This window comes from Gadus morhua, chromosome 9, assembly GCF_902167405.1.
Source record: "Gadus morhua chromosome 9, gadMor3.0, whole genome shotgun sequence".
NCBI lineage: Eukaryota > Metazoa > Chordata > Actinopteri > Gadiformes > Gadidae > Gadus > Gadus morhua.
In genome coordinates, this window is record NC_044056.1 from 439,243 (window position 1) to 511,159 (window position 71,917).

Sequence of the window (71,917 nt, forward strand, 5' to 3'; positions counted from 1 at the left end):
CTGTCTGGTTTTGATGACTAAATCCCATAATCTCATCTCACCAGCCAGCATTGTGCTAGAGAGCGGTTTAAGCTGCATACAACACCCAACTTTAGAAGGTTGCTAACACAGATTTGACGTTGATGTTCTGCAACAGTATCCATCATCAGACAACACCCACCCACTGGTTTGTTAAGGCGCACCTACGTTGTTCTATCTATCAAAGCTGGAATCCATATAAAATGAGTGTGTGTGCTAGTATAGCTGAAGGATATGAGATTCATATCCTTCAGCTATACTAGCAGGGTCAATAAAGAAGAATGTCATCTCTAAAACCCTTTATAGCATGTGGGCCTTATGTGTATTTATCCAGCATTGCCTTAATAATCAAAAATGCAGCGAGCATGTAATGAGTGATCTCTGTTGCCTGAAGACTATTTTCTTTCCCTGGTGAACTGTCGCCCCACCTGCTTTAGGGCTGTTTGCCTAATCTACTGGATTCGTTTTTATTACATTACATATGACAGTGAATTTGCCTTGAGAGCAAAACTTGCTTGACAGGTCATTTAAAGGGAGAACATATCCTAATGCGAGCGCCCTTATCCAAAGTCATTAATTGTCTCACGAACATTGCCGCAGTTTATTTGCACCGACTCCGTTCCAAATGAGCAGGCAGAGGTCCAGGGCCAACAGGGAGGGAGCTAGGCTGCCACTGGTACCACAGGTAGGGCCAACAGGGAGGGAGCTAGGCTGCCACTGGTACCACAGGTAGGGCCTACAGGGAGGGAGCTGGGCTGCCACAGGTAGGGCCAACAGGGAGGGAGCTAGGCTGCCACTGGTACCACAGGTAGGGCCAACAGGGAGGGGGCTGGGCTGCCACTGGTACCACAGGTAGGGCCAACAGGGAGGGAGCTGGGCTGCCACTGGTACCACAGGTAGGGCCAACAGGGAGGGGGCTGGGCTGCCACTGGTACCACAGGTAGGGCCAACAGGGAGGGGGCTGGGCTGCCACTGGTACCACAGGTAGGGCCAACAGGGAGGGGGCTGGGCTGCCACTGGTACCACAGGTGTATGGGGGGGTATGGAGAAGAGGCACGTCCACAGGGGCAGGTGTGAGGGGGGGGGGGGGGGGTTGCCATGCATCTTCAACTAGAAGACCCGTTTGAGCAGAGGATGAGGAACTCTTTCATCATGCGGTAAAACAGAGGAGTGGCGAGGGCACGACATGGTCGTGATGTAGAGTCATGACTCATGATGCTCATCACACCAAGACAGATTCATATGTAACCAAACAAGTGCTACATAGCCCGGGGCTGCTTTGGCGGGGTTGGCCAGTGTCTCTGTGGGTAGGAAGACGAAGCGTTTAGGAAATGTCTTCAGAGACAAGCTTTCACAAAGGTGAAAGCTTCCATTACTGTGAGTGGACGGTTGAATTATAGTTGCATTGTTTCCCAGAGTTTGGAAACTCAATTGAATTGAGCGTTTCATGGACGCAAAAAGCTTGTAACATCAAAAGGGGGGGTAGGGTTTCAAGTTTCCAACTTTAAGTTTCACTAAATGATGTTGTTTGCAACCGAATATGATAGAATAATCATTTTTGAAATGTTAAGAATCTGTACCAAATATCTTTTTTGTAAGAGTGCATTCCAGGTAAAGTATCTCGTCTGTTACCGGAAGAAGCAGTCAAAGCCAAGCAGCCAAAACAAGCACCAGGGTGTTATGTGTGGAACACACTCGTAAAGCTGTTTATGAGCTGCACTGCCTTCGGCCCGGTCTGCACGGTTAACAGCCTGCTGGGCTCCACGCAGAACCACATCCCTAAACAGTGTTCAGGGCCCCTTCAAAGTGTACAAATATAACCATAAAGATGACCAGCCGCCACTCCCAGTGCCCCCACCCCCCCCTTGTTGTTCCTTATGGTTCGTGGAGGTTATTTCCCACACTGGTTGTTGGAAGACAGCTTGCAAGCGGAGACAGCCATGGTATTAACTACTCCATCTTTATCTAGAGAGCCTGATAAGACGTGCACACAGAAGGCTGCAGGATTTGACTAACAGACACACATACTGTGTTTTTTTACCAACCAGAAACTTCTATCCCTCTCGCAAATGATTAACTCTTTAAGAGCTAAAATAAACACTTGCCTTGGCCGAATGTGAAAACACGTAGGGCTGGAATTGTGTTGGAATTGCTGGCAGATGTGCACAGAACAGGCAGATGTGCACAGAACAGAGGGTGAAGGTTCATAGTGTGTTCTTATGTTTATTAAAAGATGTTGTCGGGGGGATGAAAACAAAACCAAATCACAAGCGCTTGTCTGACAGCTAACAATTAGTCTTATATGAATTAACATGAATAATTGACACCAGCCTCAATGATTCGGTGTACAGGGCTATGTGAGTGAGTGAGTGAGTGAGTGAGTGAGTGAGTGAGTCCCTGGTGGTTGTGACATTACAACTACTACACTGTGTGTGTGTGTGTGTGTGTGTGTGTGTGTGTGTGTGTGTGTGTGTGTGTGTGTGTGTGTGTGTGTGTGTGTGTGTGTGTGTGTGTGTGTGTGTGTGTGTGTGTGTGTGTGTGTGTGTGTGTGTGTGTGTACGGGCATGTGTGCTTGTTGCTGCATGTGCCTACTAGGCGTACCATTTGGTTGTCGTATTGTAAGTGCGTAGGTACCAGTGAAAAACATAACAGATCCTAATCTACCCATTGCCGTAACTCTCCATTTCTCTGCCCCTTTCTTTTGTCCTCCCTGTTCACCCATACCGCTCCTTCCCTCTCCCCCCCCCACACACACACACACACACACACACACACACACACACACACACACACACACACACACACACACACACACACACACACACACACACACACACACACACACAGTGGAACTGTTATCAAGGCAAGACGTACCAGTATCTTTGTGTGTGTGGATTTTTCCATGATTAATTTCCTATCAGAAACCAAGGGCTGATGAGTGAGGAGGGCAGGACAGGACAGGCACCTGGAGAACATGAACTGTGGAGGTGGCAGCGGAGCACTGGGCTCTGCCTGGATGATGGAGGCCCGTGAGCGAGCCCAGGCTTGTGGGATACCAGCACTGCTGATTCCCCCTCAGCGGGAGCCCACCCAGGGAACAACCACAGAGGCCTCCGTCTTCTCCTCACACGCTTCCTTTATGTGTCCATCTTAAGCTGAGGGGAAACCCCGGGACAAGGTCACCTTCCTCCCAGTCAATCGTTCACTATCGCCTCCGAGGTTAAGAACCCACCGCCGATACGTTGCTGCCTTCACCCAGCGCTTCCCTGGTCACACACACACACACACACACACACACACACACACACACACACACACACACACACACACACACACACACACACACACACACACACACACACACACACACACACACACACACACACACACACACACACACACACGCAAGGCTAAACCAGCTCTCAGGGATGGTGGGGCGAGGGGGCGAGGGGGCGAGGGCGTGCTGCTCAACAGGTTTCTTGGTGGGCGGATCTGATGGTCGGAGGGCGATTGCAAATTCCTCTCCTGCCAGAACAGGGATGTGGGTGGGGGGGGGAATTAGGCTGAATTAATGCCCAGCTTAGTGACAGTATTCACAGGTTGTGGCATGTTAAGCCAGAGCGTGACAACCACAGCGCGGCCAACGGGATCGGCAGCGGTACGTTTCAGCTTTGTTTACCGGCCCGGTCGACCAATAGGATCGCTGCTACTGGTGACCGCTCAAGTGATCTTTAGTAATCACTGTTCAGCCAATGTCTTAAAAGCCTTGATTTATTTTTTTAAACGGTACTATGAGGGATTTATAACTGGCTCACTAACAGAGTCAGGGAGCACTGCATGAATTAGAGTAACTCAAATAAACAAATGAGACAGCTCAATTGAAACAGACTATTCAATGTCCCCTTTTGCACGCTTGCCAGTGGTTTGATCCACTCAGTAATACATTTGCAGTGTACAATAAAGAGAGGAAGTTAGGCTAATGGGATAGCCTCAGGGCTATCTCCAGGATAGATGCCCTGAGGGAGATGCATCAGTCTGACTGATTTGGCCTGACCTGAAAATCCAAAGGCATAGACAAAGAGGCTTTAACATCTATCAAACATAGAATAATATAAATGTGTTGATGAACACAAATCACATGCAGTGGTTGGTTCCCTTGAGGGTAATTCAGTGTCCCTGCTGGCTGGTCATTGCACTGAACACACGCTTACGTTTGTTGTGAATATGAATGTGTAACACTGTAGAAATCTTCATGGGTTCATCTTCCAGCAGGTTGGATTGGGCTCCACTTCCGACCATTAAACTAGATCTAATCCATGATCCTCCCTGCCCCCAGGACTGGTGTTGTATTATATTACCTTCGGATTTTACACACTGGATTCATTTAGATTTATGTTTTTAATTTTGTACTAACCAGGAACCATTAGAGACAAGCGAGAAGGGGAGATCTTTGGAGGGTACGTTTTCTTCGAACTCTGTGGCCATGGAAATTAAAATCTGATTTCAAACCGGCGATTACAAAGCGTTCATTAAAAAAGGCGGGCTGATTAAAATGACCATGGTCCAAAAATGTTGCCCAGTTTGAATTATATTACACACACTATAATCAGTCAGTCCCAAATTGAATTTAAAAGCAATCAGCATTTGGTGTGTGGGTTCTTTTTTTTGTTCCCGGAATCAATGGTAACGCAATGATAATTTTGATCTCTAACGTAGTTCTTTTTTTTTTGCGTTCGGTCTAAAGTGTCTCATATTCACTCTACAGATGTATGAGGAGGGTTGCTAGGCATCGGACGGGGTTTTTGGTTCCTCTAAAGTATTTATTACATAGAAAATAGCCTCTTTTTACAAACCAATTTTGTCAAGTAACAGCACATTCTGTCAGCCGGATCAATAGTTTAAATAACCTTTGGATGTGCAGGATATCTATGAGGAGCACAATGAACGCCTAATGAAATAGTTTGGTAAAACTAAAGTTGCATTCCCTACGTCAGAGATAAAACTGAGTTTATACATCTACCTGAACAGGTAGATTCTCCTACTCAAGAGGTGACGAAAACGTACTTTTACACATTTATATTTGTTTCTATTTGTTGTTATTCTATTTGTAACGTGGTGTTTGCTGCTGCTGGAAGTGCAATTTCTAAAGTTCTTATCTATCTATGACAAGGACATTGGCACATTTGCAAAATACCGATGATTTCATCTTCGCACATTGTATGTTACAGCTTTATAAGCCTATAAGCTGATGACTTCAACGCATTCATATCTCAAATAAAGGTACATTATTTATTGCAATGTATCGTTTATTTCCCCACATTGCTTTGCATCAACGTCCCTCATGTCAACATGACACCACCACCGCCTCTTGTCGAAATAACGTCTTCATCCAGAGCAGAATGACACAGTGGTGCCATAGCTCGCCCGTCAGAACACAAGGAGCACAAACATGCTTCGATAAGTGGCGCTGTCTAGAGTCATCCTTTAACGTCGAAAGGCAGCCACGACGTTGTCCGTCCGGAGCCCTGCCTGTAAGCCGGGGGGCCCCCGTCCAGACGAGAGTAGAATGGGCCTGCACACGCTGCAGCGCAGACAGGAGAGCCGCACGCAGGCTGAGTCCATCACAGCGCAGGGCTAAAAGAGAGCCACTCATCCTTACATCATCTATCATGTCTGGCTTCCCTAAACTGGAGCGAGGAACTACGGGTCTGACAACCACCACTTAAACCTTCATCCTTCTCCCTCCCCTCGCCGGAGCTTTCAACCTCATCCAAACTGCGACCTGCGAGCGCTTCAGCCACCCGAGGCAGCCGCCGAGGCCGTGGAGGCTGAAATAACCCCGGGGCTGCTTTGGGTCTCTCTGGGGCGTTTACAACGGCCGGCACTTTATGGCCTCTCTGTTATCGTCTATCGTAAGACATGATAGGTGACGGCCGGCCAACCCCCGCCGTCTGCCACTGGGGCTGTAAATCTATTAGCCGGCGCGATGCTAGGGTCCTTCAACTGCAGGATTAGCAGTGCTTTATGGGCTCAGGACCGCCGCCGTTTACTGCCATGTGTTTTCTATCTCTGGCAGTTGTCACGGGCGCTTTGTTTGACCTGACGGGACAAAAACAAGACGGAGCAAGGGAAGCTCCCCAATAGGGGAGAAAAGGACAGTTTGTGTCAGTGTTTAACTATCACGTTATGCTAAAAGCCCTTTTGGCATGCTGCTGGATCCCCAGCTGGATCTCCGAGGAGGGATTGATAGGATTCAGCATGTTTGATCATCTTCTCATTGAAAAGCATGATGTTTTGGTGTGTGTGACGTGTATTTGTGTATGACACACATGTATTTTGTTGTGTGTTTGTTTTAAAGTGTGTTGTATGGATGAATAAACAGTGCTGTAATCAACCTTTACGCTCGGCAGCTGTTCTGCCATCCAGAAGTACTGCATTGTGACATTTCAAACCATCTGGAAGCTGAGGATAATTACACACCAACACCTGAACTGCACCTCCAGGAACACAAGGTCACGCTCTGCCCGCCCCCTTCGCAACACGATGTTGCAAGATCACGCAACACTCTGTTGTTTCCACAGTGCAGAGACGGGGGCAAATTCAGCGTTATCAGACACAAGTCCTGTCATGACTGCGTGGCACTGGACAGGCCTACTTTCCTTGACGAGAAAGAGAAAAAGAAGCTGATGCTTTGAGAATATTTATGAATGCACAAAGTTATCATCTCCACAGTAATCAGCCCCACAGTATCATCTCCACAGTATCAGCTCCACTTACAGAGCGGCAGAGAGAGGCACGGTGCGAGGGCTCGGTCAAATATGTTAACGGCGTCTATTAGGGTTGATGGATGACTTCAAAGTTATGTCCAATGTCTCCCTCTCTCCAGGTAGGAGCAGGTGAGGGTGAGGGGGGGAGAGGTGGGACAGGGTGGGGGGGAGAGGGGTGGGGGGGTGTTCTCAGCAGGGGTGGGTTCCCTCCTGCACAGGAGGGCCTGAGATCGTTTTTCGCCCCAGCTGCTGACGTCCTGTTATCTGCTCAGCCATTCCTCACGGCTCGCTGACAGTCAGATATGCCCGGCTTCTATTCCATAATACTCTCACCCTGTCCACGTTCACCCCCCCCCCCCCCCCCCCCCCCCCACCCATCTCAGCGCAACACATCCATGGCCATCTCCGTAAACCCGGCACCCCTCTGAACTGTTTTGCAGTTCCTGCGGCCCCCCTGAACGGGTTCATGTTAAACCAAAAACATGGTGGTCTTCAGGGGAGGACATCACCATGACGACCACTGCTCAACATGTGATAGACAAAGGAAGAGTACAACCATCGTCTGTGCCAAAAAGTTAAGAGGCACTGCCTTCGCCTGAGCAGAGAACAACACAAAGAAAATAAACACGAACAAAGGGTTCCTGCTTGGATAACAAGAAGCCTAGGGTCCTCCATATTCTTTTGGAGTGACTTCCTGTTCATAATGTCCTCTACAATGCTATTCGGTCCGTGCATGAACAGTCAGAGTTACAGAGCACCCCCCACCTAGGTTAGGTCAGCGGTGACGCCAGAGAGAGCAATGTGCTCCATCATTATCGACAGGTGGTCTGGCCGGTTAAATTAATGTCTCTATTGATCAGGGGATCCAACCTATTACCCCACTGCATAGTGACATGTTATAGGAGGAGGGTGAGCAGGTGACCTATACACTGGCCTCCCACAGCTTCACGCCTCCATCCCTGCACCGCTGGTCACAGTAGAACCTCAACAATAGAATAGAATAACTTAGTACGAGAATAACTCAAGGTCTCAGTACGACTGGACGATGAAACAGATCGACAAACACACTATCAGTGTAGAGTGTGTGTGTGTGTGTGTGTGTGTGTGTGTGTGTGTGTGTGTGTGTGTGTGTGTGTGTGTGTGTGTGTGTGTGTGTGTGTGTGTGTGTGTGTGTGTGTGTGTGTGTGTGTGTGTGTGTGTGTTTCACTTGGTCATGTATGTGTATTGCAGTTGTGTACGTGTAGAAGAATTCTTGCTCTTTGATATTCAATTTCTTTAAAGTGCCATTTCAGTCCACTGGTAAATTATAGGATATTACATTACATGTTTCTTACGCACTGCACGATAACTACACACTCACTCTCCCCTTCATTCGTTCCCTCCTTCTCCCCCTTCTACTCCTCTCTTTCCCACTCTCCTCTCTCCGCCCGATCCCTGCCCCCTCCCTCCATCTCACCCTGTGTTCGCATCGCTACACCCTGACTGCAGCCATTTTGACCCCCAAAGCGATGCGGAATAAGGCAAAAAGGAGCGTTCCGACTCACCACGTTGTAGCAGGACTTGTTGCTGGAGCCGGTGAAGTGGTAGGGCTCCGCCGTGTTGCAGCTCTGCATGTACTTCCTGAACAGGTCGTTGATGTACTTCAGCGGGAAGGCGCACACGGCCGAGTGCGCCGTGGGCTCCGGCGAGTCGGGCTTGCTCCGGGCGAAGGCGGCGAACAGGACGTCGTCGCCCTCCTCCACGCCCCGCAGGTTGGCGTTGGGGCCCACCTTGGCCAGGTGCGCCGCCTGCAGCACGTTGAACACCCGGACGCCGCCCTGCTCCGACGGGCTCCCACGCCGCCGCCGCCGCCGCTTGTCGGTGCAGATGCACTGCAGCGGCATCTCCACGTAGCGCCGGATCTGCAGGTCCGAGGAGCACATGCGCACGATGCGCGTGTGGTAGGCCTGCGAGCCGCGGCCGGCCCGCTGCACCGTCAGGAAGTAGGTGAAGGGCCCGCTGTGGAAGGAGTACACGTAGCGCAGGAAGTAGTTCCCGCGCAGCGCCGGGATCAGGTCGATGTAGGAGCGGTGGGAGAAGAAGGTGAAGCCGTTCTGGCTGGTCTTCATCTTGCGCACCGACATGGTGTGGGGCTCGCCGGCCGCCTGCGCCCCCGGCGCGCCCGTCACGCCCGGGATCTCCGAGTTGCCGGCGAAGAAGTGGATGACGTTGCTCTCCACGTTCAGCACCCGGGCCCCCGAGGGCCGCACCACGCGGTTGGGGTCGCTGGGCTGCCCGCGGCCCCGGCGGTCCGAGAAGCAGTCCACCTCCTCGTCCACCGTCTTGGGCCGCGTGCCGTCGTCCAGGACGTGGCGGCGGCACACGCCGCGGTCGGCTGAGCCGCAGCTGAAGAGGCCCTGGTCGTAGATGGTCTCCACCAGGAGGGCCACGTTGTGGTTGTCCACACTGCCGTTGGCGGCCGGCCCCCCGCCGCAGGGCTCCACGTCAGGCCGGGGCCCCGTGCGGTACTCGGACAGCTTGGTGAGGTTGGGGGACAGGGCGTAGATCCGGTTGACAGCCCCCACGTAGATGACCCCGTTCAGGGTCACCATGTTCTGGATGGGCGAGTCGGCGGTGAAGGTGGGGAGGTCGTAGGTCACGGAGAGGTTGAGCTTGGGGGGCTGGGGTGAAGGGTCGCACTCGGCCCCCACCCGGGGGCCCGCGGCCCAGAGCACGGCCACCAGACAGGCGGCGTCCAACCAGAGGAACTTCATCCTGCTCCAGAAATAAGGAAAGAGGGGGACACGTGAGAGGTGACTCGGCTTAGACATTCCTGCTGGTCCACACGGAAAAAAAACCATCCATCATAGAGACGTCCCGTCCAATTGGCCACGGTGTCAGGGAGGCAAGTGTGTGGGACATCTCTGGGAAAATACAAGACGGCATGGAGACTATGAGGAGTCAAATAGTCTGAAATGTCCTCTACACAAATTGGGCTGTGTATTTGCGCTGTTTAGTAACGGATAAGCACACAGAAACACGTGCATATTCATCAAAGCAGTAAAGCCACCAAACCCGTTATGAACGGATGACATTTATAGCGACACATTTCAATACTGAGTCGCCTCAGCGCTATGACTACACACTCAGAGAGAGCTGTGAGGAGATGACGAGCGTGAACGCAGCACAGCCTCGACCGCGCTGCACTTCTGTGGCCAGTGGTCGCGTTTTCTCCCGCAGCCACATTGCAATACAACGGGCTGAATCACCCAGCATGTGAGGTCGACACGAGCACGCGGCTAAGTTTAGACAGAGTCCCTTTGGGAGAGGCAGAAAAACTCAATAAACAACATGAGGCATTGAGCCTGCTGCGTGCACCATGATAAATAGCCCGAGCGCCTAAATGAAACTCCACAGGGAGATGGTTTTACAGCGTGAGGGCCAAATTAAGATTGAGAGTTACTGAGTGAGTGAGTGAGTGTGTAGATCGAGGAAGTTACTTAGTGCAACTAATTTCCATGAGGACCTGGTGGTTATTCATAATCAAAGACGAGCAACATATTACAATAACAACTACAACACGTATTCTTTGATGTTGAATAATGGAAACATTAAATACAATGCATAATCGCATTTTCTTTTCCAGAAATACTTAAAGGATGATAATGTACCAAACAGGTGCGCGTTACTGATAAACATGCTGAACTTGATCCTTTGTTTTTGATGTAAGAGCATGAGTAAACGGTGACTCAAAACGTCAACTCATGCAAAATGCGCACCTGCAGTTGGTACAATCGATTTACGGATAAAGTCCGTCTTTTTCAGCACACAATGGCTCCAGAAATCAGGGAAAGGTGTCGATTTGGGAGACAAATGAGTCACGGTCGAAGGAAACATGCTTTGGAGAAGGCTGTCTTTAACTTGTTGTTAAACACAAAGCAATTTGCTGACAACCTCAGTTCGACATCATTTATTTTTTGTACTCCGGCCAAAATTATGTTGAAAGATATCTCAGGTCTACGTGCCCAAATTAAATCTGAACTTCAATAACCCGTTAAAGTCAATTAAGTATGAGATACAAAATAAATAAATACAAAAAAGTACGCACCTGTAACTTGTAAGAAGGCTTTGGTTTAAATCATATTCCGTCTGCCCCCCCGTCAGTGGGACTTTATTCCGAACTGATGCGGAGGAACGGCCCAATCTATGCTCTCCGTCTGCTTTTCTCTTTAAATTGAAAATGATTACAGCGAATCTCCGTCGTTTCCAGTCGCAAGACTGTGACTCTTGGCTTCACTTGTTTATCGTTGATCTCCAGCAGCAAAGTACGGACCTGTGTGACACGGGACGGGACTTGTGGGTCACCCTGGCTCTCAACCCGCTGATGTCGAAACTCCCCATCCAGAGGCGCGCGCGCGCGCGATGCTCCGCCTCCTCCCCAGAGGAGCGACTTTCAGGAGCGTGTCAGTATAGGATGACTTATGCGAATTTAAAAACACTAAAGAACGGTTGACTTGAAGAAATCATACGATATGCTTATTAACACGAGTAGAAAAAAGTCTGAAGTAAAAATGGGCTAAAAAGGCATTGGGGATTCGACCCCATGAGTCACAGCGATGCTGGTGGTGTTAAAACGGCTCACTCGAGCGTAAATGATGAGGTAGGTTGTAAAGGCTAAACCATTCGAGAGTGTCTGGAGCATGAATCACACACAAACCCCTTTGTCCCGCTTCCTGAAAGCCGAGCAGTTGGCGGGGATTCGATTGGAAGTCCTGATAACAGGATAAGACATTGATGCAACCTCTTGATGGGCTACAGAGTTTCAGTTTATGGGTTAGGGCCTACTTGGTTTTGGATAAATGCCCTGTGTGCGCAAAAAGATGAAGCGGGACCCAACATCGACAAAATTAATTTAAACATAATGCTACAGAAATGTGCAATACACAGTGCATTTGCTTCTCACCTATAACCAATGCGCTTGAGACGCTACCGTGTGTGTGTGTGTGTGTGTGTGTGTGTGTGTGTGTGTGTGTGTGTGTGTGTGTGTGTGTGTGTGTGTGTGTGTTCTGCACTACCTCAGAGTATTTCTATCACTACTGTGTGTGTCTCGTTCAGGGTGTGTTGGTGCCATAATGGTCGCCCTGTGTTTATTTGCTAAATATTTGTCTGCTATACGGAGTTGTGTTTCCGATTGCATATTTTTGGTCTCATCTGGCTACCATAATCACTCGTTGGCGGAGCGGCCCGTGGAATCTGCGCCCCCGCCCCGGCCCCACCCTCCCCCCAACGAATGACACGAGCTGCAGGAATGAACCGTGAACGCTTAAGAAACACGTACGACCGCCGCGCCGCGAAGCGCGCCATAGACACCTGGCCTAGTAGGCCTACATATAGCTTTCGGATATAGTTACTACACTTCGTGTGTGAGTTCACATGTTTGTTGTACTTATTTAAGTATGGCGATGATTGGCGCTTCAAACCGCGCTGCAGCGTGCGTAACGGCACCGTAATGGCGCCATCTGCTGACAAATGTTGGCTTGGGTAAGACAGCAAGAGAGAAAAAGTCAGTCATTATCTGATGTACCTCAATACTGATCCTAGCCTGTGGCTAGGATTCTTATCGTGTGTGTGTGTGTGTGTGTGTGTGTGTGTGTGTGTGTGTGTGTGTGTGTGTGTGTGTGTGTGTGTGTGTGTGTGTGTGTGTGTGTGTGTGTGCATCTGAGTCGTGTTAAAAAGCACAGTAGGGCGTAGGGGAGGTCCTACACCAATGATTTATGTTTTTTCCCATTAGTTGATAGGTTCATTCTCCAGATTAACTACTCTCCTGTAAATATTTCTCTCTGTCTTTCTCCGCACCCAGAGTGTGGGTCCCAGATAGTCATCATTCCCTGGACACAGTTCAGGGAATGATTAAAACACATATAGTTTGTTTGAGCATGAAGATCACGTCCATAATGCCGTTACGTTAAAAAAAAACAAAGAGCTAATACAGCAGCTGTATAAACTTGCACCACTACGTTTCAACATACCTGTTGCATTATGATCATGGCCAGAGAGAGAGAGAGAGAGAGAGAGAGAGAGAGAGAGAGAGAGAGAGAGAGAGAGAGAGAGAGAGAGAGAGAGAGATCCATTACTCACCAATGTCAATAGCATACCTGTAATACAACAGGAAATCAAAAGATGTCGATCTGAAGATGGTACTCTCTGGTGCAAAGAGGAATGCTGCCTCACGGCTGGCCCAGTTGACCGCTGGCTGGTGGCCCGGGTATCAAATCTAACGATACGAGGAAAATAATGAAAGCGTGGTCAAGAGGCTCTGTGGTTGTAATAAAGGTCCAATAGAAATGAAAGAAGAAAAATAACAAGAAATCCTCAGGTTTATGAAGTAGGCATATAATCACTCTGGGAGATAAGAGTTTATATATGAGAGCATAAGGGAAGATTGATTTCAGTTTGAGTTGAAGAAAACTTGCCTAGGATATAAATATTATTTTTTAATACATTGAATACATAGCATGATTGTAATATTTTCCACCATCCACATATCTGAAGCCGAATGAAGTTTTTGATGTAAACAGACTCATTCCCTCACCACGTGTGTTACCCCCTCTGGGAAGTAAAGTGCGTGCTATCTGAACGGTTTTTGCACCCCCTGTAAGAGCTTCTAAAACACTCCCATGCAAGTTGTTTAGGTGAAGGAGTCTGCTAAAATAAACCACACTCAACCCCAATGAAACCCTCCGGTACAACACCGAACTGCGACCCATGTCTCATATTCTGCTGCTGCAATCAAAGTTGATATTTAAGTTTCATTATTAGTTTCTGGTGATTTCCTTGCATTCATCTTCGGACAGTACCCTTGCCTGACGGCAGACAAATCCAACTTTACATTTTCAGTGGCGTAGGTTTTTATCCTACTGTAGTTTATATTTTATTTTATTCTCTTATATGGCCACCATTTGGAACCAGGTTAGGTCAATCACAGAGCACCATTTGGTGATCAGTGGTTTATCAAACCCACCGGGCTACCCCTTCGTGAGCTGGAAACAAAACAGTGGGGTTTCAGCGCATCACAACGTATCATAGGATTATGTGTGACCATACTGTGAGGACTCAAGAGAGTTGTAGTCCTGTGACCTAAATCAATGTCCATTCACCCTCTCGAAGGCTAATGGAAACTTTGTTTTTCCACTACTCACATGAGAAAAGCCGTGGCAGATTCACCCAAAAATCATTTCACAACGAATTACTAACACATTACCAAAGAAATATGACCCAGTGCCAACATACTAACTCACATTCAAACGCTCCTTTGCTCCCAGAGTGGCGCCGTTCCGTGCCATGTGACGTGACGTGCATGCCCCTAGTGATCTTTTATAAAGCACATTTCTTCATTTTCACATGATTTATCAAATGATTAATATGTGTTGTTTTATCTCTGTGTCACCAACTTCTGCTTCTGCCCTGTAGGTATGTGGCAGTCTGCTGATGACTGATAGTGTTTATCAGGTTATTTGAATGGAACAAGCACAACCTTGGCACACAATAGAAGTTCATATGAAACTAAATTAGACTGAATAAACCATTTAAAAATAAAGTTTCACCATACCGGCTACTTGTTTAGAATTCATCATGAGAATATCCGAAATACAAATTTGAGCTCAACAAATGTTTGTTTTATTAACAGATACACTGGCAATGTAAGTTCTACAGCATTGTTGCCATCTTACAATATATAGTGATGGACGGTGGATAATTACAATAAGAAGAGGGAAAATGTAAGTTTGGATGTAGGCCCAAAGTATGAACAGCCGATGTACATTGGCGAGTGCAGAGTATCACAACATATATACCGTTGGTTTAATTAATGTAATTTAAGGTAATGTGTGCAGGGTGAACGGCACACGTTCATATGTACAGTCGGTTGCGTGCAGTAACATTGTTTAGGTGGTTCAGTCTGTTCGACATCAATAACATGACTAAACAAAACGAGTGGTGGCCTTCTGCTCTTCACCTGAACCTCCGTTGTGGTTCAGGCCACTACTCTTTGATTTATAACAGAGACATGCATCGTGCGTGACACATGTCTGTTCCAGGTGGAGGAGGGCTGACGTGAGGCCAGAGAACCAGGTGCTGGTAGGTAAACATCTGACAGGGGTTGTTTGGTGGTAGACGTTTACACCCTGGGAGCTTGGCTTCAGGCCCGAGCCAGGGTATCTCTGTGATCTCTGTGATATCTTTTTTTTTTTAGTTCCCTGCGCCCAAAACGCCCAAAGGTTTTTTGCGGACCCTGGAGCCAGTTGGGTACGTGATGTCGGTCTGACTTGCACCCGTACCGCCTTCGTGCCTGCACCTGTTGGTTCCAGAGATCCACGTCACGCTCAGCTGTCTCTCGTTATTTTGTGTATCATAACTCTCCTCATGCACGCCTAGTTTAAATACCGTCTGATGACACGCTCTTTGTTCAAGCCTCTGCCCATGGTGTTCTACTTCCTGTTGCGTCCCCCTACCTGGTCTGTAAATAGACCCACTTCCTGCACCTGAACCCTGCCTGTGGAGAGTGTGTAATTGCAGACTACCAGACTTGTAACATTCATCAGCCAGCTGTGTAGCGAGGAAACGGCATCGCCCTCTCTGATGTCCCTTGATTTGAAAGGCAAAGCAGGGCGAGACCGTCAGATGTTACTGCATGTTAGATCAAACATGGCCCTTCTCCTCCCTCTGCCCAACGTGGTCCTCTTTAGATGGCGGATGCAGAGGGCGGCCGGAGGAGTCCTGGCTTAGTGCCTCTGCAGCTTATCCCCAATAAGTGGAGAGTGCGACTGTGAGTACTGATGTCAAACATAGCAGTCAGGGGGGAAGGAGCAGTGGGAACGGGGAAAGGTGGAGAAGCCTCCCCCTCCAGGACCACACAGAGAGCAGCCATCCATTAGAGGTCGTCTCTCACTCTAATCCATCCCCTCTCAAAACAAAACACTAGAAGCCTAAAGTGACTCCGATCCGAGTCTCTCAGGCGCCCCTTTTAACCTGCCGGTGTTTTCGCCGATCTCGGCACGGCAGGGTGAGCTGCGCATTACCGCAAGCCAGTGTGACGTGTTGTTCACTTGGATAGGAAGCAGCTGGCTTAAAAGTACCACCTTCAGGGCACTGGGAAGCCTTCCATGTTGATGTTCATTCTCTCCCTCGTCTTTTCCACTGCAGACGAACCAATGGCACACACAATGAGTCATAGCAACCTGAATGGTAGCCCAAAGACTTCAGGGCGCACGCGCACGCACGCACGCACGCACGCACGCACGCACGCACGCACGCACGCACACACAAAAATAGTTCAAAGATAAAATGAAGGATGGTCATTCATAAAAAACGCTGAAAAGTAATAATTTGCATGATTGTTTATTTCGGTAGCAAATATTATAACACTTAGGCCTATATTGAGTACTTGTTTGTGCATCTTAGTTGCCTATTTTCACAGGCCATGGAGACCAAGAACATTATTTCAACAGATTATCTAAATCCATGGAAATGTATGGTCCAATGTTTTAGCAGAAGTGGAGGATTGGTTACAGTTAATGATTACAGATCCCGTCACAACTGGCATATATTTTGACTCGTTGAACACATGACAGATTTGACCATGACAAAAACATTCAAATTAGCCATGCTTACCGATTTTGTGTGTTAAATTACTTGTATTAATCAGAACAAAAAAAAATAGAGAGTCCATTGTATAATTTAGAGTATTCAAATATTAAAAGTATTTTCCAAGTTACCGTAGTTCGTCAAATTTTGTTAATTATTCACCATATGCGTTGCGTTCTCAGTGTATACCACTAGAGGGAGACACTCTGCCGCATATCATAGCAACAACAATACAAAGATGTTAATCACAATTTCAGTTAAACAAGCCACTTAAAATCGTTTACTAGCCTTTTGTCATTTTACATTAAATATCAAGAATATTACTGCAAGAAATTCCAAAAATATCCTAATGTGGGCGGAGAAGCCCACATAAAGAATCTGAACTGAACATTAAACAGGGGGCGGCGGGGGGGCTGGGGTTTCTAGGAGGGAGGATAGGGCCCTGTCCCATTTGGTCCGGGTGTGCCCTACAGTGCACTATTTAGAGTGTCACCATTAGTGTTGTCTGAAGTCTCAGGCTTACGAATCAGCTCACTTGTTTCCTCATACCCTTATAGTTCACTATTCAGGGAATATGCATACTACTATATAATATACTTTGACTTGTTGCAATAATATGAGACCAGGACGGTCACACATGGTCTCACAAGTCTCCCCCTCAAAAGCAATTTCCCACCTAGGCGAAAGTTTCTTCCATGAGCTCACTCTGTGGCAACATAACTGTCACGGGGAGCTCGCATGTGCATGTTAAAGCCCAGCTTTCGCCCTGCCAGGCCAGCTTTAACCCTACCAGGTCAGCTTAAGCCCTACCAGGTCTAATTTAGTCCTACCAGGTCAGCTTCAGCCCCGTCAGGTCAGCTTCAGTCCTGTCGGCTGTGCGCGTCATTTTGTCCACTGAAGGCTAACAGCTCTACAACATTGTTTTTGTTTTACCAGGCTTTAACCATCCGGGAACAGGATTTGAATGTTCTCACCAAGGCAAGGACCTTCCCCCCCCGCTGTCTGACTCTCCCTTTCCTTTTTTCTTTTATTTCTTTGTTGTCAGCCTTAGAAAAGTGCATAGAGACATGAAGGCGACAGGGAAGAAACCTGTACACACGAACACCTGAACACAAGTTACACCCGGATGGTGGGGGTGTCATCATTAGAAATAGTTCCCTTATTTATAATAAGGTAGAAGTGACAAACCAGCGAAGACACACAATCGTACCTACAACAGACAATACTTGAACTGTTAACTTTACTGATATGATACGTGTGTGTGCTGGGCGCTACACACACGCATTGTTGATGATCACTTACCCCTTGTCGTTGATCCTTACCCATTATCGGTATAAACCTAATATATAAATATAAAAACCCTCTTCTGCCAACACACAATACACAGCAAGATGACATCGTTTCTCTAAACGGTTGGTGTTAGCATCCAATCAGGGGCTAACTGGCACGGCCTCCGCCAGCTGTGGCCTTGTGGAGTTTAGCGTCTAGCGGAAACTGTGACGTAATCAGGACGTCGAGGGTCCCTTTTGTGGCAAGGTTTATAAAGACAGGTGTGGTGAATAACATTAATATCTGATATGCATCTGTCACAAGCATCAGCATATCCAATTGGTTGTGGTTTGCACTAGTTGCCCTGTCCATACCGGTCATAGTCCTTCATTGATTGAGTAGTCTTCATTATAATGAATTATATGTTTGTTAAAACTGTGATTGTGCGCCCCCTCTTGGTACACTCCACTATCCTGAACCCCACACAGTGTACAGTTGTGTGTTCATTTGACGTTATATATATATGTATGTGTTTGAATAAAACAACAAACAAAAGACATACGATGAGATAAGATTATATTTTAATGTGCACAGCGTGAAACAGAAAAAAGCAGTAAAGACATAAAAATAATAAAAGTATCACCTTTAATATCTCTTCATATCAATAACCAACTCACAGCCAGACCCGGGCGGCGGGATCGCAGAGTCCCCCCCCCCCCCCTCTCCACCACGGCCTCCGTCCTCCAGCCCCCCCCCCCGTGCCCTACATCGGGGGTCGGAGGGGGGTGGGGGGGCGGGGGGGGGTTTCCACAGTTCAGAAGCAGGACCGGGGACCAGGCTGTAGTCCACAGGACCGAGACACACCATTAAACACCAACTAAATGGAACGGATGGCCTCCTGCTGGAGTACAACAGCCCCCCTCCCTGTTGTAGGCGTGTGTTTGAACCCTGGCAAAGGACAATACTTGGTACATGGACATGTTGTTGGGGAGCCTTTAGGGTTTCTAATGCATAAGAGTTTTCACACAGCGGTAACAGTACTTACTATGTACTCACAATGCTTTTCATCATCGTTTGACGCGCGTGTTCACTGGGAATAGTGCTGTTGCAGGACGCGACATCAACCCATTTGGTGCACACACACACACACACACACACACACACACACACACACACACACACACACACACACACACACACACACACACACACACACACACACACACATAGCCACAAAGATATTTAAAGTTAGCCCTCCTTTCCCCTTTAAAGTACTTCATGTTGAAAAGTGTAGGAAACACATGTTGTTTTGCCCGGACGGCTGCAGATTCACTGAAACACAATACAGTTCAGATAAAAGATGAGTATACAAAAACAAAAATATAAGGTGTCCTAAAAAACTTGGTGAAATTGAGCGTGTTGTGGGAGATGCAGAGGACTTCACAGAGATACGAACGTTATCCTATAGAAGCGGAGAGTGAATACGGACCCAGAGGAAGAGGGCTTTTCCACCGGGGGGGGCGCCAATGTCCGCTGTTGTCATGGAGACGGTGGAAACAAGCAGGAATGAAGTCACCGTGTCAGAATGTTGGGACTGGAGGTGGGTGGGTGGTTGGGGGCATTGACCAGAGCGCTGGGGGGGGCAGGGGGCATTGACCGGAGGTCTGGGGTAGGGGGTTGGCGGGTGGGGGGGGCAGGGTCACATTCTGGCTGAGTCCAGGGACACCTGGTGGCTCTCCCCGTGGACCAAACACAGCCAGGGCCATGCTAACGCTATGCTAACGCTATCGGAGCTGTGAGGGGAATAGCTTGAAGAATGGAAGGAATGTACATTGTGTCAGAAACATCCTCCAGCCTGGAGAAGTGGAGAAGGGGCCCACTGGGCAGCCATAACAATGGGGGATGAAATCAAATTAAAATAAAACATGTCAAGAACTCAAACAAATGAGCCAAGTCACCCTAAAGAATGACCATCTGACTCCCTGGGCCCTTGAGTTGGTTGACACCAGTGATGGAGATTGAGGAGTAAAACACAGCTTTACACGGAAACATGTTTAGTAACAGAACGCGGAGCGCGATGGGGAGGCCCACACACCACCACAAAACCAGTTCTTAAAAATTGTTTTGCCTCCTGTTTCTTCTTCCCAGGGGTACATTGCCATCATCTTCTCTGTTTAAAACAAAACCCCCCCTCCCTCAGCGTTGTCACACGGTCAACCCTCCCCCCCCCCCCCCCCGACTCTCCATCCCCCCCTCCTCCGCTTCAGACCCCCCCCCCCCCCCCCCACCACGCCCTCCGGAGAGGAGCAAGCGATCAGCTCGGCGCTCCCCTGAGCCTAGACCTCCTTGATGCTGCTGACGCGGATGCTGCTGCAGCACTTGCCCATGGCCTCGAACAGGGGGTCGAAGAATGTGTGCACGCAGATGGAGTACACGCGGCTCACGCAGTGGATCTCGATCAGGAAGCTCTTCACGCAGGGCACCACCGCCCAGATGTGCAGGAAGGACAGGATGGCGAAGAAGACGCCCCAGATCAGGGCCAGCGGGAGGCCGACCAGCGCGGTGAGCAGGCGGTAGCACCAGTACTTGGTGACGGTGAAGGTGGTGAAGCTGGCCTTCCACACGCCGTCGAAGCTGTAGGTGCCGGGGGGCTCGGCGATCACGTCCTCGAAGTCCACCTGAAGGAGGTCGAAGGGAGGGAGGGGTGGGGATTAGGGGCCGTGGTTTTTTTAAGTAATGTACTCTCCCGTGTTACTTTGTAGCACGTTACCCCTACCACAACAATGGTTCACCAAGGATACATTATGGTATAAGTATTTGGAGGTACCGATACCTTCCCATACCAGGTTGGAAAGTATACAGAAGCAAATATTTATTGGCCAACCATTGAAAGGACCAACATATGTGTGTGTGTTTAGGTATGCGTATATATGTGTATATGCATCACCCATCTTGATGTTGGTTCTGTTTGTCTTGTTTTTGTCCCTATTTTAACTATAAGCGTCTACTTATGCATTAGCACTTTGTATTTATGTATTTATTACATTGTTATTTTATCCTGTGTCCTTCCACTGCTGCTGGGCTGTTCTGCAACAAAAAGATTTCTCCTACAAGGGATTAATAAAGTTGTATCTTATCTTATCTTATCTTATCTTATCTTATATGACAAAAGCTTAACTATAACTGTCTAACTAAACATCAATGACTACTTAGCCCATAAACGCGATCCGAATAGATACCATCAGACATCGACCATGAGAGTGCTTGACAAGTCAGTGTTGTATGCATGTGCGTGCGTGTGTCTGTGATGAGCTGTTACCATCCAGGGACTGGTACGGTATTCCCCCCCCACCCCTCCCATACCTGCCCCTCGTCTCTCACGTTCTCCTGCTCCTCCCCACCATGAAGATAAGATAAGGAAGAGACGGATGGATACAGGTCGACCGGTCACTTTGTTCTGCTCTCTGGCTCTCTTGTTCCACCCTCTCGACAGCCTTCCTGGCGTTTAGTAAATGTTTGTTTAAAGGTTCCCTAGTCCATGTGTCTTGTCATAAAGTCCAGGTGGTTGGTCTCTTAGGAAACGGATACTGAGGACTAAAAACCGCCCATAGGTCACATGGGTATGCTGTGATGAAAATGTCATCTAATAGCTGGGACCGGAATTCAGAAAATGGTCCCAGGTTGAAACAACGTCTGCTTCTACAATGGAGTGCGTTGTTATACTATTTAAAGAACTGTTTCCCACTTTTCTGTGGGAAATTGTAATTCAGAATGCACAGGTTGTTAAATCAAAGTTCATCCAACAAAGCTTCGGGTTTCTGACCGTTTAGAAAGTATTTTGATTAAAAGGTCAGACAAGAATTGGCTTTTGCTCACATTAAACCATTTCAGAAATCTACTTTTGAGATATTCGTTTGAAGCTCTACCAGAACAGGGTGTTCCTTCAGTTCTTTCTCTCTGGACCGGCAGGTCGGCCCCATCAGAGCGGGTTCTCCTTCTCTCTATGCAGCCTTGTCTTATAAATAAAACGTCAAATCTCATAGCAGCCACAAAAACCAGCACGGCGTCCATTTTGTTTTTCCACAGCTCTAAATTTAAAAGAGGACCCACTTTTCCCCAAGTTTCCAAAACTGATTCAGAGTAAATGAGAGAGAGGGGAAAACTAAATGAATGCATGACTGAGGCAATTAAAAAAAGAAAGAATTGAAAACAAGGAATGTTTGGTGCCCATGATTTTTTTAATGTCTGAGCCTACTTCTATCTTTTCATGGATATCATCGGGAATAAAGAGCTATTCATGCCTTGAAGCTAGTTATTTAATAGCTCTTAAACAGCACATTGACTCTGCAAGGCATATGTTTTGTTGGTGCCGGCCAGTGTTTAACCAGACTGCAGTTTGCTGAGGGCCCATTAGCTGCTCTGTGGAGACTCTGCCACATTACTACAATAGGACAAAAAACTCACATCAATGATCTTCATTTGTGATTCGATAAGATATGCCTTTTTTTAAACATAGATTGACAAATTGTTCTTGAAACCAGTGCCTGATAAAAATAACTAATCCCGAGGACCTCTGGCCTTTGTTATTTGAACCAAAAAGCACAATATCTACCTTAACTCTATACCTAACAAATAATTTTGTAATGAAAACAATTAAATCAGTGAATATCTAGATAGAGCCATGGTTCCCAATGCAAACGTAATAGTAACCGTTATAGTAATGTAATAGTGAGTAAAAGTAATAGTAGTAGTATTTTGCACTACAGTATGTTCACCGCCAAAAGGTGCGATCCCATTCGCACGTTGCCTTAATGTCCTGCGCCAGGGAACCAATCACAGCAGAGACATGAAACAATGGCCGTGTGTGGTGAAATTTGGACCAAAGCAGGGCGGTCACTGCCCTATCTGGAGACAGCTGTTTCCTACAGGCTGTCGGGCAGGACTGTGAGTGCATGTTTATGTAGGAACAGGTCGAAGTGTGTGTGTGTGTGTGTGTGTGTGTGTGTGTGTGTGTGTGTGTGTGTGTGTGTGTGTGTGTGTGTGTGTGTGTGTGCGTGTGTGTGTGTGTGTGTGTGTGTGTTCACACTGTACAGTGATTGTGTGTTGGAATGCCTGTGTGCGTGTGAGAGTAAATGTGGGTGTGTGTATCACGGTCAATAAGTGTGTGGGCTTATAGATGAATGTGCCTACATGAGTGTGTTTATGTGGTAGTGTGTTTTTGTGTGTATGCTTGCGTGCAGGCTTTAAGTACTAGCTAGGGTCAGAGCGCTAGTGGCTACAGCTAGCGGCTACAGCAGGGAGCTAAATGAGAACCGTGGAGGGGGCTGCACCGTCCTCCTCCCCAGCAGCTGAGTGATGTGGCAGGCTGATGGAGACCAGCTGCAGGGCAGAATACCACGGCTACATGTGTCCACCCAATGTGGGAATGATGTCAGGGTGTGTGTGTGTGTGTGTGTGTGTGTGTGTGTGTGTGTGTGTGTGTGTGTGTGTGTGTGTGTGTGTGTGTGTGTGTGTTTGAATTTTATAATGTGTGAGTCTGCGTGTGAATAGCTGTGTGATTGCAGGAGTATGCATGTGTGTTTGTGTGTATGACCATTATTGTGTGTGTGTGTCAATGTGTGTGTGCGCGTGTGTGTCTATGTGCGTAAATGTGAGCATGCGTGCAAAACGGGGAGGGGGTTGGCAGTGGTGAGCGAGAGGGAATCCCTCCTCGGGTTTCACCGCGTCACGGGACAACAGGACACCCCTAAACCCCTCGCCGGAGCTTCCCCCGCAGCCCCGAATAACCCGGACTCCCTCCCCCTCCAATCCCCCAGCGCCGGGGGGCGCACGGAGACGCAGAGAGCCCTCTGCCACGAGCAGTCCTCTCGTTAATATGAGACAGAACGGTAAAGGCTGTGGAGCCAGGCAGTGTTTAAAAAGTCCTTTCAACTGTTGGTCAATATGAGACGCCAGAGCTGGTCCTGAAACTTATTTTCAGGATTTATTGTTTTTGCATCGAGATTAGATCAGGTGCTTTGGTGATTGTTTGCTTGAGGAAGGAGTTCCCGATCAACCGTTAGAAAACTGTTGTTTTAGATTATAGACTATAGGTCACTGGTCACTGGTCACTGGTTCTGTGGGCCTGAGACGACGTGTTCCTCAAAGCCCTCATGGGAGTTGCTGAGGCCAGAAAGAACTTTTAATAGATTTGCTATTGAAGAGGACTGGCTGAAAACGGCCATTGCATTTTGGTACTTTATTGGTTGTTTGGTAAGTCGATTAAAGTGGTCAGCCAATCCTGTGAGGCTGAATTCTATTTATAGTCAAAGGCAAGAGTATGACTCTCTTTCACAATGGAGGGGGAAAGAGAGAGGGGAAGAGAGACAATGGTAGAGAAGGAGCGCATAAACTGGAATGAGACTGATCATGAGAGATAGAAATAGAAGAAAAAGAGAGAGAGCGAGAGCGAGAGAGAGAGAGAGAGAAGTAGGCCTATGCACAGAGCGTGAGATAGCAGCCATGTCTTCAACCTCAAAAATATATTTTCTTTTCTCAGAAGATTTCCAAATTAAATGAATTACTTATTAAGTGATTAATTGTCCTATTATATTTCTATAGCCAGTGATTAATACATCTAGTATGCATGCATTCCAGTGGACCCTCATGGAGGTCTCTGCATAGGATGGTGGTGAGTGGGTGTGGTGCTCAGAGACATCGCTGCAGCGCCCCATCAGCTATCTGTTTGGGAGTTTCCCTGTTTTAACAAGGCATGTAAGAGATGTCAGGCATTTCAAAGCCAGAATCCCTGCAGCGAGGCGTTTGACCCCCGTGTAGATGAAAATGCATGCTCAGCATGACAAGGGGTTAGCGCCAGAGCTGCTGAAGGCTCCCGCTGAAAAAGATCGTCAGGTGTTTATCAAGCATGCCACGCCTATTATTAGAGAGTCTCAGAAAATACTATGTAATATGTAGGCCTACAACAAAGTAGCATAAGGTAGTGCTGTTGGCGCTACACTGATCACGTATGGTACGAATTTCGGTACTCCCGACCATTCGGAAACAGAATGGGTTGGCAAAAAAGGAGGAGGTGTGAAATTGAAAGTGCGTTTCGACATTTCTACAGGACATTTACAATGTTTCCACTTTTAAGACGTCGGGGAGAAGTCCATAGGATGTTCAATGTAATGGCGTTGGGACTTGACACGGTGGACAGGGCGTTATACTAAAGTCCAGACTTTGATACGAAATGTTTACCTGACGTGGAAAGGTCATTCGGGGTAGACTAGCGCGGAGCAGGAGCGCGCGTCCCGTGCACCAACCCGTGCGCAACGGTGCCGTGACGCGCCTGGAGCGCACGCAGCAGCTTTTGGAGAGGCATGTAACACCTACTGAATTTTTATTATTTATTATTATCAAGACCTTCAGCTTTTTTAAAACGCATCATAATAGTATTCCAAACTGAAAGTTTTAAAAAATTTCGTCGACACGACCCTATTTTAAAAAAAAAATACCTAAATGGACACTGTAACCCAAAACAGACCGTACATGGAGATTGTCAACTAAAGATTGACACTGTCAGAACGTATAGCCTTCTATTGGATCTCAAGTAAACTGTTCCCTCGAAGTCCACATTTAGGAAAGAAAAGTTACAAAAAATGTCTTGCTCACCCTGACAACGTCGTCGTTGATGCGCTTCGGGTCCCGGTTCACCAGGTCGATCTCTTTCGTGTGGACGTCCTCCATCGTCTTCCCGTTCAAACTGTCGTTTTCCATCTCTTTATTGTTGGGTTTGTATATGTTCCCTTGCTTTCGGATGAACGGTGATAGAAAGTCCTGTAAAATCCGGAGGGGAGACGGTTGGCGTGAGAGAAGGTATTGAGGGAAGCCGGGCAGTGTGTGAGTGTGGTTGAGAGAGAGAGAATGGAGACAGGAGCGCAAAGTTAGTAGCCTGCCCCAGCCTGGGATGGCTTTAAACGTATTGAAATAAGGCACCACACCCCTCGATCACGGAGATCCCACTTGAGCCGCAAGGGGTCGTAGCCCAGCTGAGTGCGTTAGCAGCCAATGATAAAAGTTTTCTCCAAATGATATGACTGGCGTTAGCTCGTCATATTTGTCCGTCTAGTGTCATCTAACTGTAATAATCCTATTTTCTTTTGTGTTAAAACGCGTTTTTCTTTTTGTTGCCAACGTCATCGATAAATGCGCAGGTCAATCAATTTACAAGGAGTGACCAAAGCCGAAGAGGATACGCGCTCACACCCATGTGAATGAAACGTGTTCCAGTGAGCTTTCCCATACCTCACACGGGATCGCTGCGCGGAGCATCCCGTCCTAACCGGAGGTGCGGAGCTTGTAATGGCCCAACTTGCCATATAGAATGCAAAATAGCTTCGTAAAGTTTCGAAAGTCGTTTGGCTTCTGGTTAAAGTCACTCGCATGCATTCAACCAATCAGAAGTCAAATAGCCGGGGAGAATATTTGACACTGGTGTGAAAATTGCTTTCTGCTAAAAATGTAAGCACGCACACACTATGACGCGCTGCTGCAAAATGCCTGAAACGAGAAGGTGCCACTTCGGGCTGTGTAGCCTACCTCGTCCGCCTCTCTGTCCTTCAGTCCGCCTGTCATGCTGCCCCTGTGCCTGAAGCGTAAACCCTGCGTCCCGTAAACCAGGAGACAATAAAGTGAGCTGCAAAAGTGAGGAAGCGCACGGACTTCCCACGGAGGCTCTTCCAAAATGTTTAATGACTAAATCCCTGACTTTTTTTTTTTTATTACGTAGGCTACGTGACACGCATATAATGGCAGCGCCGGTGGGAAACCTCCGTGCGCGCTGGGGTCCGAGGGGCGACTCAACGCATTCAAGGGGCACCTTGCGTGGAGGGCGGCGGCAACGGTCGACCCAAAAACGTAACCCGCAATTAACCTGTCAATCAAAACATGCCCAAGCACGAGTGGCCAACACACTGACGTGATATTACTAAATGCTCTATTTGGTCTGTTGGATTTGGCAGTCATTGGAATTATGATGAGGATTTGGCAGTCACTTTTCTATGGTGCATAATTAGTAAATCCATCCATCCAGTAAATCTTCCGAAGCACAACTGAGTACAAAATCAACTGGAGAAGTTCCTCGAGGTCTATTTACATCTACCTGTTAGCCTCACAAATCGTTTAGTCTACTCGGTTTATAGGCATGTGCCATGGTTAATTTAGCACAGAGAGGGTGGTCATTCTTTGAGTGTCAACGTATACTAATCTCATGAGATTCATGAGATTAGTATACGCTGACACAGAGGTCGCAGAAGGCCTGGAGGCTGAAGCTATAGGGTCTGAAGATGATTGGCTCCATGAGAACATCCGGGGGCCTGCCCAGACTCCTATCTAATGAGAGTAATGGAGACTGTGGTGGGAATCAAACGGTGTGTTAATGGGAGTCTAGACTGGCAAGCTTTCATGTTCATCTCATTCTGTTCGGAATAACGAGGGAAACGCCCGGGTAATGATCCGTATAGACTCGCGGTGGGCATACTCTGTTGTGCTTTTAACCCGGGTATGAAATGCAATATGGCTGTTGAGGATATTCAAATGTTTATACTAATCATCAATTTAGCATTTTCCGGAATTTTTCTTCTGGGATAAATAAAGTGTTATGCGACAGCCCCATAGCAACAACAACAACAACAACAACAACAACAACAACACCAACATAAATCCTCATGATGATGATTTATGAATTGTTTCATTACTGTATGACTGTCATATTCGTCATCACTGTCGACAAATCAAAACAGTCCAAAGCGCAGAGAAGGCTGCGCAGACCTGCCGGGCCAGCAGCAAAGCCCCTGGTCATTTTCCATTGAGCTACAATTTGTCAAGGGAAGTGTCTTGTGCAATCTCACGTAAATCACGATTTATGTGAGACGATCTGGCAGCAAGATGCCTACCATGCACTCCTGTCGGGGAGAAGAAATAGAATGAAGAGGTCACACATTATCTTCTGATGGTACAAATATTTATTTCGGTCAGGACATATTGAGTTTGTCCAATGAGGAGGAAGACACTTGGTCAGGGGGAACCACCCTCCCCTCGGCTTATTGAGGATTGGTTCTTCAATAAATGCATTCTCAAAATGATGCACCGGACATTATACATGAGCTGAACCCACTGCTGTGGAGAGATTGGACAATATTGGAGTGAAGGGTTTGAAGGTTTTCCACACACACACACACACACACACACACACACACACACACACACACACACACACACACACACACACACACACACACACACACACACACACACACACACACACACACACACACACACACGTCTCGGCAGTGGTCCAAGAGGCATGTCTGAGATGTGGAAGCCCTCTGGGTCTGTCACATGTGACTTGTTGTGTCTCTATCATCATCAACATCACTCTAAGGCACTCTTTGAAGTGTGCCACGTGGCAGCTGATAGGAAGACTTGGGTTGCATTACAACAAACTCCAAATACCTGACGCAACTCATATAGTCTTCGACATGGAGGAAGCGTTTTAATTCCACTGTGTGATGACTGTTGAATGGTCTTTACCTGCAGATAAGCTACATAAGCAAGCGGCACAATGCAAACATCCGCAATGTACCTGGATGCTCAGTATCACACAAGTTACATAGAAAATACAAAAAGCTGTAGTTACACACATTATCTAGAGACCATAGGTACTTTTAAAATCTTTACGGTAAATTAAGACTTGGTAGTGTTTGTAGAAAATAATAAATTAGAAGGCCATGTTTAAGGAAGAGTCAATATCCTGATGAACTCAAAACTTTAGATGTCATTCAACAAAATTCATAAAATCTTAAGAAATATTTAAATCTTTTACCTTTAGGGTAACCTTGTCTCAAACTCAAATGCCCCATTACACTTTCAACGGACTGTGACATCAGCACCCAACAATCATTGATCATAAAATAAGCCTGTAAATGTGTGTGCAAAAAAGCTGCATTTTAGCATCTAGAATTCAGCATGCTACTCTAAAGCCACTTCACCTCTCGGTAAAAGCTGCAGAATGTGCACAATAGTTCCTTTAAGTCAGAAGCAAGATCAGCATGTACAAATAAAATCTCTCTTGTCTAACAGTTTCACTGAACTTCAGTTCAGATTCCCTAACAGCAGAACTCTGTCCTTCCGTACTCTGTAGTCCGACACCCAAACCCCCTCTGTAAAGTCACCGACTCATGGAATGACTGGAATTTACTTTTTGGTCACAGAAGGTAAAATCACTGGCAATCTTGGGGAGTTGATAACTTGTATTGACATACTGTTATCTGTCTTAACCAAAAATACTCATGATATCATTGTTGTTTCTTGACCAAAATGTCGAAAGGGGATTTAAAGGAAGTAGTGGATTATGCTGCAAAAAGTCATAATGGGCAATTGGGCATATAAGGAAAGCAACGTAAATATTTCGCAAACGTATCTCCCTTCCTCAGGGATGGAATAGATCCTTCATGCTACGACTTAGCTGGCTGCACATTACAAACAGCTCATAGACTCAAACACAGCCCAGACACCACGTTAACCCGTCCCCTGCTGGGGCCAGTTCTGAGTCGGGTCCGGAAGGAGGAGGAGGAGGAGGAGGAGGAAGAGGAGGAAAGGGGAGGGGGGGGGGGGGGTTCAGTTATATGTTGTCTCAACGTGCACTGAGGACAGGCTCTTGCCCATGCTGTTGCAGAGTGGAGACACAAACATGTCCACCAGACTCCTCCAAACCACCCGGGCGGATGGCAGCAGCATGAGGAAGCTCTGGATCAGCGGCATGGCAACCCTGGAAAGACAAAGGTCAAAGGTCAACCCGGAGGATAGCGGAACACAGGCATACTGTGTCGAGGATCAATGATCTCGCCTGAACTCAGGGTGCCGCTAACATGTTTGTCTTGTGATTGAACGACTGAACTCTTAAGTCAACCTCCACCAGGTGAAGCAAGAGTGACCTCTTTGTATTGTCTGGGTCAGGGATGGGTAACTTTCATGATAAAGAGGGCCACATTTTTTATCATAACCATCGGAGGGCCACATCACTGCACACTTCAACTAAACGTGAGCTGAGAGAAGCTACATAATTTTGAATTTGGTAGATGATTTCCAGTATTCTGGTGCATTTTGGCGATGGCCACTACCTAAAAAATCGTCCAGAATCATAACCTATGTACGGTATGTTAATTGAACCAACATACATTCATTTCATGTTTTCCATGCTCAAACAGCCACATGAATGGTCAGTATTTTTATCAGTGCAAAGGGCTCACATACATCATCATTCAATGAAGTCAAAAAACTGAAAAACAGTAGCCCAACACTAAGTGCAACAACTCAATGAACTCAAACCCAACAAACAGTTGTAGTAGTTGTAGTGGCGACTTAAGTGGATCTTTAATGACTGATATCGCTTCTAAGCAAACTAGACGCATGGGTTTGCCTTTGAATTCTATGAATTCTTCTCATCTTTCTTGAATGAGTTTTCTGTAACTCGATCAATTATTATTATTATAATTTTTTTTTTTTTTTTTTTTTTATAATTATGTGCGGGCTGAGTGGGCATGCGGGCCGCGGGCCGCATGCGGCCCGCGGGCCGCCAGTTGCCCATCCCTGGTCTGGGTGGAAGGAGGTTTGAGAGTGTTGCATGATGGGGGATTGGGGACAAGCTTGGCTGCTAATGCTGCTAGGGTTCGGCTACATAATCCAAATAATGTTATATTTACGTAATGCAAGGATATATGTGCCACCTATGCTAAGGCCTTTGAGGGGTCTCTATACAGGAATGAACAGAAGCTTTCTTTCTCTTTGGCTCTCCTGATAGACTTCGGGGCTATTAGATGACCTGGAGAGGCTATCCTATGGCACGTTTCCACCGGCGGGTGCGGGTCGGTTCAGTTCGCTAAGGTGCGGCACGGATCGCGTTTCCACCACCAAAAGTGGGCGTGACCCGGACTGAGCCGGAGTGAGCCGTACTCGTCTCGCTGTCCTCCTCCGTTGGGGTACTGAGACGCCTGAAAGGGTGCCGGCAAGTTCGAGCTACAAACGCTGTACGTTGATTGGTTGACAGAATCGCGACTTGGGGATAATAACAAACAAACACAGTAGCCTACCCGGAAGGTATTTCTGGACGAGGACGAAAGCTTTGTTTATGGAAGAAAATGTCGCGCAAAAGTTTACCGTCCTTCTTGGACGTCCTACATTGTTGATCTTTGTTCATTGCGTCGCGTTCTTCTTTTTCCTCCGATTTATTAGCAGGCTACACTGTGTCGGGCTGCTAGGAGGTCACGATGCCTACGTAGCTGCCGCGGCTGTCGCCATGCGGCCTAAACCCCCCCCCCCCCACCATAAGGGTACTGTCGGCGGTGGAAACGCCGACTGAGCTATTGGGGTGGTTTTTCTGACTTCTATTCTCATATTTTTTTAATTTATGGCGTGAATCTGAACAAATAAATCGGCGGCCTCTTCTACAAAATTGGCTTCAGGGACGTGTTCTGTTGAAGCCACGCATGGAGGAATGTAAAACAAAGCATGTGATGTTGGCACTGGCCCAACTGACACATGCTTGATTAAAACCAAACCAAAAGATTGTCTTTGTGGCTGTATTAACCTGCTCTATCTTTAACTGTCAGAAAAGATTTGAAAGTTACAGAAGGAATGCCACTATTTTCCAGCCGTGTTGGTGCTTGAGTCGCCTGGTTTACAGTTTACCACTGGAGTAGGTCAAGTATGTTACTTAAGACTGAAGTGGGACATTCTTCAAATGCAGAAGATAACTTTCATCACTGATGGCCAATCTTTTTTTTTTTCATCACATATTCAAGGGCTTCACAAAGTGTTGTTTACATGACGAAATAGGAGCTCTTTTGAGTCACAAAATGTGGCCTTTACCCCGCATGTGCATGGAGCATGGCTCTCTTCCACCAACCGGCTCGCCTCACGCAAAGTTCAAAGGTCAGCCCTTTGGCTACGACCCCACCTTAGCCACTCCTCTATTGATCGTTCCCTACATTATGTTTCCATCTGGGGATCAATCCTTTAGCAGAGAGAGAGAGATAGAGCGAGAGAGCGAGAGCGCACAAGAGAGAGAGATAAAGAAAGAGCGACAGACAGACAGACAGACAGACAGACAGACAGACAGACAGACAGACAGACAGACAGACAGACAGACAGACAGACAGACAGAAAGACAGACAGGCAGCGAGATGGATAGGTAAACGTATCTCAGAAGGACTAAAGGTTATGTGAAGGTAACCCTGAAGTTCTTTAGTCTATCCTAAGAATGTCACACATCTTAGAGAAGCTCTTCTGAAGGACCAGAATGCCTCCCCACTCATCCGGTCTGCTTAAGGTTATGAAGGCCTTTTTAACACCGCAGGTGAGACATGTGTCAGTCAAACTTTCATTGCTTGCGTTAAGTTTAAATGTCACGTTCTTTCCTAAAAGTAATACAAAATTTAAAAAATTAGCAGTGCATGGGAGCCAAGTGCATTGCCTTCCTGTAGAATCGGTGGGCAACTGCATAGCATAACTCTATACGTGGCAATGTCATCCCATTCAGCCATGACATCATAATCCAAATAAGAGCAACAGCAACACTTTTTAGGGGTTGCACGAGTGAGGTAACCTGTATCTAAAGGGACAAGAACAAATACGAAGCAATGAAGCGTAGTGGAACACACGGCATCGAGCCAAGAGCTCTAACAACAACCTTACTGCGTGGAGCAGCTGGCACACGTAAGGCTGGCTCAAAGCTGACATTTTAGCCGTACCATATGTGAATACAGCTGATAACCCCGAAGACGAGTCCCAGCAGGAAGGCCATGGGGATAGCCAGCAGGGTGCTCAGTAGGCGGTAGAAGACGTATTTGGCGAGCTCGAACACAGCGTGGCTTCCTATCCAGACCCGGTCGAAGCTCTGCGTGGAGCGCGGCTCTGCGATCACATCGTCAAAGCCAACCTGTCGAGTGATCAAACTGCTTGTCAGACAAATGGGGCTTCGACCGATCAAACACATTGAGGAGATTGAATCGAGCAAAAACAATCACACATTGAGAGGGGGCTTGACAATGAACACAGCTTACATGAACGATAACACATGTTGGAGAGCCTGAGATGATGCATTGGTGCGGCGCACATGAAAACGCAGGGGAAACGCGTCTGGCTACGCATGGCTTGAATACAATACGGGTAATCTCTGTGATTAGCGGGGGCATTGTTTCTTAAACCTATTTCAAACAAATGATAATATGTCTAGTTCCAACAGCATCTCATTCACACTGGCACAATGTGGAGTTTCGCTTTACCTTCAAGTGCGCGTTTATGTCGTTTGGATCTCGGTCCGGCTCCTCCACGTAGATCTTCCCTTTCTTGGATAGCATTGGCTCTATCGACCTGTTGAACTCGTCTTCGTCCATCATTATACTCGTGTCCGATCTCTCCTTTTCGACCCCCATTTCAGTTTAGCGGGAGATGGCTGAGCGAACTCGCGTTGACAGTTGCGCGCTGATTCTCCTCACTGTAGCCTACACGCTACAGACGCGCTTTAGTGCGCAGCAGGGAGAGACCTGACCCACGCCCCGTGCTGCCGGGCGCGGAACAGCAGCACTCTCACACACTCACTACTGTTGACCGAGAGAAGGTCGCTTGAGTAGATATCCTCAAGGCTGTGTGGTTTTTAAGATGAAGACACCATGTATCAACATCCAATACAGTGTTTCAGTTCAAGCAACTTTTATGCTGTTTATTCATGCTCTACTAAATATCGAGACGATGCACGGGAACTAGTTTGGTGTGATACACATCCTGAGTTATGTGATGCAAGCAACAAGTGTGCACTACCCAATGTTGCCCTGAACAACTCTAATAATGCTCACTGGAATCAAACGAGCGGTTCCTCCCGCAGCTCTGTCGAGCTTGAACACAACGAGGAGCCGCATTGCGTTCTCCATATTTGGTAGGAAACTCTGCCTGCACAACAAGCGCAGTCATATTTCCACTTGCACCCAACAAAGCCCTCTGAAACAGACCGCATTTGTGCTGTCGGTGGGAATCTGGGGGGGGGGGGGGGCTGGCATTAGGCCTGACCCCCTGGCCGTCTCACTCTCCCAACGTTAACATTGTTCCAATCACTGGATCTCCTCCGAGGTCCAATCAACGGAAGCACAACAGGAAAACCCTTTTCCAAGCCGCCACCAGTGCCATTGTCTCGTATAGAATGAGCTCACTGTCACTGAGACCTGTAGGCTATGGGCTATACCCCGACCTCTCAGGCCACATACTTGCCCTCGGTGCTGCTGGGAAATACTGGAAACCTACATGTCTGTGGAAAATGTTAATAAATGTAGTGGATGGGCCACTCTGTCTGTCCTTCCTTCCTGTCTGTCTGTCTGTCTGTCTGTCTGTCTGTCTGTCTGTCTGTCTGTCTGTCTGTCTGTCTGTCTGTCTGTCTATTTGTGCATAGGTTTCAGTAGAGCAACAACAGTGAACAACTTCGCTGTGTCAGTGGGTCAACTGCAATGTTGTTGACAGTGGGCCAACAGCATTGCATTGAAAAAAACACACACAGACACACACACTCACACACAGACACACACATCTCAGCAGAGAGATGCTGCCCCCCCCCCCCCCCCCCAATAATCCACCTGGCTCAGCTAACAGGCAGCTGCTGACAGCCCTGCTTTGGTAGGGGCTAGCCCCTGTGTGTGTGTGTGTGTTTGTGTGTGTGTGTGTGTGTGTCTGTGTTTGTTTATATCTGTGTCTTTGTTTATGTGTTTTATTTTATGTGTGTGTGTGAGTGTATGTGTATTATTTTATGTGTGTGTGTGTATGTGTTTGTGTGTGTAACTGCGTGCATGTGTGTTTCTGTAAAACAGGAAGTTCAGATATGAAGAGATACAGCATTACAAACAATATTAAAGTTTATGAATTCTAGTTTACAAGCCTTGCTTTGTAGGATATTGAGGATATGTACAGTATATGTATGAATCATTTCAAAGCAATATTTGTGATTCGTTTTCAGCACGTCAACATGATGGCCAGGGAGGTCATTCTTATCTTGTCTTACCTGACAGATTGCATTTCTGTGACATCTGCTCCTGAAAGCACCCTCACTCTATAAAGTCATCAACAACAATGGAGTGTGCATTTGATTTTGTGTATGTCTACGTCACTGCATCCCATTAGGCATACCAGGCAATTGCCTGGGGCCCCGCAATTGCTTGGGGCCCCGGGCCACTACTAGGGGGCCCCCTAGAGCCAAAAAAAAAAAAAAAAAAAAAATCGTTCCATACCCCCCCCGTCAACAATCGCTCCATACCCCCCCCTCCCCCCCCGTCAACAATCCTCTGCCTAGGGCCCCCACACTCCCTAGAATCGCCCCTGTCTACGTGTGCGTGTGTGTGTGTGTGTGCGCGTGTGCGTGTGTGTGTGTGTATGGTCATTGTTTGAGTTCCTTTGACCTGCATACTCTTCTATCATGTTAATGGTTAATGAATTCTCCAAGCAGCCACATTCCAGATTGTCCAAAGATTCCATGTGCGACTTGGCTGTGGAATTCTTGTGCGCCTTAATGGGGAACAAATTCCTTAATGTCCAATGTTTTCCAGGGGGAACAATGATATCAGCCCACCTGCAGTGGTGGGGGAACTTCCTGTTACACCCTTGTAGAATGATCTTATCTGTTAGGTAACACACACACACACACACACACACACACACACACACACACACACACACACACACACACACACACACACACACACAGTATACTTATACAGAATGTATGTATTGGGGACTATTTACGGAGCACTAGTTTTGAGCCCTCAGATGGACAGGGGCAAACTCCTAACAACACGAAGCAACCTTGAGCAGATAGGTGATACCAATGAGAGGATCCTTAGAATGACAATTTATGCGGATGATGCACACAGAAATACATGAAAGTGGATTACATAAAATAGATCATGAATACCTTCATTCTTATTAGCTTGCATAAATAGCTTCCCTATGCCCTCCCGCTTATTTGAAGAAGGGGGTTGCTTGTAAAAAAATAAAATAAAAAAGATTTCTCGATAACGAGGGATTAACCACATGAGCCATCCAGGTCACTGACACCAATACCATCATTAAACAGCACCCGGTCTGGGTTGGGTGCTGGCAACACACCACAGTATCAGTTCTGTTCACGCCTTCACATTCCAACTACTCTTACTTTCACCCAGTGCAGACATGCTTAACCAAAAACTGGAAATGCGATTGTGTTGTCATTGCTGTCTCTAAATCCAGTCCTGCATGTCCATGTTACAGGTAGACCAGGGCCTGATGCAGAGGATACACCTGTGCCCCAGATTAGTATTACTCTCTTTCACTGAATCTCATTTGATTCAAACTGGATAGCAGTTTGTCACCAATAGTTGTATTTTAGACAGACAGACAGACAGACAGACAGACAGACAGACAGACAGACAGACAGACAGACAGACAGACAGATACAAACACACACACACACACACACACACACACACACAGCGGTAATATTGTCTGAATAAATAGTTAAGTCTTAAATCATGCAACATGCTTCAGGCATGCAGCTGTGTTTTCTTAGCATTTAAATGAATCTAAGTAGTTTTTTAAACTTTTATATGCAATGTGATTTTGTATGCATTGGATCTTATTAATGGTTGAATGAAGATTACACACTAAAACCATTGAATCACTCCATTACTTTATTAAGCCCTCCTTCATGTTTTGGCCCTGGGCACCTTGTGTTTACAGTGCTCTCAAATTAGTTATAGGCTGCTTGATAACTATAATAACTATCTTTCTTTCTTTTGGGTAAGTCCACTGAACTGGTAAACCCGCCGGCCTTTCTCTGTCTCATTGAACCTCTGCCATCCCAGCCGCGTGAGGCAGGGGACATTCTGTTCTAATGAACGCTGCCTCTTGGCACAGGACAGTAAGTTAGGCTGCACCCGGAAGAACTAACTACTGTTTGATGTCAGGCTAGCAGGTTATGAGGAGAGAAGTGAACTCCTGAGATTTGATTATACAAATATACTTATACAGCATTATACAATTTAAATCAAAGCCAAGTCAAATATACTGTGCATCAATATGTGTGCGAGAGACTTGAGTCCAAACACCATATCATTGAAGTGGTGTCCCAGGGGAGCTCTCTCCAGGGGAGGATTATGGCCAGGTGTGCCCAGCTAAACACTCCTCCAACACCTCCACCACCACCACCTCCTCCACCACCACCACCTCCTCCACCACCAACACCTCCACCACCCCAACCACCACCCCCACCACCGTAACCCCCAACACCACCTCCACCACCACCACCTCCTCCACCACCAACACCTCCACCACCCTAACCCCCAACACCACCTCCACCAACACCACCTCCACCACCACCACCTCCTCCACCACCACCACCCCCTCCACCACCACCCCCACCACCACCACCCCAACCACCACCACCACCACCACCACCTCCACCACCACCACCACCTCCTCCACCACCAACACCTCCACCATCCCAACCACCACCACCACTTCCACCACCACCACCTCCCTCACCACCACCTCCACCACCACTTCCACCACCACCACCTCCCTCACCACCACCTCCACCACCACCGTAACCCCCAACACCACCACCACCACCTCCACCACCACTTCCACCACCACCACCTCCCTCACCACCACCACCACTTCCACCACCACCGCAACCCCCACCCCCACCACCACCACCCCCACAACCACCGCAAGCCCCACCACCACCTCCACCACCACCTCCACCCCAACCACCACCTCCACCACCACCTCCACCAATCCCCTTCCGGGCACCATAACTTGAGGACCAGGGAACAGCAGGCTCCCGTCATACTGTTGAATGATGTGCTACAGGGAGAGAGTTCCTTCCTGTTCGCTTGTATGGGGGAGGGAGGGAGGGAGGGGGAGGGGGAGGGGGAGGGAGGGAGGGAGGGAGGGGGGAAGAGAGAGAGAGAGAGACAGAGACAGAGACAGAGAGAGAGAGAGAGAGAGAGAGACAGAGCCAGAGAGCCAGAGAGCCAGAGAGAGAGAGAGAGAGAGAGAGAGAGAGAGAGAGAGAGAGAGAGAGAGAGAGAGAGAGAGAGAGAGAGAGAGAGAGAGAGAGAGAGAGACAGAGAGAGAGAGAGAGAGAGGGAGAGAGAGACAGTCAGAAAGAGAGACAGAGCAGCAGACGGCCTCCAGAGCTGGCCTGAACCACCAGCCCCTCCACCCAGCTCAGCGGAGGTCCCCCTGCAGGCTCTGCGGCCCTCGGCGGTAGCGCTGGGTGGCTGCTGAGTGCTTGGCGGGCCGGGCCGCCTGTGAAGCCTGCAGTGTTTATTATCCAGGCGCTCAGAGAGCGGGTGAGGAGTTCACCTGCCTGATCGGAGCGCAGGGAGGAGCAGCAGCAGTCCCTGGATCAGTCCCGCCGCCCTGCAGTCAAATGAATCATTTGCAATGCAAACAATGTGTTAGCAGAGCTTCAGGGCACAGCGTGGGTGTGTTGAGAGGGGGGGGGGCAGCCACTCAGCGCAGTACACTGTGACATTGAGAGAGCCCAAGAGGACCATTCAAATGAAGGGCAGTTCTGTCAATAGAACATCACAGGCAGCCAATCACACAGCAGCGTTTCATCCTGATCACAGCTATAATGTGATTATTAATACAAGCAATGTCCTTGAATGGGACCCCTTTATGGTTTGTTATGGACATAAAATGGAGCAGTTTGTGACGGTAGGATGAGTGTTGAAGGCTTCACCTGCCAGGACCTTCATGTTTATTAAAGGTAGACATACCTCTGGGGTCAGCCATCTCTGGTCCAACATTGGCCATTGTGTCTTGGCTGTGATTGCACCACTCTCTTTATCTTGATGTTAAGATTCAGTCGGGCTGACGTCATGTCCTGTTTGGCAGGAAGTAATCAGGTGTTTGGATAGCAGACATCAGGAAGCGGCTGTACTCCACCGCCTGGCAAAGGTCCAAGTACAAGGCAAACACTGTAAAGTTTTAGTAAGGAATATCCTGCTATGGCCGTTAATATAACCCCACCTCTAGTGTTATCTGTTTTAGAATCCAACAACCCCAGTGATGCTTATGGTCACATAGTTAGTAGCAACGAGCAAGGCTGAAGGTGTGTCAACCAGCTTCAGCCATGATGGTTATCAGTTGAAAAAGGCATGGGACTCCAAGGCCTGCTGGACCTTGGTCATCACTTGATTTATTCATGATTTATTAATGACTCATTCATCATTTTAATTGTGCTTATTGAATAACCATCCGTTCTAGTATTCAATTGTGTGGCTCAATTCACGAAATGCATTAATGCAATACAATCATCCATAGACCAAACAGAATTAAGTCTCAATGGAAGAGGGAGTGCAAGTTGACTGCGTGACTCATAGAGCAGCACAATGTCTTGTTTTGAGAATCTGATCAGAGGGCTATGCTCCGATAGGTTGCTAGTTCCAATCCCCTGACTCTTTGCTGACACAGTATCTCCAGGAACAGCAGGTGCGAGCAAAGAGAACTATGTGAATGTAAAAAAAAGAGAAGGGCCCTACCCTCTCCCTTCTTCCCACATCCTCTTCAAAAGACCTCTGTTCTCAGGGTTTTGCGTTTGTGAAGAGAGATATACTAATAATTGCATCACCACCCTTGTTCTTAAAATGGAAAGTATGACCTCATGCTCAGAGACCGCGAGCGAGGCAGGGTGAGCGAGAGAGAGCGAGAGAGAGCGAGCGAGACAGGGCGAGCGAGAGAGAGCGAGGGCACCTGTAACCCTTTTTTTTTTTTAACGAGTGGAACGATAAACACCCGCCTCAGGCATGGAACACAAACGCCGGTGGTAGGTGTTCTTACATCTAGCGTTTAGCCGACGTTTAGCCCCAAAGATCGATTGCTGAAAGAGACCAAAAAAAACAAAGCATGTGCGGAGCTCCGTAATGAGCCCGTCACGCACAGACGGGGGGGGGATTTCACGGCTGGCGTCCCGGAGGTGCAAGTACCTCTCACGGATGGCGGCAGAGGATTTGCACTCTTAGGAGTGAAGGGCCATGCTCTACTCCACTGTTGATGAGGGGTTTTATCCGTAGCCTACGTTTCTCTACCTTTCTCCCCCAGTCCAGTGGTTTCTGGAGGCTGTGAGGACAGCTAACGTGAGAACGCCAGGCTACAGCTAGGGGAGGTATGCAGAGTCACTGTTGGGTCATGTAGGGCCTGCGTTGAGAGGGTGAGGTACTAGAGAAAGACTTTAATTACACTGGAAAACATTCGGTGGCAGCTTCCCGTAAGACATTCCAGGGATGAAAAAACACAAGCAAACCACGTTTTGGAGTGTAAATGATTTAAGAAGTCTTTCATTATAGTACGGCTATATAAAAATAAATGCTATACAGCACTTAGCCTATACATATAAAAAAACCTGCTATACAGATACAGAAATCGTTTTTGAGAGATAATTACATGTTTTTATCATACCAAATATGATTTATTTATAATTTAATATAGTTCTATGTGGTTGTTTGAAGGAAAATAACCAACTAACTAACAAAACATACTTTCAGCCTGACTTTAGCACAAGACTAAATGTAAATATGTGAAGGGGTACGAGTTCACTGCCATGTTCAACGACCCTTGACCTGAAGGTATAATAATGTGTACACTGTGGTTGTGCAGGTACCCACTCAGCCCGTCACTTTAGAAACCTTTTGCCTGGTGGCCATATTTCATCCAGTAAACTGCATTAATGTGAAATGCCATAACAGTAGAGCATGAGAGACATCTTACACCGAGAGACGAATACATGCACCAAAGCATGCATCCAATATGTCTTCAGATTCTCACAATGATCTTTCAATTATTATGTATTATTGTCGTGTTTCCTAATCATGCTCACCATGTGTTTTATGATAATACATGATGCTATGGGAACATTGGCTGAATGATTGCACAGCTCGATAAGACATTGCAGAAATGTCACATTACCTGTATTCATATCCTCCCCATAATGCAATTACACACACACATACGCACACACCCACACAGTGACACGCAGTCACACACCTCCCACACACATATCTTGTGTTTTTCTTGGCAGTAAAATGACAGGTGTCTCTAGCTAAATGTGTCTACATTACAACATTGTTTCCAAAAATCGCACAGATAAGCCGATTCCCAAACCAGTTTGTTCACTGATTCTGATTGAGCACTTTGAGAGATAATTACCCTATTGTTGTCACTGCTTCATTACACATTGGACCTCAACTCGAGTTACTGACTTACTACTGCATTATTCAATAATAGTGCAATGTCACTCACATTACATGTTAACATGTTAGCATAAAACATCATCTATGAGTGTGCGAGAGACCCATTCTGTGGGCCCTAACTCCACTCATACGAGTTTTAATCACCACTTCAAATTCTGTATGTGAATTATGGCGGAGCATACGTAGCAGAAGGAGAAGAGCTGCAGAGTGCTGTGGGCTCCCCCCTGGAGGGACCCCCCCCTGGAGGAACCCCCCCGCCAGCCCCTCTGCTCCACGCTGACTCCAGTGTTTGGTTGTGTGGGCCACACCCGTCTCCTCTGTGTCAGCGCCCCCGCCACATCCTCCCACTAGCAGCCCCACCTTCTCCAGAACCGCGACCACAGCGTAGTGAGCTAGCAGGCGCGCTGAGTGCCCCGTTAAAGACGTGCGCGTGACGGAGCTCCATCACTCTCCTGTCAGAGAGACAAATTACATCGCTCGACAGCCTCGGCAAAAAACTCAACTATGCAGCCAGAAATGCCTCTGAGATTCACACCCTGGACTGATTTATAGTTGCTGTTCCCAAACTGCTTGGGAGTTCAATGATTGTAGCTGATGACATACGAATAGCAGAATGCTGTAGGGCAGAATAAAACAAAACTATAATTTTGGTTGGTCTGCAGGGCCCATTGGGAATGGGTTAAATAAAGGACCAGAGAATGGCGTAACTTAATAACAGTACAGTTGATTTGTGGGTGAGTCTTGCTGCCGAGGCGACCCCAGATGACACACTGGGTAGGGGCTGGGGGGCTGGGGGGCTGGGGGGGGGGGGGGGGGGCAGTGAGCCAACATGTTATGTCGGCATGGCTGCCTCCCCAGTAGTTTTCCAAAGAGGGGGCGGAGTGCGGCGAGGTGAATGATGCTTTCACTCGGCGGCTGGGAGGCGTTCGGAAAGCCACAAAGATTCCCTTTCAGCGGGTGAGGAAACCTCCGCTTCTAATAATGACCCTGTGCTCTCCGGGCGATCCTACGGAGCGGGGTACCTGGCTGCCTGGGCCCACGTACCCACGCACACACCAAGGCCATCCCATCCAAACTTCGCTGTGAAAGTGACCGATGTGATCAACGTGCTAAAGAATGAGCCAGAGCTGAGGTCGGACTGAGTTGCACGGGATTCTCATCAACAAGGGAACGTGTTATGGCAAGAGGATAAAAGACACACAGACGCTCCCCGGGCCAAACCTCGGGTAAGACACGCCCCGCTACTTCCAAGGGCTGAGAACCAGCGGCGGTTGCCAGGGTAACGGTGAGAACGCTGTGAGGAATGCAGGTCTCATTTGTTACAGGAGATACGATGTGCCTCGGAAGAATCTCCCCGCTGCCGGCCAGCGACCGAGGGGCCGTCGATACGCTGAATGGCTGCCATGTTGGAAAGCGACCGCAGGGTCGGAGAAACATCTCTCTCTCTCTCTCCCTCTCCCTCCCTCCCTCCCTCTCTCTCTCTTCAAACTTTCTGCCCCAAATATCATAAAAACACATTTTCCCACCCCCTCCCTTCTTCTCCTTTCCTCTCTCCTCCTCTCTTCTCCTCTCTTCTCCTCTCTCCTCCTCTCTCCCCTGGGGTTGACTAAAAATATATTTTGAGGGTCAACAACCCCTTCCTCCTCCCCTCTTCCCAAAACAAGCCCCGAGCCCGGCTTGTGGGAGCGGTACTCTGTAATCTGTGCTCTGGGTACGGTCGGACCGGGCCCGGCCCCTGGCTCTCTGCTCGTTACTGTTATGGCTTCGCAGTAGGTGGAACCATGAGGCTGCTGGGAGTCCTCCCAATGCTACCGCTTACAAAGTCATCAGGTGCATGTTTCATTTGACCTTTGATCATTGGACGAAATCTCACGGGTCAAACAGGATGCACCTTAAAGAATTGGCGTTTTAGTGTTTACTTTGACGCACACGATGTTGTAAACAAACATGGGCGCTCAATAATCAAGGTTTATGGATATATTACCACTGCGGAGGGATCACAGTATAAACACAGTGCAAGTACCACACACGCACACCCTCATCCCAAGCTTCAACAACCCAGTCTTTGTGCGTGTGAGGGCGTGGGTTGCTTCCGGGAGTGGCATTGTTTACGGCAGAACGCGGCGAGAAGAGGAGCATTCCAGGAACGCCGGGCGTGTCCTGGAATATGTATACGAGAGAGAGACACAGAGAGAGAGACAGAGAGAGAGAGACAGAGAGAGAGAGAGAGAGAGAGAGACACAGAGAGACAGACAGAGAGAGAGAGAGAGAGAGAGAGAGAGAGAGAGAGAGAGAGACACACAGAGAGACAGAGAGAGACACAGAGAGAGAGAGAGAGAGAGAGAGAGAGAGAGAGAGAGAGAGAGAGAGAGAGAGAGAGACAGAGACAGAGACAGAGACAGAGACAGAGACAGAGACAGAGACAGAGACAGAGACAGAGACAGAGAGAGAGAGAGAGAGAGACACACAGAGAGACAGAGAGAGACACAGAGAGAGAGAGAGAGAGACACAGAGAGAGAGAGAGAGAGAGAGAGAGAGAGAGAGAGAGAGAGAGAGAGAGAGAGAGAGAGAGAGAGAGAGAGAGAGAGAGAGAGGACTGAAGCCAGACACCACCACGCCCGTTTACTCCCCACAGGAGGAGAGCCGGGGGGGGGGGGGGGTGAGGGAGGGATGGGAGACAGATGTTGAGGGATGGGAGAGGGGGAAAGGTAGGAGATGAAAGCTATTAAGAGTTTGGCTCCAAGCTTTTTTTGTTCTTTCTTTCTTTCTTTCTTTCTGTATAAAAATAGCTTTTACCAGATGTTTACTTAAAACTCAGCACAAAAACAAAGAACGCTTCAAGAGGTCTGTTTGTGGTATTTCCTTCGAGTAACAGCCGTTGTAGGTCAAGTTGTTTCTTTTCCTAGAACCAAATGGGCCATTCTGTCTGATTAAACATGTGTTGTGATGCTTGTGAACCCCACTGGGCTATGAAGCTCGACTTTGTTGGAGAAGAGGAGGCTAGGTCACTCCCAAAGGTCATGAGGAGTGAAAGGACACATCCGCACAATATGGACTGTGTGGTACTACAAACTACGGATCCTAAACAGAAAGCAGCCTCGTACCTCAGGATGTTGCTCCAAGATACGGGATGCTTTGCATGAATCGTTTTTCACAGAACACCCACAATGGAGCCTAGGCTTTGCATATTCCTATTTGCTTTGCCAGTTGATATCAGCAGAACAGCACCAGTTGTTGGTTGGAGGAAGTTGTAACGATATGCTCAGCTTGTGAACGTAAAAAACATTATTTTACCTGATGAAAGACTTTTGTAATCATGTTAAAGTTCATAAAGCTACACCGGTACATTTGTGTAAAATGTAGGAACAACTGAAGCCAATCCTCTGTAAAAATTAAACAGCTTTTTGGCTTTTAGCAACATTTGGCATCAGTAAAACACTTAAAGCTAGGATAGGCAACTTGGAGAAGCCAACCAGAGGAAGATAAAAAGTCCCACTACTTCGTTCAGGCCTCTCTCCAAATTCACTCCCCCCAAAACACATTGTGAGCTTGCTTACATTAGGTCTACCTCATCGTGGTGAAGATTCCAGTCATGAGCAATGAGTGCACAGATAGAGTGCGTGTGCAGGCAGTCTGTCTACCTACCATAACAGGCCTGCCACAGGCACAGATATTAGATTGTTTTCTTTTTTAGTCAGAGCATTTGATATAATGACTGCTGTGAGGAAGTAAAGAGAAATTCAACAAATGACAAACAAAAAATGCTTTTGAAATATATTGCTACCTATCTTTAAACGGGCAGGCAAACAAACTCACTTGTGACCAGAAAGCATATTACCAGATTATGTATCATTGACTCAAGCTATAAGCTTGTGTTTATGAAGACTATTTTGAGACGATAGAGACAAACCAAAACAGAGGCAGAGAGACAAAGACAGAGTGAGAAAGAGACAGAGAGTCAGTAAGAGAGAGAAAGAGGCCGAAAGACCGAAATAAACGTTCTCAAACTGGTTATGTACAATAGTTGTTGTTTTTTTTGGCCAGGAGTGCATCTCTGTGAAATGTCTCCATCGCCTGGCATAGGTCAAACAGCCCAGAAACAGAATCATTTGTCAGCAAACATGTCAACATACCCTGCATGATGTGTTAACTCTGAGTGTGTGTCAACATACAAGTTAAGTGAATATCTGTCATTCAATGTAAGAGCTCAATGCCTATAGAGTAGGCTTTGAATTTACATTTAATCTTTTTTAAATAATCAGTTCATATTTAAGACAAGGACACATACAGCATTGGCTTTTATACAAAAAAAGTGAGAAGAATGTTGAAAGAGAGGAACAAACAGCTAAATGCAATATTTAGCTCTATTTATGGAAGTAATTCTTCATGAGTTAGTCACACATTCTAGGCCATTTAACATTGAAGAATTGCATATGGTTCACTATAGTCTCTTTAGTCGTGTGTGTAGAGTAAAAATACAGATCTTGCTAGCCGTTAGCCCTCTCCCTTTACGAAGATAACAGGTTGGGACCAAACCCATGACCTTTTTCGGCCGGGAGACAAACTGCCTCATTTCCAAGAGGTTGTCAAAACAAATCATTCAGCAAAATCATTCAGCAAAAACAAATGTTAAGGATGCAATTCAGTCTCGACAGAGAAGGAACCAGCAATGGGGACACTTTACTTTTTCCTATGACAATACTTCTCAATTCTGATGGCCTGATGAGTTAATGAGCAAACAGTTAGTTGAATGTGTTTATGTTATCTTATGTTACACTTTGCGGTTACACATTACTGGACTACTGCTCAATTATCTACCGTAATACTTAAGAGATCAAGCTGTGCATGAGCTCATTGGACTGGAATCCTCCCCCCCCTCTCCCTCTCCCTCTCCCTCCCTCTCTCTCTCCCTCTCTCTCCGACACACCTTCCTCTGCATGTCGCTTAGGAAGTGGTGAACAGAAGATAACAAGACCATGCCAAAGTGATACAGGGTTCACCTCATTGTGCTTCTGCCTGGACCGGGGAGAGCATATGTTGAGCTTGTGTACTATAGCACTTTGTATGTGAAAACGGTGTGTGTGAGTGTGTGTGACATAAAACAAAGGACCAGCATCACAAGGGCTCATTAAACCAGGAAGCACTTCATTTGTGTTTCTTTGAGCAGCCAAACAGTGGGCAGAAATCCAGCTGCTTTATCTGGACCCTTCATGATCCGGTCCACCGGGCGTGGAAGCAGGCAAGGAGAGAGGGACTTCATCCATGTTTCTGAAACCCACAGGAGTCAATCCTAATATGGGCGGGGAAGTGTTGCCATCCTGAGTGGGGCCGGTATGAATCATAGTAATAACCTGACCCCGCTGATTGACCCTTTCGTTACCTTTGGTTAAATCTCGAAAGACATCTTTTGTTGTACGACAAAAACGCACATCTTTGTATCGTGTTGTATCATTGTCTTCCAAAGGGAACCGTTGCTTCGGCATCCCATTTGGCTTCCCAGCCCCTAGTGGCCGTTTAGGAGAACTTCTTCCAAGGACTTTCCCTGCTGGCCTGAAGTGTGCAGGTGGTGGTGGTGGTTCTGTGTAATGGAGGCAGGCCTGCAGATATGTCTGTGGTGCAGTGTGATGTCATGTAAGGCTTTCATTCATCTCCCAAGGAAAAATACTAACTTGTTCAGCCTTTAGTTTCCCCTGCTTTCCGCGACTCAAGGTCTGGACCGGCCCCAGCAGCGTCCCCTTCTAGTCCCCCAGAGAGCACCATGGATTTAAAAGGGGATGTAGAAAAGAATGCCACGAGAAATAGCACAGTTGTGTGCTTGGTGGAGGTCTAGTTCCCTGTTGCACTCATTGGGACACTGCTGCGTGGAACTCCTATGAATGGAAAAGGGCAATCGACTGTAATCAGAAGGTGACAGTTGCTGTGGCACCACTTGTACCGTTGGTGTCTGTAGTGAAGTATGACCCCGGTGTTTCAGCAGGGGGATGTTTATCGAGGGAAGGAATGTCTGAAAAGTTTTTAATTGACCTGTAAGCATGACTCACCGTAACTCTTTAAGAACCTGAATCTGTTTTCAGAGCAACATTGGATCAAAACGTTATTCTATTCTGCATCAAGTACGCTTCTTATCTGGTAGCTCATGGTCTGTGCCTCAATCACTCAGTCTTTTGCTTTTAGCGTGACTCTTTACAGTTCTACTGATCCACGCACACATTATCTTGGTCTTCTCTTCTACTCATGCCTCTTCATCACATCTGTTCATCAACCAGCCCCGCCATCCCTAACCCTACTCCTTTACATGCTCAGTTTGTGGTTAGCGTTAGCAGGGCTATATAAAGCATGGCTCTAGCCCCCCCCTCCTCATCCTCCTCCTTCCCACAGTGCTCTCTGCCAGAGCCAGCGCACACTTTCCTGGCCCGGGTTCAGGAAATTGCCGCTCCAGAGGCGTAGGATGGAAACTTGGAGACGGAACAGCGCCTTGGATACAACAAAACACACACAAACACACTGAGTCAGAGAGAGAGAGAGAGAGAGAGAGAGAGAGAGAGAGAGAGAGAGAGAGAGAGAGAGAGAGAGAGAGAGAGAGAGCTCCATCAACCTCTCCAGGTGACTGTCTCACTGAAGGTACTAAGAGACACACTCCTTGTGCGTGTCTCCTCGGTGGTGGGCAGACAGCGGGTCTTTCCTTGCGGGCTTGGATCTGGTGACTCATTCTTCCCTTTCAAAACAGAGTTCCCTTTCTCTCTTACCCAGAATGCTCCTTGCCCAGAACCGCCGGCTCACTCCCTCTCCCTATGTTCATGCTCTCTCTATTCATGCCTACGTCTCTCTCCCATCTCTGTCTCTCTCCCTGAAGTCTGGTGTGTTAATGTTCATTCATTTGAGTGCCTGTCGGTGAGACCGCCGGAGGCAGCCATTTTGGATCTTGGGAGTTTGAGTAGATAGCTGATCTGCCAGCGGTTTGATGGGGACTACGCTACGATTCTGCCCCCCCATCAGGAGAGATCTTCAGGCATCCTTCACACAAACAGACGCAAATATGCACACGCACAGAGGCGAAACTTGTAATAAACCACAGAGTACAGCTAGTCTGTACCTTCACTGCTACACACCTGTGAAATTGTTTTACTTTCTTTCTTACAGTCTCTCTTTCATGTTGAAAAGCTGTTGGCAGTGGGTTGCTATGGGAGTAAACTATGTTGCCAGGACATCTGCCAGTTGTCATGACAGCTGCCGTGACAGCTGCCGGTTGCCATGACTGCGGTTATGGTGGTCACATAAGTAAGTGGTGACTGGGTCTCTTCCTCCACAGTGGTTCTGGAAGATTATATGGTGTGGGCTCCAGGATACACACACACACACACACACACACACACACACACACACACACACACACACACACACACACACACACACACACACACACACACACACACACACACACACACCTAAAGATTCCAGTCATGCCATAAAAGTTGTTCAATTGGTTTAGGGAGGTTTATGGATATTCAATAAAGACTACTTTGTCTGATGGTATGAGCCTTGAAGTAGACAGACTACAATAATGATGCAGTGGTTGGAGAGGCAACCTGACCCCTGGGGCTGCCATAAGAGTGCCACGTCTCAGTCTGCCAGCCTGGCCTACAGCCATGCAGAGTAAATGCAAAGCCAAAGGCATTGAACTAGACGGTTGTTTTCATTCAAATCCTCCATGCGTATTCAGAGAGCCTTATACCTTATTCATTCGGTATTCAAACTGTTCAAGATGTCATCTGATCATTTCAAGCCCGACTCGTTTACAGTCTCGTGATTTTCTTGGGACTGAATGTCTTTAAAAGTTAATTGCAATCTGACACGGATAACAACCTTTTCCTTCATTATAGACTTCCTCGCCAATAGATCTCACCCAGTTTAGAAATCCGTTCATGCATATACAAAAATGTGGTACAGATTATGTATATAGTTGTCACATCATGGCCATCATGTCTATGCTGTTAGTCAATCTGCCTTGATTGACTAAGTAAGCGCACAAAGAGGGGTACTTCTATTGGGTGAGAGCGGTCGGTCGTGAGACCTGAGCCCGCTGTGGTCGAACATCAAGCAGGAAGAGAGAGGCGGCAGGAAGGGCTCGGAGACGGAGCGCTGTGGACCACATGAGAGGGAATTCCACTGGAAATAGAAGTGTGTTTGTCAGGGGGCCTGACAGGGAAAACCCTATCATTCCATAACACACACACACACACACACACACACACACACACACACACACACACACACACACACACACACACACACACACGTCGTGAAAGAGGGCCATATCGCCCACCATCTGAGGACTCCCCTGCAAGCCGCGTGGTTCGGCCGTCCCAGGCCGTTCCAGGCCGTGTATTACCACGGGGAGGGCGGCGGGGGGAGAGGAAACAGGGATTTCCTCAGTTCGTCAGAGGAATGCGGCCTTGCTAACGAGTCGTCACTGAGTGTAGTACACACGGGTAAATCTTTCCGTGGCCCTCTGCTTCTCTTTGTGCCACAAGGCGCTCGGGGGGGTGGAAACAGGACAGGAAATGACAAACTGTATCCATGCCGACGGTCTCATGTTTTTGGAGCTCTGGTGTAACGGTGAGAACGGCCCCCTGGGGAGCCCTCGCCCCCTACCTACGCAGCTCCAGCCCGGGGGGCTTCCGTGTATTGTCAGCATCGACCTTGAGCGAGCCACACGCCCCCTTGGCGTGTCAGCCAATAGGGGGCGAGCATGTGTAGTCAAGTGAATCCCAGGGAGGGTTTTAACCACGGCAACGGCAAAGTTTCCATCTTGATGGTGCATGTGTGTACGTGTGTGTGTGAACGTGTGTGTAGGTGTGTGCCATGGACCGCAGAAGGAAAGAGCAGACTTAAAGTCATTCCACCGCCACTCGGATCTGCTCAGTAGCGGTCGGATGAAGTCCACATCAGACTGGATAAATGTTTCTCTCTCACATACACTCTAGTGAAATGATCTTGCGTGTCTTTGGCTAGAGAAACACCAGTGGATGTCCAACACATGCAGATAAGGCATACACTAGGACTGATGTCGTAGACAGAACACCATCTCCTTACCACTAACTCTCCGAGTCCCTCTTGACTATAGATTGAGAGACCAATGATGTCCGTGTCACCACATCAATCAGTCAGTTTAAAATCATGCGGCGGATATTAAAGCACGAGTCGTCACAGGACAACAATGAATGAACACACCGCGGCTTGTCTCCGAGGCTCATGTCGAAGGACAAGACAAGACTCCTCATTGTCTCGTGGTGCTCAAGGATAAGTGGCGTAATGCCGCGTGGGCCCACACTGGCTGAACGCTTTGGGGTTCGGCTCTTGACGAACAAACCGCGTCATCTTTAGAAAGGCGTTGTTGAAGCTGCACCGATCTCATGTCAACACATGGCTTAGGCAAACTTAAAAAGGAACATACAAAGGCATGCACACACACAGGCATGCAAACACACGCACAGATAAAGAGGCACGTGCGCGCAAACACACACAAAACAAGTGGTGGGAGGCGGATGCCTGACAAGGCATCTCGGGATGGGAGTGGAGCCACAAACGATGAGGACAATTTCTTAACTGCTGCCGGAGGTTGAGCTACGGCCCAGGGCCTAGGCCTTCCCGCATGGGCTTTCCATTAATTCCATACTGGATTCATCTGGTGCTGCCTGTCATTAAAGTGTGGCATAACTATCCCTAGTTGACCTGCAGCTCCACAAGAAACTCCTCCTCCTCCTCCTCCTCCTCTAAACATGAGCTTCTGGAGCCCATTAGGTGGTTTCCCGAGATGGTAAGTCTCCAGTCCTGGCTGGGATCAGAGAGCTTAAGGCAGTGTTTCCCAGTTTATGGATCGGGGTCTCACTTGGGGTTTCCTGATGCTAACCTCAAGGACAGACTTTAAGGATTTTACGGATACTTGGTTTTCCTTTTTCTAAGACTAGTCAATGCACTAAGTGGCAGAAGGCAACACCTTTGCTAATTAAGTTCTGAGATATCGAACATCTAACTCACATGACCGGTTAGCCGTTTCAACTGTTGGCATCTTCCAGGACGTTCCATAACGGCCCAACTTCTGCCAGATTGGCAACGGCTCCTTTTCACTTTGGGTAGGAAACGATAACGCATGGGGCAAAGGATTGTGGGAAGGCTCACACACAGGCGGGGCCTTGTAGCACGTCGAAGTGGCGGGGAAGAAGTTGAACTTCAGTCGACTTTATGTCGAGGGGCGGGTAGGGTGGAGTGTGTCGGCTTTGTGATTGGCCATCGACATTCAGTGAGCCCTGGAGGAAATTAGTGTTGAATTTAATTTCCTTGTTTCTTAAAAACATCGTCAAAGTCCACAACAGCAATCAGAGCAGGTGCTCATTATCGACCGCTGTCCATCATGAGAAATCCCCTCTGGTCGGGCGGGTCGAGGCATTGGTTGTGCACATCCTAAGAAATGAGAGAGACGCGTCTTACACACGCACATGATGGGCAGGGGCAGTACCGGGGTGCGACAGGGGGTTCAATGGAAGGCCGTTAGAGCAAGTATCGCCTTAAAATGTTGTGTAACACGTAACATTTGTACACGTTAACGCAACAAGCAGGGTGACTAGTTGTTTCCGGTGGGTAGCCTGTTCTTCTTCTACCTTTCATTACAGCCATGCCTAAAGTAGCCAATACCGCTCACCTTTAACGAAACTACAAGTTGATGGAAACATGCATAATTCTTAATATTTTATGATTAGATTTTTTGTGACATAAGTCACGCAAAATGGCATGACTGGAATCTTTAGAACTTTTTGCCATTTCAATTTAACTTGAAAATCACACGGAAGCAAGGTTTATGATGCAGTTGTGGACTAGGTTAATGAGGCTTATGTGGAAGCAGATGAACAAAACATGATCTCTAATTGTACCGCGAGTTGTAATGCATCTGTGACTTAATGTTGTTACAAAGTTTCTGACAAACTTCAAACGATTGCATTCCACAGAGATTAGTCTGCGGGTTATGGACCATGCAGTTTCATTATATGTTATTGTTGAAGCTATAAATCATAGTTACAAAGGGTATGTGACATTACAACAATATATTCAGACGAATGCACCTTGCTCCAGCCTAGGGTGTTTCCTTAAGTCACACACACACACACAGTTTGTGGAAAAAAAAAAGTCAACATGGATATTGACAGAGAGCGAGAGACAGAGACATTCCTAGTCAGAGTATCTTCTGTAGTTCTGTAGTTAAAGGCCAGCAGGCAGACCCAAGAGCTGTAAATCCTTCGGACTGTCCCTGCAACATTGTGTGAGATCTTATTTATAACCCTACTCATTACACACCCCTAGCTACACTGTCAGAAGACAAGAAACACACAAATACAGAGGGCGGTGGATGGTACCTCTCCTATAGAAATGTAGATCACCAAACCCACACGCACACATTTTCTGCTCTCATTTTCTCAAGCTCATTGTCTGTTCCATTTCAACATCAGCTTCTGGTCATCTCCACTTCTTGGCTCACTGCCCCCCCCGCTAACAAAGATAAGTTAGGACATTCCATTCCGGACCATCCCTGAATCGCCACATGGAACAAACCAAATGAAGGTGTGTGTGTGTGTGTGTGTGTGTGTGTGTGTGTGTGTGTGTGTGTGTGTGTGTGTGTGTGTGTGTGTGTGTGTGTGTGTGTGTGTGTGTGTCGGTACATCATCCTGACTTTATATATGCAGCCATTGTAAAAACACAAGCTCATAAATCAGCTAACCATTTAGCTTCTATAAGTAGGCCCTTTGTGTGAAGTCATTGAGGAAGCTTTCCATAGTGTGTTCATTCTTCTTCCCCTTAAACTGGGCTTTTGCACACGGTATAACGAGTATAGGAAACTACACAGAATTCGGTACAGACTTACCTCATGCTCATGATTAGAATCTTTCAATGACTTTGAGTCTAAACGGTTTATTTTCACATTGCTATAAATGAATCAAATGTTTTTATCTTAATCTCCCATCGGGGATTTAACTGCATAGCGGCCACACAAAGCTGGACTTCGTCAAAGCCATCATCTGGATATCTGGACTTCCACAGAGTCTAAATGTGGCCATAAATGAGCCAATGAGGATAATGTGGAAAGAGTGGAGGCCGGCTCAATGGACCTCTGTCCCCCACGGAGCCCAGGGGGAGAGCCGGTGGGGCTTCACGCCACCACCATGTGGAGCATTCTACCCTTTCACCTGACCCTGTTGTTGGTGGATAAATATTCTAAAAAGATAGACATTTTAAAAAGTTCCATTCCATCTAAAGCACTCTCTCTGATAGACTGAATGTTTGATTGTTTCCAAAGCTCAAAAGAGTTTGTTTCATGAAACCAATGGATGAATGGAGTGGAACAGCTCCATGTGATGACTGGATGAATGGAGTGGAACAGCTCCATGTGATGACTGGATGAATGGAGTGGAACAGCTCCAGGGGAAGGTATGCAGCAGACACAGAGATGCAGGATGCTGAGACAGGCTGTGTTCTGCCCGCCAAGGCCCGCGGGAGAAGGCACTCCGCAGAACACACTTCATTTAATTTAATTCAGCTTCAAGGAAACCAAAAACGTTTGGATAAAAGATTGATTCGATAAACGTCTTTGATACATGCCAATACCTGCTCGTATGTCATGGATTACACACACTTGCACATCGAACACACGGCAGACAAATGACGTCATCCATTTTCCGTGAAAGATACAGAGATGCCTTCTCTTTTGCTCCATTGCAACCACGTGATAACATCAACTCTGAGATCTCGAAGCGATGCCTCAGAAAATCGGGGAATTCCAAGTGGCTCGTCCACCACAAAGAAAAAAGAACCCGCTTCAGAGGGGCTGTGCGGCTGCCCCCAGTGCCAACAGACAGCTCACGACAGAACCCACAGGCCCGGCGACCGGCTGACTGACTGCTGGGAGATGCCTTCACTGCTGGAATATGACGGGTATGTGAAGAGAGAGAGGCCTCAGTGTTCGGGAGCCTCAGCATTTGACAGGTGAAGCAGAGCAGGTTTACAATCTGGGACGCCCGGATGTGGAGCGAGGCGCTCCAGAGCCAGGGACCCGTCTCACGGGAGTCTGGGACCCGTCTCACTGGAGCCAGGGACCCGTCTCACTGGAGCCAGGGACCCGTCTCACTGGAGTCTGGGACCCGTCTCACTGGAGTCTGGGACCCGTCTCACTGGAGTCTGGGACCCCTCTCACTGGAGTCTGGGACCCCTCTCACTGGAGTCTGGGACCCCTCTCACTGGAGTCTGGGACCCGTCTCACTGGAGTCTGGGACCCGTCTCACTGGAGCCAGGGACCCGTCTCACTGGAGCCAGGGACCCGTCTCACTGGAGTCTGGGACCCGTCTCACTGGAGCCAGGGACCCGTCTCACTGGAGTCTGGGACCCGTCTCACTGGAGTCTGGGACCCGTCTCACTGGAGTCTGGGACCCGTCTCACTGGAGCCAGGGACCCGTCTCACTGGAGTCTGGGACCCCTCTCACTGGAGTCTGGGACCCGTCTCACTGGAGTCTGGGACCCGTCTCACTGGAGTCTGGGACCCGTCTCACTGGAGCCAGGGACCCGTCTCACTGGAGCCAGGGACCCGTCTCACTGGAGCCAGGGACCCGTCTCACCGGAGCCAGGGACCCGTCTCACCGGAGCCTGGGACCCGTCTCACCGGAGCCTGGGACCCGTCTCACCGGAGTCTGGGACCCGTCTCACCGGAGCCTGGGACCCGTCTCACCGGAGTCTGGGACCCGTCTCACTGGAGTCTGCCAGCAGAGCCGACCCGAGGAAGGACCGTGGGAAAAGGATGCTTTGGTAAGAAGTACAGCGGTTGGTTGGTTTTTGAGGTGGTGGGGGGGAAAGGGGGGCTGCCATTTAGTGACACCTGCTAGTTTACTTAGCCCCACTTCCTAATGGCTGAGAGATGTAAGGAGGGAGGGAGGAGGCCGTGCTCCGCTCTCTCTCTAGCGCAGATATATCCCACAGCACCTTTAAGTCGTGGGGTGCCTTTTCCCACTACATCTTTAGATTACGTTTAGCTCAAATTAATTTGCGGTGCGCATGACTAGCCTATATTTTGCTTTACTTTGGCCTACAAATTCAACAATCATCTTCCATCTTGCATTAAACAAGACGTAGCATATCTATAGAGAGAGCATTGAAATATCTGCTCTTAGCTATTTGAGAAGTTTTAAAATGGAAGTTAACCTGTGACTCTTATTGGAATTTAAACATGGTCGTAATCATATTCTAAACGGCAAGAGGGGTGACACGAACACAGTCCCCCTCTAGGTTATCCTGAAGACCTAACCTCCACATGAGACACTTAAAGGTCATGACATGTGATTATCCGTTACAAGCCGTTTTGAAAAACTGCCCCTTATGACATCACAAGAGGGCGTGTCCACCTAGACATGGGACCTTTAACCTGCAATCACTTAACCCCTACCTGGGGGTGCTTCCTCTGACCTTTAGGATAAGTTACAGTCCAACAGCGGATTCACAGTTTAGGCCCCTCAACTGCACACCACTGTGCAGCCCCCACCACACACACTTACCCCCTGAGTCATACAGACTAACAGTCTAGAGAATGTAATGAGCTGGCGTAAGGACTGTGTGCTAGCTTGTCCTTTTGAAACAGAGAAACCATCAGAGGAATGTGATGTTGATGTTTGTCATTGAGTCAACAATCAGCCTCAGGCTGCAATAATGAGGTGTGTGTGCATGTGTGTGCGTGTGTGTGTGTGTGTGTGTGTCAGTGCCAGGCTCAAGGGCCATAAGGATTTGAACCCACAACCTAAATTTGTATAACGATCCTTGGGTTCAGCGCCATCTCTTCTTTAACCCTGGATCTCATTACCGTTTGTGTGATAGAACTTCCAGGGTGTATATTCACACACACACACACACACACACACACACACACACACACACACACACACACACACACACACACACACACACACACACACACACACACACACACACACACACACACACACACACACACACACACACACACACACACACACACACCAAGTTCTGGTCCAACTGATAATGATGACGCACATTGTGAAGCTTCTGGGAGGTCAAAGAGTGACAAGCCTAGTTTTACAAAGTAGACGGAAAGACTTCAGAAAACAACTCCACGGAAAAACATTCTTTCAGCAAGTATGGACCGGTGGCCCGTTTGTAAGCAAGGACGAAGAAAAAAAGGAAAAGCAAACTCAGAAATGGAGACTGAAGTATCTAGGATGTTTATTGATGTCTGAGTGTACAAGTCCATCATTTTGATGCGTTGATAATGATATGGCAATAGGCAACTAGTGATCGCTCTCAAGTGATGTTTATGAGGAATACAGTAGAACTGTATTGCACTCCCCTATGAAACGAGTCCTGCCGGGATCCATGAAATTATCTTGTTTATAAGGAGTTTCCTTTCCAGTTAAGACACAGCTCAACCGTTACGCTTCTTATCAGTTAGTTCATTGTTCTTGTGCTCGTTAGGAAGCTCATGATGGATGAGAGTAGAGCTTGATGGGTTCTTTGGCTGCAGTACGTGTGCGTGGATAGGAAGCCAACCCCAATGAAACAAACATGGAAAGATCCAGTTAGGGGGTGAGGAGGGGGAACTGTGGGTTTTTGCACGAGTCGGTAGGTAGAGGCTTTTAGGTGTGAGGAGGGGTCAAAGGTCGCAGGTCGAGTTCAGGGGAGAACAACCTCATAAATAAGTCACAACATGTGTTAGGAGGATGGTACCAAAATCCATGACTGTCATTCTGTCCGTCTCCTCTATGGTGGAGATTCTGGGATGTCGAAAACGCTCGGAAAGAATCGTGGTATCAGGAAGAGTTAAACTGGAGAAAGAAAGAAAGAAAGAAAGAAAGAAAGAGAAAGAGAAAGAAAGAGAGAGAGAGAGAGAAGGGCTGAGACGCTTCCTCTTCTGAGTCTGAGGAGACCAAACAGTGCTTCAGAGTCATAGACATGAGTCCTCTAAGTGGGTTATCAACCAGAAAGCGAATAATAAAGTATTAATATGGTAACAAAAAAAGGTCTACGTCTGCCTACAGGTGTGCTCACTCGAGGTTGGGAGATTTGTTCTCAAGCACGACAACTTTAAAAACAAAATCATCCTCAGCTTAAAACATTGCATTTTTGGACTGTGCCGCAAATCGGTCGGATGGCGCGTCAACTTTGAAGTGATTTGCGGCACTGTGCCCACACGCGACGGTAAACGCATTAACGGCAGTCAGAGTCAGATGGGTAACACTTGTACCGGTACGATTTGAGGCGCCATGTTGAAACTAAGAACTTCCAACAGTGCGATATATAATAATACGTATGATGGAGTTATTGAGATCGTCCAATAAGATCAAAGGGAATCGTAGTACCAGGTCGAGATACACACAGAAGAGAGAGATATTTTTTAAATGTCTCCAATGCAATTGACATGCTATTCATTTTCCTGCCAATGTGGATTTATCTGCACTTGGATAGAGCTTTTTGAATAGTTTCTCTCTCCCTCTGTCCGTCTGCCTGTGTCCAGTAGTGAGAACAGAAACAGAACCAGTCTCTTTATGACCGTACATGGCGGCCTGGCGCGCTGGTCCCAGGAGCTCCTAAACACTGGATCCCGGGTCGTGCCAGAGACTCGTGGGAGGGGAGGGGCTGCTCAGTCCGTGTCTCAACAAGTGAGACCCAGTTTGAGGTGAACCGTTAATATTGAAGCAAGATAGAGTTTGGAGTCTTCTATGGTTACCTTGTGCAACAATGTCAGTCCTAGGCGAGGGTTTACCCATTTAATCTGAGGAAGGAGCCTCGATCAAGAGCAGAACGGTTCTGGCTTTCCAGTTCATGAGCCGAAGTAATCAGTGCTCCCTCTCTAAATGATAAGTAACATGCATATTGTTTCATATTCTGAACACATGTGTTCCTTCATTCTTGTCATGTCATACATTCAGTGGTGTATAAAGTACTCAAAAGCCATACTTAAGTAAAAGTACAGATACCTTACTGGAAAATTACTTAAGTAAAAGTAAAAGTCACCTTTTAGAATAGTACTTAAGTAAAAGTATTAAAGTATCTGATCTTTACTGTACTTAAGTATCAAAAGTACTTTTCTGATATTAAATGTACTTAAGTACTGAAAGTAAAAGTACAAGTAACTGCTGTTAATAAAAAAGCAAAGGGTCAGAATTTTGAGAATAAGTAAGGAATAATCACCGAGAGGCCGGGCAATAAACAGTTTGATATGCCCGGCTCGTGGACGGCTTACCGCCCGAGACGAAGTCGAGGGCGGTAACCTTCCGCGAGCCGGGCATATCAAACTGTTTATTGCCCTGCCTTGAGGTGATTATTCCGTTTATTCTACTTCGCGCCGGCCAACATAATAAAACAATTCAAATACTTTAATAATTAGCCTTTTTCTTATTCGTATTGCATGCTTATTAAATGTATGCTCTGTTTAAGTTAATCTCCCTCGAAAAGTAGTTCCCTTTAGAACTACGGTGAATAACGTTAGCTCAACTGTAGGTAACGCATTTCTATAGCAACCACACAAGGCTGGATCTGATCTCACTAGTTTAACAACGTTGTTACATTCGTATCCAGTCAGCTTTAATGACGATCGATCAAACATGCACTCCTTGGTTTATTTTTACAACGGACCTCATGTTTGAAATGTATGTGATAGAAAACGATACAAGCGGCGTATTGATCTACTGTGCTCAGTCAGCAGCAAGTAGAGTGTGAAGTGTATAAGATAGTGTTGTAATACTGCGTGTACAAACCAGCCTGATACAAATAGTAAAATTTTGATAGCCCTTGCCCTCGTCCTAGCCATGCATTTGTGTGTTGACAGTCGTAGGAGTTTTGATCGACGTAGCAACAGTAACTAAGCAAGGGGGCTTTGCGAACGTGCGCTGGGACAGCTGATTCGCCAAACAGGCTCGCAGTCTGTGTTCTACCACAGTCCCCGACGTTATTCTCATATCTCTCATGATTCTTTTTTTTTTTTCTAAAGATGAGTTGATTTTGTAACGAGTAACGAAGGTTTCAAGCGAAATGTAGCGGAGTAAAAGTATCCGTTTTCTTCGCAAAATGTAGCGAAGTAAAAGTAAAAGTACAGAGAAATATAAGTAGTAAAGTAAAGTACAAATATCCAAAAAAACTACTTAAGTACAGTAACGAAGTATTTCTACTTCGCTACTATACAACACTGCATACATTGCACCGTGTAGACGCATATAAAAGTAAATAGAATCAAACTGCCACACAAGCAGTTATATACAATCCTGCTTGCAGATATACAAACTCTCTCCCTTTCTTCATGGTTTGCAAACTGCCACCTGTTCAGCAGATGTGTCTTCCAATACTCCATGACTGGGACTCAGTTTTTTCGGAAAAGTCTTAGATAGCAACTTAATCTAAATCTTTAACATGTATTAAATGAACTAACACGCACCACACACACAAAGGTCAAGCATGTCTATGACTAACTACCAACTGGTGTAATCGGTACCTTGCAACCAGGTAATCAGTCCCATGTTTTGATCTAGGAATCATCTGCACTCTCCCTAGGGGCCGGGGGCATCTCTCAGGGGCCTCCCCTCTGACCTGAGAGGGAGCTCTGAGGGAACAGAGACGAGGACTGTTCCAGCGCCAGGCTTCCAGTCATGGAAAGAAAAGCCCAATCCCACAATGGCAGGAAAGGGAAACGTGTGCTGGAAGTCTGGCCGCTGTTACAGTGTGGGCCTGGGAGGAAGTGGTCATCATCAGCACATTATAAACATACCGTACATAGGCCTCGTGTCAGAACGAGACAGGCCTGTACTAGGATGTTAATTGGGATACTGCAATTTAACTATATATAAATTTAATTGTCTGTTAGGAGGTCTACGTTTGCAAACATAAATGGAACATCTGAATCACTATACAATATATGTATTTCCACCATTTAAATTAAATCATGATTCCCCCCCATCATTTGCTTTCAGATATCCCAGTCAAACACAACCCCTGCTCCTTGCATCCGCATCCCATTCGCCGTTCACCGGGGCAATCCCCACGGACATGCTTCTGGGAAATGAGCAGGAGAGGAGGTGACAGAAGCTCAATAGATTATCGAAGCAGGGCTCATTATACGCCCTCACGCAGTTCAGGAGTCTGTACTAGCAGTCATCTCGAGCCAAGGGATCGGGGTGCAGACGGAGAGCCACACCTGGCAGAACTCAACATCTGGCTGAACTGTTACATGAACAACTCTCACTGAACTCTGATTCCACATCGGAGACATTCCAGCATGGTCCTTTATCTTAGCAACGTACCTTTAGCCTCATTGGACTGAACATACCGCAGGGCCTAGGATAATCCCAACCCATTACCGCAAAGCACACTATTCCAAACAGTGAGGCAGTGTGTACCACTGCCCACCTCGTCCCCCTGTCCTGCCCCCCCCCTCTCCCTCTACACCCCATGACCCTGCTCTCCCAGGAGGTACTGCTGGTTGTAAGGACTCCAGACACATGCCATTTGGTTTCCAAGATGATGGAAGCATGCTGCGCTGTTGTTTCTCCACATTCCTAAGACGGACAGGTGTTTAAGGATTCCAGCATTCCTGCAGATCTAAACTGGGATTGGTTCCATCCCAAAGACCCTACAGTTGGAATAGTACACTATATCCAAGTTATTTATGAGGCATGTTAGCTTGTGATATACATCAAGATTCTTTACCAAATTAGTTAAGTATTCAGTATTAAAAGTAATGAGGGAACATAAATGAGAATAAAAATAATTCATGCCCAAAATGAAATCTCAAGTTAGAAAAGAAAAGAAACGGGTTTGGGCGAACCTCCCCCAACACGGTCTGTGCCTTTGGACCTGGGACTCAAACAGGTGCTGTCCAGCCTTTATAAAAGATAGGCTAGGACCCCAGCGAACAGGCTCCAGATGTACTGGCTCCTCATCAGAAGGCCTTCTTTTTGTTGCAATTCTTGATCTAGATGGTTTGATTAACATTTCTTCCCCCACTTTTAGCACAGATTAACCCTAAACACTATGAATACTACCTCATAAGGTTCCTAATTTAGGTTAGCTGAGCTTAGCTCAAACTGATAACAGATTGTCTGTAGATGTAGGAACGTTTAAAACCATTCAAATAATGGTTAACAGTGTGTTGGGTTGTTTACTCTTTCAAAATCAACAGTAGAATATCACCAAAAAGGGTATTTTGTCTGGTAGTGAATAGTTAGCCTGTGGGATAAGTGGTTCTAACAAAGCCACATTGAATTCCCCAATTCCTTGTAATGTCTGATGCCAACGTGATATCGCTCCCTTGGTTGACATCATGACTCACTGCTGAGTAACAGAGGAATAAAGTCACATTACTACATTAACAATCTGTTATGAGTGGAGACTTTCAAACTGTTTTCAGTGATAGGATACTGAGATAAAGTCCAACGAAGCACACAAAACAAGGTTTCCCCAGCAATGGAAAATAAATCTTTAAATTGAATCATTAATTCCATTTCAGAATAAAAACGGAACACTGCTTCATTGTCATGTGTCTCATCTTGAACCAGAGTTTGTTAGAGGAACATCTGGGGTATCAACATCTCTCTCCAAGGGGTACACCAACAGGACAGCAGTACGGAAGAAAAATGTATTCTACTCCCGAAATCTATCTCATATTCATGGTACACCCCTCGTTTGTTGCACTTAACTATAGATGTGTGAAACCAAACGAGAAAATGATATTGAAGCAGACTTTGTGGGCACTAATAATGAAATAAAGAATGCCTGCAATATACTTTAGTTAGTGCAGCTCCGCATTGTGATTGAATTATTTGGCACCACAGGTCTTCGCCATTGCCAAACCCAACCCATCTGGGACAAGAGAGCAAAACTAGCCAAGCATTCAGCATGGTTCCTATCAACAATACTGCCTAACCTTAAACCAATGTAGATTCCACAGAAAAGTCAAAAACCGGGTCTGGAGAGGCGAGCGTAGCTCATGGTCTGTGGCCAGAGACGTATTGGAGCTGCACTCCTGCGTCTCATCATTCTCTGTACCAACCGTTATGCGGCCCGGGGAGACACAGACAGGCACGAGGGCTTGGTGGAGGGCAAGACTAGGGTTGTTATGGAAATGGAAACAATGCAAATTCCTTTGTGAAACCTGATGCAAACCTGATCAGTGTGAATCACATCACAAGGCAAAGCCCGACAGGCAGAGATGTGTCCGGACCCACACATCACGTTCAAAGCAGATTTGCGCGATTCATGTTTAGATCTATCAGCATTGTTTTGGCAGTGGTATTGAATATAAAGTACAACTACTTAGAGGGATCGTCGAGACAGGCAGACAGTGGGGTATCATGCCAGTGAGGTTAACATTTTCCATGACAGGGTCTTCAGAGTTTCACTGCTTGAAGTCAGTCGTTTTCTAATGTGCATGAAGACGTGTAGCAGAGTGCTTGGGTCGTTGCAGGTCCAGCAGCAATATTCTGCACAGCAGGGGGGAAACGGGAGCAACGCTTTAGGCTGGCTGCCACTCAGGACAATAGTCTCGCTGAGGCAGAGCTTCCTTGAATTGTGCGCTTCCACTCAGGACAATCGAAGACACGGCTGGGCCGCCCGCGGAAAGCTTTTCCATGCCGGGCCGTCCAGCATCACTTCTCCTGGAGCCGGGCGCTCCCTGAGGTGTACGAGTGCTCACACTTCTTTCTAAATCAGCCGTGCAGAGCTTCCACCCCTCTGCATGTCCCTGCCGATAACCCCCTCCCCAATGTGCCCGACTACACAGCGGTGAACCGGGAGCACGTGGTCTATGGAAACAAGAGTGACCGCTCCAAGGTGAAAGGATGCAGTCAACTTTGACAGGACTGCAATGGCCAATCTTATAACGGTTGCATTGGCGCAAACCATAAACAAAACTGAATGCGAAGCTTAGTTGAATTGAAACAAACTAGTTCAACAAAGACCTCCCGACAGACAATTGAACACTGTCAGCTGACTGTGGCCTATATAAGTGACACTGCCAGAGGAAAGTTAAATACAGCATTGCACAGAATGTAACCACATTGCACCATATCTCATCAAGCTCTTAAAAAACTTCAAATTATAGCATGATAACATTCTACCAAGACCCAACCAACCAATTCAACATGAAACCGAACCTTTACACATCCACAGTCATCTAGTCAGTATCTTCCGACTACAAGAAGGGATGGGGTGGGGTAAATAATCCATTGATCGACCATAGAAACCATCCTTTATTTTGTGGAAGTCCTTCACTTCACTTGTTTGTACCAGGGACGATATTTTGACACATTTCTGGTGGGTGCGCTTTTGGCCCATTTTGACCTGGAAACGCGCTTCCAAGTGTACCTTGTAGATTCCAGAGAGCAGTAATGGCAGAATCTGCAGAAAGGGCTGTGCGATTCTCCAGAGTGAATTGTGTAGTTGATCCCTGTTTGAGTTTTGATTTGTCTACTTACCCTCCACTTACCTATTGGTTCACTCAACAATTCCAAAGGACAAAGAACGGTTAAGTGTATGGGCTGCACAATAATAAGCTGGCAATGGAACAGCATGGCTTAATAGACATCCAAGCGGCCTTTGAGCAGAAGGGCTTCATTCTGGAATATCTTCAAGCAGCTTGTAGGAATGCAAGACACCAAAGTGCTGTTGGAACCGCAGGGCATCAGTGTGTCATATACACGCTACCAAAGTTACAGCCGGTTCCACAACGTTCTTTCCCCATAGTTGCAAGTGTTTCCGATTTGTTGCCAGTTACTATGGCACACATTCTTCAGTGATATCTCTGATGATATCAGCTGTCAGTTAGCTTGTCAACCCCAGTCTATGCAAAAGCTAGTATACACAACACTGCACAATCTACATTCAGAAAATCGTATTGCCTAGCTCTTCGTTAAAACTAATGTAAAGTTTCAGGTGAGATAACAGGGATACAGGGAAGAAATAAGGATAATGTAATCTGTGCATGGTGCGTTGTCAGACCTAAACCCATGTCACACTCACTTGAGCCAGGGTGCATAGCCAATGGAAAACTACCAAAACTACTTAGCCTGAAGTGGGAGATTGTTTTCAACTGAATAAAGGGATTTTAACTTAATTATCTTTTGAAGAATACAAATTGGGTTACTCACTGTTGTGTTCCCCGTTGAAGCTCCACCATTGGCGGAACTGTCACCAACCGGTGCCAGATCCATAGTGCACATGAATGGATATCACTTTGCGGCACCTTTACCATGCATAACGAACATAGAAAGAAAACAAAAAAAACGGCCAAGAAAATATAATACCTGACCTCAACTTTATCCAAAATATTTGATTGGCTGCTAATGGTAGCTTTCGTAACATATATATATACATAAGTTTAAACATGTAGCCCATACGTGTTGATATTTTTATTAATGTATATAATTATCCACTTCTTGCCGAGTTGTTTTTTAATAGCTTGAATCACAGCAATAATGCTGTTGTATAAAATACAAATACTTCTGCCCACGTGCAGTACGGATCTGGGTAGGCACTAGGCAGAGTGTTCGGTTAAAACCACACAAAAAAACGAAATGAAATGAGGGGTGCTACTTGGACGATATTACTATGCTAACAACGGGGGTGAAAATGGCAAACTTGCTAAGGCGAACACAACTTCAATTTCGCAATACAACGCAAAAGTGAAACAGGACCAACGTGTGATTTAAAAAGTAGCGGCAGGCGACACAGGTGAATTTAATTGAGTGTTTAGGTGAATAACGCACTGTGATTGGCTGAGGGCAAAGAGCTCGAGACAAGAAAAGGGGATTAACGAGAAAATTAAAGCACTCCGATTATCAGGCGATTTATTATTTTGGATTGGGTTGTATGGCAATGTTATAATGGGATAGACTCCACGGCATATCGGATAGAACATGTTTGGGAGTATAGTCTGTGCTCCGTCATCTCAAAACTTTGAAACCACACAGAAGTCGCTATAATGATCCTTAAACTGCGATGCGCCAACTCCGAATTCATTGGGGGGGGGGGGGGGGGGGGGGGGGGTCTAGGCTTTTGGGCATTTCAAATTTGCAAGCAAGTTGCCAGCAGCCAGCGGCAGATCTAGAAACGTTCACTTATAGGTGGCAAAGGGGCGGAAGGAGGGGGTTGTTTGTAGTTGGCATAGAGAGGTGGAAAAACAGATGATTCAGCCTATAAAGTAAGTAAGCCTTAGGAAAAGCCACGACTTTGGCTGCCTTTAGAAAAAAATAAAGCGTGTTTAAATGATAATAGTATTGAATGAAATATAATACTACTGTATTTTATCACTGCGTAAATTGCTGCAGAAGGCCTTTTTGGGTATAGCCTGCTAGATGCATGCAAACCCCATGATTCACAAACGAAGTTGCCTTGGATAAAATTATCAGCTATGATTAATTAGGACATTGCACGATATTGGAACGGAAAATATATGGCTAAAGAGATACATTATGCATTTTTCCTAGGGCTTGTTCAACACAATATGGCCTTTTGTTCTATAGTTGCATGCGTTATGCTCATGGTTACCATGGCAGGATGTCAGGTACACCATAAACCATGTCACCTGAGATTAAATGAAAGATGAAAATGTCAAGACATTTGTTTTTTTAATAGAAAATCTGTCGATTACAAAATGGAAACAATTGAAAATCAATGAAAGTATATCAAAAAGTAATTGTAGAAAATGTGTTATTAAATCAATTGAATTTGATATTTTGTCATTAAGTTGTAAACATTGGGTCATAATTGGTCATTACTAGTATCCAATGTTGCCTTGAAGACACTAAAGTCCATACACTTACAATTTTTATCGTATCCTACAATTCTACATTGTAACTTAGGTTTTTAGTTCTTTGACAAATGTTTTCCCTTCAGAGTGATGGCTCTATTAGAACAATATGAACTGCAGTTTATTGATCCATATCTTTTTTCAAATCAGCCAAATGAAGAACCTTCACCACATATGGGAATGGTATTGTTAGTCTGGAGAAAATCAGTAGTCTGGGCCAGAGATGATTCACAAGCCAAACAATATTAATCTCATCAGCAAATGAAAAAGAGAAAAGAAGCCAAGAGTGAAGCTGTAGAGATATTCGTGGGGAAAGTGTGCCACCTAGTGAAGGCAGTTTAGAAAGGCGATGCATAGATATTGACTTTATCTATCTCAAATACTAGTCACCGTTTATATAGGTGGATTTTTGGAATTGCAAATTCCAGAGATGTCAAGCAATGCCGTTGTTCAGAGAGAACGGGACCTTTATCTCCCACCATCATCATCATCTGCCACATCTTGTCTCCACACACACACACACACACACACACACACACACACACACACACACACACACACACACACACACACACACACACACACACACACACACACACACACACACACACACACACACACACACACACACACTTTGATTGCGCTCGGTTCAGTATCTTGTGCCTGGCCGCCGTTCCGTCGCTCAGGCGGGCGTCTTCTTCTTGCACTCCACGGAGCAGAAGAGCTTGTCCTGCACGGCCATGAAGCGCTCCCCCATCAGACACTTGGCGCAGCCGGAGCACTGGAAGCACCGGGGCTCGCCGTGCCAGTGGTAGTCGCCGTAGGACACGCGCTGGGCCTCGGGCTCCAGCTGCTGCTGGCAGGACACGCACCGCTGGAGCGAGAGGGAGCGAGAGGGGGCGGGGGGCCGGGGGGGCCGGGGGTTAGAGACGGCTGGACGCAGGACGTCCGATTCAACTCAAAGTCAAACAACTGTCAACAAACTTCATTTGTGGTCAGGCACATACAAGCAGGACATACTTCAACAATAGAGAGTTAGTAATCATGTAGGAGAATAAATCAATTCTTAAAAGCTAAAAAACCCTTGGGGTAGGGGTGGAGGTTAGGGTAGGGAGGATGGAGGGTCAGTAGGGGGAGGTAAACAGGTTGAAGTCTGCAGTGATGGGTTGGGTTGGGGTTAGGGTTAGTAGGGGGAGGTGTTAGTAGTTAGTAGTGTTAGTAGGGGGAGGTAAACAGGTTGAAGTCTGCAGTGATGGGTTGGGTTGGGGTTAGGGTTAGTAGGGGGAGGTGTTAGTAGTTAGTAGTGTTAGTAGGGGGAGGTAAACAGGTTGAAGTCTGGACTGATGGGTTGGGTTGGGCGAGATAGGGGGCGGACTGTTTTATTGTATTCAACAGACCGATTCAGACAAAGGGTCAGTCCATACGTGGGTTTGTTTAATGTGGTAAGGAAGTGAATATTGGCAGTGGGGAGATAAGATACCGATAAGGGTGTCTTGCTGATCCTTAATTATCCTTAATGTCTGATTAACTAAGATAATGAGTAACTAACTTTACAGCGATATATCAGAATGACCAGCTGTAAGGCTAGGATGGCCAGATACAGAAAACCTGACCCACGAAGCTATGGTATCATAAGCGGACAGAGAGAAAAACCAACAAATGCTCAGAAAGTTAAACAAGCTATCAGACCTACATGTGCACACATACGTAAGGGATAGTGTATAGACCACCGGTCATTATCGAAATGACCGGTGGTCTATACATTATCCCACTCATTACAACTTGCCGAAAAAATAACTTGACACAGTGTGTCCTTTTACAATTACCATTCATAGTTTTGATCAGCAGAGAATTAGTCCGTCAAAGACATTGACGTCGCTTGGCAACTGAATACGCTGGGGTTGATAAGTTACCGGACTAAAATCCCCTTTCCTTGACAGCGGTCATTATATGCTTAGCAACGGTCAAAAAAAGAATTCACTCCAGGAGTCGGGAAGGCCCATGCAAGTGAATGGAGCGTTCCACAGTATTGAGAAGAGCCGTGTAACACACACACACACACACACACACACACACACACACACACACACACACACACACACACACACACACACACACACACACACACACACACACACACACACACACACACACACACACACACACACCACGCTGTAGGTGTTGATGTAGCAGGGTCTGCAGAGGGGCTTGTCCTTCTCCATCACGTAGGTCTCCCCGGCCAGAACACAGTCGCACTCAAAGCAACAGAAGTGCTTCAAGTGCCAGTTCTGATCCTCGGCCTGCGTGTACTCGTTACTGAAGATCAGCTGTACATGAAAGACCACATACACATACACACACAGGGAAACACAAAACACACACAAACGCATACAAATACACAGGGAAACACACACACAGACGCATAGAAATACACAGGGGAAACACACTCCACACACACAAATACACAGGCGAAACCAACAAACAATACACAGGGAAACACAAAGACACAAGGGAAGAGAGTCAAACAATGACTGAAGATCCTTGAAAAGTAACACTTACATCTCCATTCCAGGAAAGATAATATGGAATACAACAGCAGTCAAAAATTAACCATAACCCCAAACCTAATTTCAACCTTAAAGTGATAAGACAACCTGGTCTAAAAACCAATCACAAAGGGATGCACCAACTACTCACCTAACAAACATCTTATCAGGAAAGTGTCAAAAGGTATATTAGACGGATAATCCATAGACTGCAATGATGTGAAATGCAATGGATTTGATCTAGCGTGATTTCTGATGCATAATGCACACCTTCATAGCCCTTTATGACATGATCAGAAGTAAATAAAAGGTTTGTGTTGTCCCCGAACCCCTCCCACCTCGTCACAGCCCCCGCAGCGGGGCTTCTCGCTGTCGCCATAGTGACGGCCGCAGTACAGCTTCCCCTTCTTCCAGAAGTAGATCATGTCGACCAGCAGCTCGCTGCACTTGCAGCAGACGAAGCAGGCTGGGTGCCACAGCTGGTCGTAGCCGGCGCGCTCAGCGTACACCGCCGGCTCGCCACGACGCATGGGCAGCTGGCAGTGGCTGCACGACTGAGGGGGGGAGGGAGGGAGACAGAGAGGGAGAGGGAGGGGCGGAGAGGGGGAGACAGAGCGAGAGTGAGCGAGAGCGAGAGCGAGAGAGAAGGTTGATAATTGACTGAAGGGCGGTTTTTTTTTTAACTCAGAACCGATTAAAACACATCTTGGTGGAATCCTGTGTCCGGCGACCTAAGGCTGTGTGGTGTGACACATCGCAGTGTGATGTTCTGGAGGAGGGTCAGAGATGTGGATGCGCCTCAATACATTACTGGATGTGAGATCCAAACCAAGGGAGGCCCCGACACTGCTGCTCTGTCTGAGGGGAGGAGACCAACGGTCGCCGGGTACTCACAAAGCTCTGCTCCGCTGCGCCCACGTCTCCTCCAGGGACGCCCAGGGCTCCAGCCCCCGCAGCCCGGGCCACCTCTCCCAGCCCCGGGCCCCCCACGGACCCAGACCCAGGGGCCCCGTGCCCCCCAGACCCAGGAGCCCCGTGCCCCCCAGACCCAGACCCAGGGGCCCCGTGCCCCCCGGGCCCATAGCCAGGGGCCCCGAGCCCCCCAGACCCAGACCCAGGGGCCCCGTGCCCCCCGGGCCCATAGCCAGGGGCCCCGAGCCCCCCAGGCCCAGACCCAGGGGCCCCGTGCCCCCCAGGCCCATAGCCAGGGGCCCCGTGCCCACCCGCCCCCGACCCGTAGGCTGAGGCTGCACCGGCTGGGGCCCCGTGCCCCCCAGACCCAGGGGCCCCGTGCCCCCCAGGCCCATAGCCAGCACCCCCCCCGGCCCCCGCATGGGCCGGTCCTGAACCGGCCCCTGAAGCGGCAGCGCCGAACCCTCCCGGCCCCCCCGGCCCTCCCGGGCCCCCTGCCCCCCCGGGCCCCCCTGCCCCCCCGGCCCGCAGCAGGGCCATCTCCTCGGGCAGCCGGACGTCGCCCATGCCCAGTGCGTCGTCCTTGTACTTGCGGACGTACTGCTCCATCAGCGCCACCTCGGCGGGGCTGAGCTCGTGGCACAGGGCGGGGTCCTGGTCGTGCTCCGGCAGCTGGACCGCCATCTGCTGCCGGCGGTACTCGGCGCCCTCCGAGCCCTTCACCGGACGCTTCCCCGGGGGCAGCAGCTCGATGTAGCGCACCGCCTGCAGAGCGGAGAGAGGACTCGGGGTGAGAGGTGCGCCCACAGACCCAGGCCGTCCCCTGAGCCTCACCTTAAGGCCCCCTGACATGCCGCCAGGTGTGGTGTGATTGGCCTTACTGGTGGCACGTCATGGGACCTTTAATATCGCTGGAATGCATCAGGAGAGCCAGACCATCGCGCACAAGGCAGGAGGCGCTGATACCAAGGCTAAGGATCGGCACACGGGATAACCATGGACCAGTCATATGATAGTAACAGAGTTAATGGGAAGTATAGAACACACACACACACACACACACACACACACACACACACACACACACACACACACACACACACACACACACACACACACACACACACACACACACACACACACGGGGGGGGGTCTTACCATGTATTTATTGGCCCCCGGGGGCGCCCACTCGTACGTCACAGACGAGGTGCCGGCGTTCACCGGCACGGCCACGCCCTTCACCGGGGTGATGGTGACCTTGGCGGGTGCGGCGGGGGCGGGGCACTTCCCAGACCGGCCAGGGGGGGCGGCTGCCGCCCCGGCCCCGGCAACAGCACCGGCAGGGCCGCCGAACGGGCCGGACGCAGCGTTGGAGGGGGAGGAGGAGGAGGAGGAGGAGGAGGAGGAGGCGGGCGGAGCTGCGGTGCCGCCGAAGGCGGGGCGCACCAGGGAAGAGGAGGCGGGGCTGAGCGTGGAGGCGGCCGCCATGTTGCCCCTGTAGGTGGGCACGCCCTCCGTCTTCAGCTTGGCGATGAGCCCTGTGTACTTGGTGTCCTCGAACAGCTTGCCCACCTTCTTGCTCTCCTCCGACTCCATGTGCACGTTGTGGTCGGCCAGCCCACATTTGCAGTTGCGGCAGATCTTCCTGCGGACGAGGAAGACGGACAGAAGGAGGCGGGTGAGGTTCTGAGGGTGGAGCGGGGGTGGAGGTGTTAGGTGGTGTCTGTGCATCACCCAGACATCGTGGTGCTTCACCGTGATAGTTGGACCTTATTTTGTAACATCAGGTCATGACTTGTGCAGTCATTGAAACACTAACCCTTCATTTAGAGTATATTATAATATTTAACAATTATTCACCGAAGGCAAAGTGAATAGTGGTTACTCCCCACGATTCCTGGAGCCTGAGGTGAATTATTGTTATATATTCTACACACTACCCCCAAAATAAAAAAATATAACACTTTTCGCCGGGATTTATTTGTCTATTTATTAGCGACGACCATCACGCAATATCCCGAGTTTGAGATCTCAATCATGGGGTACTGCCCAATATCCCGAGAAGCGAACCAATCAAATTGCACCATCTCAGGGGGTTCACGTGTAGCGTTTACTAATAAGAAGTTAAGAACTAGAGGGATGAGGCAGGGAGGGGGACATTCAGGGTCACAGAGGAAGGGGGCATTCTTGTGGGACTGTAGGCACTCCAACTGCTCTAACCTGCACGATTTTGGATGTGGGAGCAAACCAATGTCCCACCTTCTATCTCTGCTTTATAGACCACTCCCTACAATTCAGCGTTCAACCACAGGAGGGCGTGCAGCTCAAAGCCCTGCACCTCGTTTTTGAGGTTGGACCGGTCATGACATAATATGTCATGTCTAGCATACTTGCAACTGCAATATTGCTAACTGAGGTGCTCATTGTGGTACATGTTTATGATTAATTACATTTCACTTTAGAATCATTGGGTTCGTGGTAGTGTGAGCTCTTTCTGCTCTACCATATATGCAATCAATTATCTTTGTAACTTTTCTGCAAGTATGGGCCTACCTTTGAGTCACACTTTAAAGCTGTGTTTTCTCCATTAACATGATTAAAATATGAACAAAT

The 71,917-nt window shown here is 47.6% G+C and overlaps 4 protein-coding genes across 5 annotated transcripts in view; all 4 read right to left on the minus strand.

Moving 5' to 3' along the window:
- Positions 1-11,150, minus strand: part of met (MET proto-oncogene, receptor tyrosine kinase) — a 63,464-nt gene extending 52,314 nt beyond the window's left edge. The window contains exons 1-2 of the mRNA XM_030365897.1: positions 10,873-11,150; positions 8,330-9,539 (exon numbers count right to left, since the gene is read on the minus strand). Of these exons, the coding sequence (XP_030221757.1) occupies positions 8,330-9,538 (1,209 nt within the window). The 5' untranslated portion in view covers position 9,539; positions 10,873-11,150. The remainder of the gene's footprint in view (positions 1-8,329; positions 9,540-10,872) is intronic.
- Positions 11,151-18,234: 7,084 nt separating this feature from the next.
- Positions 18,235-26,288, minus strand: cav1 (caveolin 1). Of its 2 annotated transcripts, none has more exons than XM_030365840.1 (3): positions 26,253-26,288; positions 25,326-25,490; positions 18,235-20,353 (listed from the first exon to the last, which is right to left on the minus strand). In XM_030365840.1, the coding sequence occupies exons 1-3, from the start codon at positions 26,286-26,288 to the stop codon at positions 20,012-20,014; spliced, it is 543 nt and encodes a 180-aa protein (XP_030221700.1). In that variant the 3' UTR covers positions 18,235-20,011. The 2 variants fall into 2 exon arrangements, with proteins under 2 accessions (XP_030221700.1, XP_030221701.1); XM_030365841.1 differs by lacking the exon at positions 26,253-26,288 and adding an exon at positions 25,959-26,000.
- A 1,373-nt stretch (positions 26,289-27,661) lies between these two features.
- cav2 (caveolin 2) lies at positions 27,662-33,302 on the minus strand. The gene is made up of 3 exons (XM_030365842.1): positions 32,996-33,302; positions 32,462-32,649; positions 27,662-29,481 (listed from the first exon to the last, which is right to left on the minus strand). Exons 1-3 carry the CDS (start codon positions 33,143-33,145, stop codon positions 29,331-29,333), a joined length of 489 nt encoding a protein of 162 aa, XP_030221702.1. The 5' UTR covers positions 33,146-33,302; the 3' UTR covers positions 27,662-29,330.
- A 32,343-nt stretch (positions 33,303-65,645) lies between these two features.
- The window catches only part of tes (testis derived transcript (3 LIM domains)), a 9,785-nt gene continuing 3,513 nt past the window's right edge, over positions 65,646-71,917 (minus strand). The window contains exons 3-8 of the mRNA XM_030366247.1: positions 70,463-70,949; positions 69,688-70,069; positions 69,287-69,420; positions 68,731-68,946; positions 68,015-68,173; positions 65,646-66,720 (exon numbers count right to left, since the gene is read on the minus strand). Coding sequence (XP_030222107.1) covers positions 66,529-66,720; positions 68,015-68,173; positions 68,731-68,946; positions 69,287-69,420; positions 69,688-70,069; positions 70,463-70,949 — 1,570 coding nt within the window. The 3' untranslated portion in view covers positions 65,646-66,528. The remainder of the gene's footprint in view (positions 66,721-68,014; positions 68,174-68,730; positions 68,947-69,286; positions 69,421-69,687; positions 70,070-70,462; positions 70,950-71,917) is intronic.

Bases quoted from the DNA above. Each gene is read 5' to 3' on its own strand.
- cav1 (XM_030365840.1), bottom strand. From the start codon at position 26,288: ATGACAGGCGGACTGAAGGACAGAGAGGCGGACGAG. The intron at 25,491-26,252 runs GTAGGCTACACA...CGGATTTTACAG, and splicing joins AGGACAGAGAGGCGGACGAG to GACTTTCTATCACCGTTCAT. The intron at 20,354-25,325 runs GTGAGCAAGACA...GACCTCCTTCAG, and splicing joins TCAACGACGACGTTGTCAGG to GTGGACTTCGAGGACGTGAT.
- cav2 (XM_030365842.1), bottom strand. From the start codon at position 33,145: ATGGGGGTCGAAAAGGAGAGATCGGACACGAGTATAATGATGGACGAA. The intron at 32,650-32,995 runs GTAAAGCGAAAC...ATCACTCGACAG, and splicing joins ACATAAACGCGCACTTGAAG to GTTGGCTTTGACGATGTGAT. The intron at 29,482-32,461 runs GTACGGCTAAAA...TTGTCTTTCCAG, and splicing joins ATCAGCTGTATTCACATATG to GGTTGCCATGCCGCTGATCC.